Here is a 72089-nt window from a genome sequence, read left to right on the forward strand (position 1 = left end):
TCTGTATGATATTGCACACTCTATACTAATCTGTGTCTCTCAGCTGACATGACAATAAATAGTTATTAAAACAAACATGCAAATGATTTATAGTTAAATAGTCTTAAATAAACCTACACTAGCAGTGAATTTTGTGACACCAAAAATTGTCAAATATATCTACTTCCACTGGAAATTGTTCCTTTAGATCTCCATTCTGAGGCAAGAAATGGTACTATGGGGTAATTTAATCTATCATGTGATTATGTTCTCATAACCAGACCTTTAACACACCAGACTGAATTGTCTTTGTGAGTAAATCCAGGGCCACAAAACAGTTTTGCCAGCAGACACTTTGTTCCCCAAAATACATCAAATCAAGGGCTTGCAAGCCCCAGCAGAATTCCATTATAGCATACACAAGGAAATGTATTTAAAGCCAGCTAGGTTTATGTATTTTGGGATTCCCTATCATGAATGTCAAAAAAGATTTAAGGCCATGCTAATTTCGCTTGGGTCACTTTTTTTCCCCACTGACCTGTGGGCTGGATAGAGATGGTCATAGCACCAATATAAATCCATTTATTCTGCTTGTCCCTGTTCCTGCATCAAGTAAAAAGTAGCTCATGAACCCTATATTTAAACTTCCTCTTTTTTTTCACTGATCCTTCCAGAAAAATCATGTTATGGCAAATGAAGTTTCCTAGGGATTTTTTTTTTTTGCAAAGAGAGGGTCTAAAATAGGTCAGTGACAGCTGAAAAATTGCATTCACTTCATGTTCATTTGCTGAAGGAGACTGAAATTTCTCCTGAGCAATGCTTCAATTTCACTTATTCTTGCCCCAAGTTTTCCTCCACTAGGATGTTATATGGCAAGAAATGACCAAAACCACAATAAGTGTAGGACTTGTGTGGTTAAAAACCAGTTTGCAACAACAACAAAAAATGGCTGTTGTTTTGTACCTCACTGATAAATGAACATCTACTGTTCTTCTACCCTGGAAATTAATAATAACTGGACCAGTTGCCTTAGAGACAGCCAGACAGCCATTAGCAATCAGTAAAAATTAATGTACTGCAGGGAATTTAGCAAGGAAATGTGTTTAAGTGTGTGGGGCACCTTAACCAGCCATCCAACATGGGTGTGCGCCGGGGTCTCCGCGGCGCTGCCTCGCTGAGTGGATGCCCTTAGACACAGCCAAGGTGTTCTTCACAAGAGAGAGGGGTCCCTACCAAGGGCCCTAACTTTCTGAGGAGAACTGTGTTTTTTGGACTTCCCTCGCCTTGAAAGCACGAATTTCCTCTGGAAATGCAGAGGAAATGCCCAACATGGCAGCAGCTCCTTGTTTCCCTGCAGAGCTCAGGCTCCTCCTGCACGGCTGCGCTCCTGCCCCGTGAAAGGTTCTCTCAGGCAGGGCAGCCGTGCTTTAAAAAGTCCCTGAGAGCTTTTAAAGCTGTCAGCACCATTATCATTCATGATGCAACTGGTTTCCAAGCCTGGCTTCTGTTTTTCCAGTGGGCAGTTTGAGTCCCCCTGGATAATTCCCTGCAGTAGCAGGGCTGGTCTGACCAAGCCTGTTGCTGTGGAACTCTCTGTGCCATGGATGTGGGGTGGCTGTGAGTGCTGCTGCTATGCTCAGCCCCAGGATGCTCCTGGGGGATGCTTTGGGCCCTCCCAGCCCCACTCTCCAGAACAGAGCTGGATTTGCACTGCAAGGAGTGCTCTTCCTGCAAGGACAGCAGCTAAGCCTCCTGCAGGTTTTACATTTTTCTTTGCCTTTTCCTGTTTCTCCTTTCCTGATGTGAATGGGATTCCATGTGGGTGCTGCTGTCTGGGATGGCTGAGCCTGGATGTTTGGGTGTCTGATGGTGGCTGCCCTGTGTGTGGTAGGACAAGCTGAAATTTAAGATCTGCTTCCAAAGGGGTGCAGATGGACCCCCCGAGGACACAACCATTGCAGGTGGTCAAGGCTTCCACTGGCTGCCTTCCCCCTCTGTCCTTGTGTCTTTGCGAGGGGGGTTGGCCCCCTCGTGCCTCTTGCAGGCAAATTGCACCTTGGTGTTGACCGCTTGTGGTTCAGGAATACAACAAATCTGCTGGAAAGTGCCTTCCCTGAGGAGCTCCCTGCAACAGAGGAGTGACCAGTTTTGTGCAGACACTTGGGTGAGAGCTGGACTGGTCCATGGGTAACACATTCATAAGTTCTGTTAAAATCAGTGGGAATGGTGAATCATTAGCTGAGAGCTGAATTTGGCACCTTGCTATCCAGAGGCATGATTGATTTATAGAGTGGATGGGGTAGGTGAGTAAATAAGGGAAGCAGAGCTCTGGGAATTAAGGAAATTAAAAAAAAAAAAAAAAAAGAAAAAAAAAAAGAAAGTTTCCAAATGCAAAGCACTGATGAGTCCCTGGCAGTCATTTCTTCCTGTGACATCTGGCAAATGGGCAGGATGGCTGAATTGAATTAGCTTCTGATTTTGGAGGGGAGTTAAAATATTAACACTAGAGTGTCACCAACAGTTCTCCACCAGCACAACTGGACAAAGCAGCATCCAGAAATCCCTGGCCTTGAAAGTCAGGGTGATCCAAAAGGATATCTCCAAAAGTGGGTGGATTTCAGTCAGATACCATCCATAGACCAGTCACTTGGGAACACCCAAAGGAGACTCACAGAAGGGAGCTACCACATCCCACTGGCAAATAGAGTGTTTTGAGCTGAGAGAGATTCTCCTCAAACCCATATATTTTTTTTAGAGTTTCTTGGAATACTTCTTCTGTCATTGTTGTCAGACAAACCAGATGGGAATTCTGAACTGATGATCACATTTTGAGGCTAGAATGCAACATCTGGAGTTGATCAGCATTCCTCACAAACTGATCAATCATTAGGTGGAACTGATTACTACCATCTCCTCCTTTTACTCTTGATTCACTTAGAACTGTTTTTTTTTTAGTTTCTATGAAAATAAAAGAAGACAAAAAGCATGAAACACAGCTCCTTTATAGAGACTGAGGTTATGTGAGTCACAGTGACTAACTCTTTGCACATATCTCTTGTTGCAGTATCAAATGGAGCAGGGATGAGATAGATCTGCTCTAGTAAATATAAAATATCATGGGTCATATTACTCAGCAACAGGGATTTTGCAGCAGCAGCAGTTTTGAAGTAAGACCTTTTCAATAAGTCACTATATATAGAAAGATTGGGACTAATGCTGCGAGCGTCACTGTCTGACACCAGGGTTATTTAGGAGTGTGCTACGTGTGGTACAAACACACTCGACGCTGTGCCAGTCTCGCCACCAGCTAAAACAGAATTGCAAAACACAAAAAATAATTTCCCAGCCTCTGAAAAGTCTATCACCCTCCTTGCATTTGTCTTGCAGGAAAGAGAAAATGACAAGGCAATGTGCAAATCAGGCCACATGTGCACAGCACTGCTCTCACATGTGTTTCATATATCAGCACCATTGTCAGACACTGCAACCACTTCCCAAGTGCTGATAAAACCAGCTCCATCACTGCTCCCCAGGAGAGCCACGGGCTTGTCTCTCCCCCTTACATCCCAGGGATGTGCTGGAGGACCATCCCTGGATGTGTTTAAAAAAGGACTGGATGTGGCACTGGGTGCCATGGTTTAGTTGAGGTGTTGGGGCATGGGTTGGACTTGTTGATCTTGAAGTTCTCTTCCAACCTTGTGATTCTGTGTGAATTCTGTGTGAGCACAGAGCACAGCAAATACAATTTTCAGATCTCTGGTACATGTGTTTCCAGTGCCAACACGAAAGCAAAATACTGAAAGAATATCCACAAGCCAAGCCCAGTATCTGCATCCCTTGTGCACATCTCCGCTGAGTCTGGACCTGCATTTCCCTGTGGATATTCCTGCACCCAGGATGGTTTGTGAAGATGCCGATAAATTGCTCAAGGGAAAATGGACTGTGACTGAAATTGTTCAAAATATCCATTGTGCAGCCTGAAAGTGAGCCCATTTTGAGACTATCTTGTTCCAACTCATTTATTTTCAAATCTTTTTTTTTTTTTTAATCAACAGGAAACCCAGGCCAAGTTCACTGTGTAGTTCCTGGGCACTGTTCCCCTGAATTGTCTTTGCTTACTCTGGCATAAATCAGGAATTCCTCACTAAAATCAGGGGAAGGTTTGATTAGGATCTTTCCTTAAACCAGCTGATGGTTTTTCATAGAAAGTGTGAGCATTTTGTGGATTTTCTTGGATTTAAAATGAAGACCAAAGAAATGTTGTGGTTTCCAATGAGTTTCTCTTTGAGGTTCTGGGTCTGTTCATCATTTCATGCCCAAAATGAAACATGAGAAGTGCAAAAGAGAACTTGTGTGATGAAACTGAACAAAATGTTCCCATGAACTTTATGTGAAAGAAACCACAGAATAACCTGCAAGCTTTAGAGAGACGTGACCACGCAACTTGTTTCCCACTGCTGAGTCAGGGTTCCCACACGGTGTTGCAGCCCTGGAAATGGATGGTTCCCCTCAACCCCTGTGCCCCAATCTCTCCTATCTTTTCTTTGTGCTCTTGCTATTGACAATGTGCATTTTGGGAATTTTGCAAACTATGCAGCCAGATCTGAGTTTCTGTGTACGAGTGACTGGATGTAAAGAAAACTGCTCCACAAACATGAAGGAACTAATAATTATCCCATCAGTAAGCAGTTATCTGAATAATTTTCCTTTTTAAAAACGCAGGCATTTGTTTTGAAAATAGCTGAGTACTGATGGGGAAGAAGTTATTTATTTGGTTCTAAAGAAACAAACCAGAAGAGAATAATTAACACAGACATTTCAATGATTCACCTAAGCTACGTCAGGGAACTTCTGACAAAACCAAAAGCCAAATTCTATTCCTTAGAAACCCTTTCTTGTCACAGGAATATCTCTTCAGACACTTTAATTCTGAACGTAATGCTGTGCATTTTCTATTCTTACACTTTTAACAGTTCAATTTTTCAGACTGTGTAGTATTGTAGGGAAATAGTAACCCCGCAGCAGTAAAGGCAGCTGTAAGCAAGAAAATGCAGTGCTGTTCCTGTGAATTCCTGCAGCCCCCTCTGTCAGGATCTGCATGTGCCAGCTTTCCAAGAAAGAGATGAACTGAAATACTTAAGTTGAAGTTATGATTTTCCCAGGGAAAGGAAAAGGGTTACGCACAGCTTTCTCCCTCTTAAAATGACTTTGTTTGTTTACTATTCTAAAATTATTGCGAAACACTTTTTCAAAAGGGATAATGAAGTAGCAAGGAAGATGACAAACAGCTGATTATAGATAAAAGCTCCTTAACAGCAGTGTCAGCCAGAGCAAAGAGGAGAGAATTGTCTTCAGAGACTTTAGCTGGCACTGGCAGCCTGCTCCTCTCCAGAGCTTTGATCCCGTTCATGCCTGAGCTGGTGAGCTCCCCAAGAGGGGAATCTGTCCCCACGGTGCCTGACACAAGCATCTGCCTTCTCTTCCAGCATCACTCTACACCCACGGATTTCCTGGCTGGGAGTGCACTGGGACAACTCACCCAGGATGTCCCGTAGGGCTTTGTGTTTCTGGTGGCCTGGGAATTAAGTGGTTTAGGGTTGACATGCAGAGCAGGGTCTCCTGTAAGGGCAGTGTGTTCTGCACTGTGCCATTGTGGGGTGTAACGAGGAGCCTTTTATATAAGGAATGAGAAAACCTGTGTGCATTTTCTAAAGAAGCAAAAATACACGTGGAGTGTAAGCAGTAATTGCACAAACAAGATACAGCCTCGAGAGCACAACACATGGGATTCAAGCATTCCTAGCTGAATGGTTTTACACCCCAAAGCTCCTTCAGTGCTTGTTGTATTCATAGTCATACTGTACGTGAAATTCATCTGAATCTTGTTTCTTTGGCCTATGGGGTATTTTCATGTACAAATTAGGCTGGCCAATGTTCCCTTTCTGCAAAAATTCCCAGGAGTACAACTTAAATGTTATTAAAAAGCCTAATAAAAGAAGAGTGCACATTTAATAATGTTAGAATAACACAGCCATTGCAGCGCCGTGTGCCTGCGGTTCCAACCAAGCGAGAATATGAGGCACTAATGCACTTATTCAGGAAAAAGCCCCATAATTATCAACAACTATGAAGGACCATTGATACCATGCAGGATGCACAGAAATCTTTTCAGGAACTCCAGTTTGGACTTTGCCCATGATCTGATGATTTGGCCAGGATCTGGGCACAGACCCAGCTGAACAGGGACAGTCCTGTTCTTATGTCCAGCCCAGAAAAGGCTGTGGCCACCGAGGCCAGTGCAGTGACACCTCACCCACAAGCATCAGCCCAGTTTTCCTTGTCTGGAAGAGCTGGATACTCTTAGCAGATGGTGCACATTCATCAGCTACCACTGCTGTGATACATCTCCGTGCAGTTTTCCTTCACCTTTGCCCCGTCACACTGACATCTCTTCCTCTCATATATCCTTCCTCTACATCATCACATTATTCTTTCCTCCCACTTATGTATCCTAGGATGACTTTCCTCCAGGGCACGAGGTCTAACACAAGATCCAGATATTAACTCAGGCCCACTCGTTGGAGGGATTAAATACAACATTCTCACAATATTAATTAGCAACTGCTCCTTCAGTGGGAGAGCTGAGACCATGCATTAATCCAGGAGGGTTAGGTGGTTTCACTAAGGGATGGGAAAAGAGGCTACAGGGCATGGGCTCCTCCAAACCCCACTTCATGTCTCCACAGACTCTACCCAAAAGCTCTGTCCACCAGCCCACACTATCTCCCCAGAGCAAAAAGCAATATCCTTGGAAAAGTGAAGCCTCATGGGCCATCAATTAACCCACTGCAAATAAATACCCAATGTAAGAAACAAACCTCTTAAAAAAAACAAAACAAAACCTGGAACATTGAGGCAGTACCTGATTTTGAATAGAAATGGATTTAGTTTGGCTGGGGCACAAGGACAGCAGGAGTGTTCAAAGAGCTGGGAGCAGCACGCGGGGGCTCTGGAGGGGACGTTTCCTTCCAGGCAGGAATTCTCCCGCACACGATGGCATTGTTATGCATTAAGCAAGTTTTTTTCCCCCTCTTGGGGTGTGGGAGTGTGATGGGAGAGGGGAAGGCTCACTCTGGGATGTGGTCACATCAGCCATGCATAGAAATTATTGCTCCCCAGCTTAGCAGCACATTTGGAGGGTTCCTTTTTTATGGTTCTTATTTTTTTTTCCCCCAGGTGAAGTAAAGAATAGAGAAAGAAAACCCACTGGGCTCTCTTTGCAGGAGACAAATCCTCCATGCCGCTATTCCAGACTCTCACACAAAATGTCAGTTCTGAAGAAAGCAAAATGAAGCGTTGGCACTTCACCCCTGCAAGAGGGGCTGGGCTGGAGGGAAGGAACTTGCATTTTCCTATGGCTTTTCTAGTTCAAAGTGAAGAAAATACAGAGCAGCAAGACAGGGCAAGGCCCTCTTTTAGCAGATTTTTCTCTCTCACAATCCCACATACTTTTTTGTCCTGACATGTGAATCACATGGCTCCAGAGTTCACCCTGCAATAAGCCCCTACAGCCTGTTTTTCTTGTGTAGCTTCATATGGGTTTTTTTCTGGCTCAAACAGTTTTGCCCTATCCTCCTTGTGACCTGCTGGCTATATTTTGCAGAAAGTAAAAGAGAAGTTTTGAAAAAATTATAGGAAGTTGATCAAGCTGGGTTTGAGTTACAGGTCATTACAGTTCACTGTAAGATGAAATTTTTACTATATAAACACTGTGAAAACCCAGACTGCCAGCCAAGTGTATCCATGAACCATGGGAAACTTGGGAGCAGTGGAGGCAGGTAAACCTCAGCAGATCTATGCTAGATGGGTGTGCAGTGCTTTCCTTGCTTATTAAAGAAAAAAACCCCACACTTTCAAATGTTAAAATTTAATAGTATTGGGTTGGATTGCTTTAGGTAGACAAGATGACACTTCTTCCTGTAGGCTTTTTGTGCCTTGTAAAATCCAGCCACTGAGGGATTTTTTGCTGCTTTTACATTTCAGCTCTAACATTAACAAATGCAAAGGTAATGAGATTTTCTGTCTTTTTTTAAAACTAATTTTGCAAGTAAACTCCCCTGAATTATTTGAACGCGTCGCTCAAAGTTTTATGGTCATATCCCCTGAGATTATTTAAAACACTTTAGGTTTGAAGAATATGTTTTCTTTTCAAGTATTATTTGCAGCAAGTATGGGAGGGAAAGGGTTAATTTTTTTTTTTTTCTAGGGCTTATATGTAAGTGAAATGACATTTTAACAATCTCTTTAGTATAGCCTTGCTGTGCTGGGACCTCTGTTGCCTGCTGTCTTACTTCTTGGCTTCTAAATAGAGAGTTATTTTCAATTTCTCCAGTTCCTAATGTTTTAAATGGAACTACTGTTCCCCTCAGAGCACCCAGTGGCTGGCTGGAGACCTTTATTGATATATATAAATTACTCCAGTCCACAGGGCTGGCTACAGATCCAATCATATCGAGCTAATGCGCATATAAATAAAAACCTGGGAGTATGGTTTATGGCAATAAGTAGTGCAGTAGAAGTTTATACCATCCTGCAAAGACACCTTGATACATTGCTGATAATCTCTATAATGTATTTAAAGCATCAGTCTGTAGATTCAAGGCTGAAAATTTCACTCATCAAAGCCATAAATCTCAGTGAGCTTCTGTTGATTGGCCTGGAAAAGAAGGAATTTCTCCATTCCAGGGAAAAGACAAAATTAAGGATGTTGGCCTTTTGGTGGAAGGGACCAAACTGTGCAAGCCAAGTGCAGCAGGCCCAGGAGTTCCCTGACATCTTGGCGTTTGTCTGGTTGCCAGCTTTTGCAGTTCACAGATGATTCCCACTTCCCCATGGAATGATTTGCTGCCCTCTAAACAATAATAACCTGGTGTCCAGCTGATAAAGCTGGCAGCAACTGAATTATTTAGGCAAGCCATCATTTCACTAGGCAGGTGAAAGCAAATTTCAAGGATTAGGCTGATACTTCAGGCTAAATCCTGAATGGAGAGTGCAGCAGGAAACTGTTTTCTGCTTGGAGCATTGCTGGGACAGGTGTGTGAATCTGGATTTCCCTGGTTTAAACACCTCAGCTGTTAAAGTTATAACTCACACAGCAGTGGTGGCCAGTGCCATCCCAGCAGAGCCAGTCCTCATGGACTCAAGTCCCTTCCCTTCCTCGCTGGGCTCTGGGGGAGGGATTGTCCAGTGGCCACAGAGCCTCATCAGTGCACAGAGAGCAGAGAGCAAACCTGGAGCTGTTTGTGACAATGACACTGAAATCCAGTGATCCCCACCAGCAACCAGGAGTGCCTGGAGTAGGGAAGGTAACAACAGTCCCATTATCAGACCTTGGGAAGGCCTGGGGGTGACACCAAGGAGCAGGACAGGAACCAGTGAGGCAGCCCAGGCCATCATCCCACACCTACTCCCCGTTTGCTGCCTCAGAGTGGTCAGGAGCAGAGCAGGAGCTTTATTAATAATCTGCAGTACCATGGCACAGCAAAAGGGTCTTGAGGCAGCTTTGTCAGGTGTAGGACAGGGCATTATAGATATAACTGATGCTCCATGAGATACTGCCAACTTTACACAAGTTTATTTCTCCATTTTCAGATCCTTCAGGCACCAATTTCACTGCTTCAGAAGAATGATTGTAACTTAAAGGAAAACTCCAGTATAAGTTGTCAAAGCAGCCTTTAGAAATACTTGTCACTCTTTCAGTATCATAGTCTGTGGAGCTGTCATTGCTGTCTCTGGGTGCTGCCATTTTATTATCACCTCTTTGCTTTCTGTCTCAGAAAGTCATGGAAGAACCAAAAAAAAAAAAAGTTTAAAAGTTCTTGTGAAGTCTCCTGGAGTGTCAAACCCAGTAGATTCTAATGAGCAGGAGAGCTGCAGAGATTGACTCTAGAAAACCATTTATCAGTAGTCATTTAAGTACTTAAAAATTGTACAGAACAATTAAGAAAGCAAATAAATGAGTTTTTAGATGTTTAATGCTGTGTCTCAGCAGACAAGGTTCAGTTTTTTCTGTATGTTTAGATGCTGAGTCTCCATCCTTTATTTAATGATCCTCCTGTGTTTAAAGCTTTTTCCATACTTATATCTAAGGTGGTTTGACTGAAATTGCATTGAAAACTTGGCTCAGTTTTTCTTGTGCACAGTGCTGTGTGGCTACTTGCAGAACAATTTAAAGTTATCACAGTCTAATTTAGTAAGGAATCATGAAGCCAATTCAATTTAAAACCATTAAAACAATTTTAGAGTGTCTGCCCAAGGGTTTTGCATGTTTTCACTAAATGAGTTTTAAAAATACATTTAGTTAAACTGATGGAACTTTAAGTATCAATAAAGGCTTTATCTTACAAACACTAATGCTTGTCTTCAACGAGTCTTTTGCATCTGCTTAGATGTCTGTCTCCAGGATCAGGGCATTCTCGGTTATCGTATTTAAGAAGATTTATTTTCTGTTTCTTCCAGATGAACTCCTTTAAAGGAAAATCCTTCCATTTCTCCCCTGTTTGGAGGGTGAGATGATGTGATCATTGCTTCTCTGGGCTGAAATTTTTGTGCTACAACCTCAGTCTTGCTTCTAAATCACACGAGCCCACCTGGCACGAGTGGACATGGTAGCCACCAGCTTTTTATCTCCCAGTCCCTCAGACCACAGCCAAAGTAAATAGCTCGGACTGTACCACCTTCAGATCTTACCACCGCTCATCCAAAAGGTGGTAAGGTCCATATATTTCTATTTCTCCTCAGGAAAATTTTCATTTCTAGAGTTTCATTAAGCCCGTTTAACCCCATGGTTGGTTGGAAAAGGTTTGCTACACGTTCTGCATCTCATTTTTCCTTTATCTCATTTGCTCCAGGCAATTCACTTCAGGGAACTAGTTTTTGAAGAGATATTTTTTGAGCCTGGTTTAGGTTAGGTGTGAAGAGAATGACTCTTCCTAGTCTGGATCTCTGCCATTTATTTCTCCTGTCTGCTGCTCTGAGCTCTGGTGATCAGGCTTCATGTGCCTGAAAAGGACAATATCAAGGAGTCAAAGCAGGATGTATTTATGAAAAATAATGTCACACCTCAGTCTTTTATGATCCCAGTTTTTTTCCTCCACTTCTGAAAAAAAATAGAAACTGAGACAGGTATATATGAATTAAAAATTCCAAAAAGAGTTTTCATGTCCCAGGATCCTTGGGCTCCCAGGGAAACCTGCAAGATCTCCAAGGGATTTGTGTATGATAAATGTTGAGGACAGGGAACCAACAGCTTTTCTTTCAATTAGCAACACAGCAGCAAAAGACTGGAAGGCACCTCCCAAGTCACTGAGTCCGATGCTTTGTGGTTGCAAACAAACAATGGTGCATAATCCCTTTAATAAAATGATCACGTTCCACCTTGAAAGCCACTAGGTTTTGGGGGCAGGACTGATCCCTACTGCTAACCCTGTGAAGCCCAGAACAAATATCTGAGCTCAAGATAATGCTGCTTACAACAGGATTAAATCCCTGCTGGGTGCCCTATAGTTGCAACCACAGGGGAACTCTGCCAGTAGCAGCACGGCTTTGGCTCTCCGTGTCCATGTAAGGGGAAAATTTGCTCTATTCTTCCTCATAATGAGGTGCAGTGACTAGACCAGGCTTTCTATTGCATCACACTGGCTTCTATGCAGGGGCAGATGCAGCACTGAATGAGGGCTGAGCAGCCACATGACATGGGGACATGTGTGGCACAGACAGTGCCAGAGGGTTGCTCCATTTCCTTCGTGTCCCAGTGCTCACTCTGGGGATCACTTGGGAATTCGTGTATCACTCCCCAGTGAGCTAAGACAGTTTTGGGTCCTGGGAGAGGTGAATAGGATGCAAAGGTAAATCCTTGTTTTCTGCTAGAGGTATTGCTTGTCTTTCCTCCTGAAGGGCCTGATCCAAATGACGTTGGATCTGCATAACCCAGCTCACTCGAGGCAGATTTGGATCAGTGCTTGGAGTCCTTCCGCTGCGGGAATTCCTGCCATGCCTTCTCAGACAAAGAGAGCGACCACATCCTTACATCATGAGAGCTCTTCAGTTTTGACTGAGGGAACCAGTCTCTCAAACAGGCAGACAAGTGGGCAGGAGCCAAAGGACTGGCAGGAGAGGTGGGATGACCCAGTGGCTGGGCTATACTGGCCCCTATAAGACTCCAAGGGAAATCTGTGTCCTCTTATGCTGTGGGGTCAGGCACAGGCATGTGCCTCATCCTGCTCAGTGCAGGAAGGGGTGGAAAAGACTGCCCAGCCATGCCTCCAACATGGACCCAGGGCAGGAGCATCACATCCATGGGATGCTAATGGGATGCTGCAGCCCCCACAGCTCTGTGCTAAAATCCCTCCTGCCCTACATCCTGGGCTGTGCACAGAGGGATGGGGGGATGCCATCCCACAACAAGGCTGCCTAGGCAGGACAGGGCAGTCTGGGTGGCTCCTGGACACGTCCCTGCAGCAGGCCTGGCTCATGTGGCTGCAGTTAAGCCCCCTCAATAAGAGTTTAAAGGTGCAAAGTGCAGCAAAGGCAGCCTCGAGGCCATAATGTCACCTCACATGGGAGCCTGTGTGGTTTCCTTGGCTGCCAGCTCTCTTCTGCTGTTTTTGATGCCCTAACCTGCTGACCTGAGCCCTGCCCCGGTCTCCTCATATGCCTTTCTGAGTTGCCACCTGCTTAGTTGCCCTGTTTTCAAAAGAAAAGGGTTTGGGACAAACAGAAGTGATGTTATTTCGCTTCCTCTCTGAAAACCTCAGCCCCGTGGCATGGCTGGGAAGTGTGAATGGACCTGCAGACCTGCGTGTGTCTCTGGACAGGGCATTTGGGGGGGCTTGGGGCAGCCCTTTGCAGCGTGGGGGGACACACCAGGACTGGGAAAGGGACAAGCACTCGAGGGTTTGCTGAGTTTAAAGAAAGACTAAAAGTAAGAGAGAGCAAAGAGTAGGAGATATTGCCATAGCCACACACTTGTGCTGACGATGAGCAATTTAATGCAAACTTGGTCCAAATAGAGAGAAGCATAAAGTCTCATTTCAGACAGTCTCACCTTGTCTAGGTTTACGTGTGGCTCCATCCTGCTCACACTAGAAGGCCTCCTTCAGTTGTTTACATCCTCCACAAGCATTAAATTCATGCAAAAGAGGGTAAGAGGGAAAGGAAATGCATATTATACACCACCTGGATTTCAGAGATCCACACTATCTATCTGCATCCTTCAAGCCATCACAAGCAATCTAAGAGCAGCCTCCACAAGCACACGCAGGCCTGGCCATTAACATAATTCTCTCTTTTATCCCTCATCATTGTGGTACTGTATGCTACAGTCTCAAACATTATTTGTTTTATCCACTTTTCAGCAGTTTAAGCTCATTCTTTGCTGGCTAAAAAAAAGTCCCATTTTTATCTCATCTGATTTGATATTCATCTGTCCCTCACTGGTTTTTTTTCTCCCCCTTTACCATAATTTTGGTTGGTATTTTTTTACCTCAGAGAACATTGAGAACTCTGTCTCAAGGCTTCCAGATTAGACAGAAGACTGATAGGATAATGATGATAGTATGTTAAATGCTATCTATGTAAATCAGCTCTCTCCATCAATGGATACAAGATGCAGCTACATTAGATCCTTTTTTGACATACATTTTCATTTTTTAAGGAAGAGAATATTGGATTGTTATTAAGCTACTTTAGAAAAATCTTTGCATTACCAGGCACATTACTATTGTGCATAAAGTCATATTAAATTTTGGGATGATGTACAACATCATTCTCTTTTAAAGGCTGCTTTTAACCTCAAAGTATCTTCTTTTTAGCTTCTGCTGAGGGATTTGTTTATGATAACCAGTGACTGGGGGAGGGGAAAGGGTGTTTTTTATTAAGCTCCTTGTAGTAGATAAATCTGAATTTGCACCTCTGATAGGAAACTGGCCCTGGCTAAGGGAAAAAAATGCTGTTACATCTCATCTGTTTCAAATGCCTGGGAAAGTAGCACAGCAGATAGTCTTAAAGTCAAATTCAGACTGCCTTGGACTCAGTTGGAAGCCAGTTGCAAAAGCAAGACCCATTCACTGGAAAAATCTTGCCAGCTAACCCCTCCTACTTTGACTTTTTTTAAATGAAAAAGGCTATTTTTGTTTTCCTTTTTGAATTCAGAGACACAGGAATGAACATACTCTCAACAATAATGAGTAAAGTGGTGAAAATCAGCTTTGCTTTTTTTTTTTTTTTTTTTTTTTTTTTTTTTGGTTTTTTTTTTTTTGTGCCTGTGATCTCATGCTGATTTTCAGTGGCAGAGGAGCTGGCCAGCTAAAAATATATCATTAAAATTCATCTTCAGCCTGTCACTAATGTGGGGAATGTCACCTCAAATGTAGGGTGGGCTTTGTTAACTAATTTATAAGAGAATGTACAGGCAACTGTTATTTTTTTTAGAGTTATCTTTGGCTGCGGTGGCCCAGAGTAAACTAAATCCAGATTAGAAATTTTTTTCCATGAACAACAGGACTGATGAGCTGGGATTCCAACATTTATTTTCTACATTGACTCTCTAATGTCTAATAAAGTGTGAGTTTATTAGCATTTTCTCTGTAGCAGGCATTAATAAAAGCAGTTTCCCTTATCAGGATTCTATTTTTATAAAATCTGTGTGAACTTTCTGTCTCAGAGACCTTGGTTCCTGGGTCAAATTTTCCTTGAAATTAATCACTACATCTTAAAGTCTGCATAGGTGATGCTGCCATCCACAAGTGGTAGGGCTTGGAGAGGAGTTTAGGGGGTGATAATTCAGGTTAGTGGCGTTACCTGCAAGCATCAGAGGCTTTATCAGGGCTGGGATTTAAAATGCAGAGTAAAAGGGAAGAAGAGCTGGGAGGAGATCCCAAGAGAGCTGGACCAAGAGGATCAGGAGGGCAACAGGCTGCAAGGAAATGACTTAAACACTCATCTTTGTAAATCCTCCCACTCAGGAGGACCTGTCTGCTGAGTGGGTTTGAGTTAATGTATTGGTTTTTGTTTTTTTTTTTTTTTGTTGGTGGGGTAGAGCTGCAGCTCAACACAATGTTGAGCTCATCAATGAACAGTGAAGAGTTAATTAAAAATATAAGGCCTCTTAGTCATGTGCAGCATGTGTGTGTACACATATTTGTGTGTATCCTTTGGCATGGAGCTCTGTTTCCACTGTGATTATACTGTTTCAAGATCAAGTTTTAAGTCTTTATGCATGCAAAATCTCCAATATATCCCAGGAACACTCCACTGAAAGCTGAGATTATCAGAGCAGAGGTATTAATTTGTAGCTTTGTGGCGGATGGTGGAGATGTGGGGTTTTTGACCTAAGAAATCAGTTTTGAGCACCCCAGTCTCTCAATGTGAACCCAGTGCTGCAGTCCTGTCCATCCAGCTGTGCATCCAGCTGTGTGCCTGGGCTGCTACTGAGGGCAGGGATGCCTGCACTTAAACTGGGGCCCACTGGTGCTGTTATGTCAGAAGGGATCAGAGCTGGAGTCACTCTGAAGACGTAAGTATTTTTCTTAACACGTCCTAAATGGCAAAATTCACATTGAATAATTTTGGTAATAAATGGCAACCCAAATATGTCAGGAATGATTTAGTACCTGTGAACCGTGTAGCTGAAATGTAGATGAGGTTAATTAGCTGATTCCTTATCCCAGTTCCCCCTTTCCTCTCCCTCTCTCCCCACCAAAAAAGTGCTCCTTTTTTTTCCCCCCCTGCAGTTTTCAGAACACACAGGGTTGGGTTACAGCTTTGGCATCGCTCTGGTTATTTTGTCCAGGTGTCCTACACTTAACACAAATAAGTTGAGACAAGAGGCTTGAGAGCAAGGTAGACACAGCCAAATTCAGAGTGAGTAATGCAGGTGTTGAGGCAAAACGAGGTCAAAAAGAGCATTTGCAGGCACTGCTCTGCAGGAAGGATCCTGCCTCTGTGCAGAGCACCCACCATTAGCCACATGATGCTCTCACCCCTCATCCAGTTTTTATATTCAGAGGTGCAGCAGGATCAAAAGCCAATTGTTGGCCAGGAGGGACTTCTAAGGTACCTCTGCCTGGGCCCAGGCTGCTCCATGCAGTTTGTGCTTTAGAGATGTGTGTGTAATTAATTTTTCAGCTTGCTCACCATTTTAAGAGAACACAAAGCAGGTTTTTTTTCTGAAATAGCTCTCCCCACTGTCATCTCCTCTGAAAACTATCACTTCGAATTATGCAAAACATGTTGTTTTGTTCTGTTTTTAAAAAGGGTATACATCTATATATAAAAAGCCTGTGTTTGAGCAAATTTGGTCTCAAAAAACCTTCCAGCTGAAATACAGAGCTGTTACATTTCATTTTGAAAATGTCAAACAACATGATTGGACTTTTTCCTAAAAAATACTGGATATTTTAAAATCTGGATTTATCTGGGTAACCCTTAACTGCATTTTCTGGATAAGTAAAGTAATTACCTGAGAACTTGTCACTGCCCACACAGCCCCAGAGCTCTCACCTGGCTTAGCTGGGCATGTTGAGAGCCTTGGGAAGGTGCCCAGGTGAGGTGCAGACTCATGACCCCTGCATTTTCGATATGCACATCATATAAAAAGAGTAATTTGCAGTGTCTGGGTGAAGGAGGCTCCAGTTAGAGCCTCTCAGCCAAAACACAGAGTTCTTGGAGACATCTGTGTGTCCACATCCCCATCATGTCGTCTCCCAGGGAAGGGAGGTGCAGTCAGCACCCTAAAAAATACGTGAAATTAAAAAAACAGCCAAGGAAGAAAAGAGGTTTCTCTGGTACAAGGTGGTTTTCCATCCTCGAGAGCTTCCCTTTCAGGTCTGACTCTTGCTCACCTGTATCTGAGCAGTGGAACAGGTACAGTTTAGCACAGCTGTGGTGCAGATGTGTGATGGTCACTGCCAACACCCAGCCGGATTTACATTGCAGAAAGCAAAAAAAGAACATTTTGCATAAACTGGAGCTTCATCCTTCTGAACTAAGGGTGCACCTTGAGCATGTCCTGCTGCTCTTCTCTGCTTTTTAGCAGCTCCCAGGCCTGTTCTTCAGCTCTCTGGGAGAAGGGAATGGGATAAAATAGACATCACGTGGCGTTAATGCTGCTCTCTCCCAGGCACAAGAATTGGCCTGGCTGAGGCATCACAATGAATAAGAGCAGGAAACAGCTCTTGCCAAACAGCTGGCTGGCATAAGGAGAAGCTCTTGCTGGTAGGAGAATTTGGGAACAAATATTTGTCTTGTGCCAGCTCTGCTGAGCTGCACAGCTGATCCCATGTCAGCTCCAGAGCTTCCAGTGGGCTGGAGCAGTGCTGGGGAATCAAACCTGAATCCTGCATGGATCATGTCAAGGCATGGTAGGGAACACACCAACAATTTCTGCTGTTATCTAGATCAAAGAGTTCTGATAAGCCCGTTGGTATCTGCTCACTGTGACTTTGTGTGCAGAGCTGTGCCTTGTGTGGGGTGCTGCCCGTGTCCCTGTCACCAGGGCCCGCTGCTGGGGTGCTGCAGCTCCCTGGAGCTCACCAGGACACATTTTCCTCTGCAACAGGAAGATCTGGGGCACCTGGTGGTGTTTCCAGCTTTCCCCCTGCCTGTGCAAAGCTGCTGTGTCTGTGTGTCAGAAGGACCCCACGTCTGTGTTGGTCAGACACAGCCACGAGGATCTGTGATGCCCCAAAAGAGACTTCCTGATGGTCTTAGCTCCCAAATCCCATTGCTTTGGGGTGGCTCTCTATTCCAAGCTGTGGAGCAGAGCAAGCCCAGGCAGAGTGAAGGGTCTGACTATGAGATTTTAGCAACTTCTGCTGCTTCTGCCTGCTGTGATCTGTGCTTCTAGGAACTGAGAGCCCTGAATGTAAACACACAACTGCATCATCTGATCCTTCTCAGAGCATTGTTTGTTTGGGGTCAACTTATCTCCTTTTCAAGAACAGGATGTTTAAGAAAAAAAAAATATATAAAGCCTATCTGTAATAGTCTTAATTGTAAACCAGCCTCTATACTTTCAGACTGGAACCTAATTAATCATTGGTTGTACAGGGAACTGATTAATTGCTTTGCTGCTCTTTACTCATATAAATCTTTGATTTAGTGATTACTGCATTTTGATTTATCACTTACTACGCAAGTAATCAATATTTATGATGAATGGATAAATTCAACTACCACCTATTTTGCAATGTCATATACACATATATGATGTGGTATATAAAGCACACATGGTTTTCAATGTCTATTTTTAATTACCCAGACTGGAAATATGTATCTTTTCTCCCAAAGTGATGTCTGTTTTCTGACAGTGTCTTACAACAGTGTAAATTAGGAGTAACTCCACTATGGCCAACACTGAAGTAGTAATGAAGAAGAATCTGGGTTTAAGACAGAGAAAACAGCTAAAGGGGAAGAGAATTTACGCAAATAAAAAACTAACTGAAGAAAAGGCCTCACATTTTTTGCTAAAACCCTTTCTAGGGACAGAGCTTTTACTAGTGTAAACTGGTATAGATCTTGGCCTAATTTTTGTTGCCTATCTTTCTTCAAAGTCCTTCAATTCAATGTGAATCTGATCTCGGGGATTATTACAGAGGAGTCTGACTGTCTGCAGTCCTTCAGAATTACAAACTAATTGTGGGATAAGAGCTATATATAATTTACTAGCTATGGATTTGTTTTCCTGCTTTCAGAAGTCCCTTTGCCTCCCTCCCACTCGCAGCACCCGATCATGGTTTGAGTGAGAACGGGACCTCACCGGTGGCAGCTCATCCAAAGCCCAGTGACCATGGCCACCCAAACCCTGGGAAAGCAGAGGGTGTTAGCAGGGAAGAGCCCCATTCTGGGGCCTGGCCACTTTAGAAATCCTCTGGCAATAAGACATATTTGATAGTGCCTTTGCTCTGATTCCAGGAGGGCTGAGTAGATATTAGAGTAAGTGGACTCTGTCTGGCCCATGGCTTCTTGAAAATAAAATAGAAGGGTGTGATCAGCATGGGCCTTAACCTGCTCTGCGAGCAGCATTTTCTTTCATATTTGCTGCAGCCAAAAACCCCTCACCAGCAAATCATTCAGGTGTGAGCCTAGGACTGGATCCAAGACCAGCTGGAGTTGATGGAAGGACTTTTGCATTCTTCAAAGGATTTGTGACTGGGTCTTTGTGCTTGTAAATGTTCTCAGGAAGGGATGGTCCTCTCTGCTCCTTTCACTGCCACATGGATGCTCATGCAGTGGAAACTGTAAACTAAAACAAGGCTATGATCTGTGCCCTTCTTTAGAGTTCATATTAAGGGTTTGGTGCATCTGTGAACTACTTATGTAGTCAAAGGTCAGATTGACTCATCCTGAAGCTTCTGGTAGAGCTGGGTAACCAGTGGACATCTCCCTCTCCCTGTCCCTGCTGCACAGCAGTTTTATTCCTGTCACATCAGTCCTTGTTGGAACTAAGCACACTGAGAAAATGTAAACTTCTCCCACAGTGCTCCATGCTTCTCTTAGACTATTTTACCAAACAAGCCTGATCCCCAGTAGAAGGAGGACCTTTGACATCTTATGTAGGATTTTCATCACCTGGAATACATCAGGATATTTCCTGTGATGTTCACATACCTGTGGAAAGTTAAGCAGACACTCATTAGGAAAGACATGTTGTTCTTCTAGGGAGTTGTGTTAAAAAAGTGGGTCAGTTGTTTTGTTATTTTTTCCCCACCTCCCATAACTGTTCAGGTAAAACCAGATGCCTACTGTGAGCAGAAAGAAGAGAGGAACTCCCTGACTGCAGTGAATCCAGGCTCAGCTTTCCTGTTGCTCAGCCCCTGAGGTGAGTCCAGCACTCCTCATTATTTATTTTGTTCTGGGGCACTGTCCAAGAGTTATGACCAATGTTCTTCAGACTCTGATATATATTACATGTGTTTAGAGGAAACCCATTCATCTGTCCCTTGTCTCTCTCCCCCAGAGCCCGGATTTCCTTGATTGTAAAGCAAGATAAAGCTGCTATCTTGACTGTAAAGACTCTGGGAAGAAATGTGTTCACAATCTCCCTCTCTCTTCAGCTTATTATGCATCCCTGCTGTGATGGACACAATTTTTGTCTCCCTCCAGCTTCCTCCATTCTTGTCTAAACAGCTGAGAGATTTCTAACTGAAGAATTGAGCCTCTTTACTCCACAGAGAAATATATTCCCACCTCGTTGCTTTTGGATATGGAAGGGAGAAGAAGGTCCTTGTCCTGCTGGGTTTGTCTCTCCTGAAGTGAAGCTGATGCCTCACTGAGGAGGATTATCCCAACAAAACTGTTGGGATATCCAGGCTTCAGTCTTCTTGCAAAAGCTGGAAGAAGACAAAAGGGCCCTGCTTTCCATCCTGTTGTTGCACAAAGAACTGCATTTGTAACTGGGATGTGGAGCCACAGAAGTCTACATAGCTGGAGTTAAAAGAGGGGAGGGAAAAAGGAAGCAGAGCTAGAAAAGCTTTTGCAACTGGAAAAAAACATAATAAATCCATGAGCTATGCATAGCCCCAGGGCTTTATGACCACGAGCAGCCATGAGGGAATGACTTGAACTTAACCAAAGCCGTTAATTACCTGGCTGAGATCAAAAGCCTAAGTAAGGGAGTATATTTATGATGCACCTTACAGGATATGTTTCAACTTTCTAGATTTTTTTTATTAATTGGTTTGATTAAATAGATTTAAAGAGCCTGGGCAGAGGCTCCTAAATCATACTCCATATTGATCTAATGAAATACTCAATAAATTTGCTAATATGGCTCCTTTGCTTTGTGCAGTCTGAAAGGAAATGCCACTCTAAATGGTGATAACTCAGTGTGGAGCCTCAGCAGTGACTCATGGCGTGCCAGGGGGATGCTGGGAAGATGCTGTCCTACAATTTGCAGGACAGCTCGGAGTTTAACAGCATTTCCAGGCTCCTGCCCACTCTGCCCCATTTTTCATCCTACCCCATTTTCCATCCTCTTGACCAGTCTTGTGCCACTTCCAGATTTCACTGATGTTCACCAGCTCGCCAAAGTGTGTTCAATAAATGGCTCAGCTGAGACCTCCCCGAGCAGAACTCTGTTTCAGAGCACTCTGCTTTATAAATACACCACACAATGTGTGGTCTAAATAAAATAAATCCTGCTCAGCTCAGGGTAGATCTAATGTAGAAAATGCATGATGTTTATTCCCTCCTGATGCAATAAATTGGGAATGACTTGATGGAAAGTTTACAGCTTTTCAGCATTCACTTATATTGATGGAAATAAGGAGTTTGGGCAAGGAAAATCAGGAGTTTGGGCAAGGATAAGCCCTTCCTGCCCCAGGGCAGAAAGCTGTGATCATACAGTCTCTTCTGGCTGCAGTTTTACTGGCTGAGCACGTTGCCATCTCCTGCATCTCCAGATCTGTCTGTTTCTCTGTGCAATATTCAGCTTTTTGTATGGGGGATCCTTAGAGCTGGTTTTGCTGAAGTGAACTAACTTTGTAAAGGTTTGTTTACCACATTAACACTAAATAAATACACTAAATAATGGATAAATAAATACACTAAAGTGCATTTACTTAATGAATGGCTTCACCAGGACGTGGTCATGCAGATGATCCAGCTGCTATACCTACAAGAGGGAGAAAAGAAGGAGTTGGAGGTGATGGGGAGCAGTGTCCCCTCATCCAGCCTCCAGCCCTTGTCACATACAGCACCTGAGCTGGTTTACCTGATTTTTTGACTATTTAAACTTCCCTGAGCTATGTAAGTTAATGTTCATGTGTGCCTGGGAAATGCTAATGCAAACTATAGTGCTAGGAGGCAAATTTAAACACATGCCAGCCTGTCTGCACAGAGCTCTGGCAAAGTGGGGTTGAATTTCACCAGACAATTACAGGATGTCCCAGTAGTTTGTGTGAGCAGCCTTTGCTTCTGGCAAACATCAACAATTTCATTCATATGCAATTTTTGTGTCATGCTGGAATATAATTTTACTAGTCAGGCCAATATGGGTTTTAATTTTTTAATCTTCTTTATTTTTCAATTAACAAGTTGAGAAAAGCATGTTTTTGAACATTGTGACTCAAAGTCAGTCTATGGCATCAGGGCTCTCCCAATAAATTAAGGATACTCTTCAATCTCATCCAAATATCTCTGTGATTTCTCTCTTACTTATTATTTTTATTATATTTTTCTCCTTTTCTTTCACTTTTTCCCTTCATCCGCTTTTCTAGGATGAAATGAATTTTTAACTCCAAACATAAATCCTAGAGAGACGATCCCACTGGTGATGTATTTACTAATGGCTGTGAAAATCAGAACCAGAGAGGCAGGGAAAGAGGAAGATGGCAAAGACAAATATATTTGGAAACAGCTAACTGAGAACAAATTAAAAATGCCCTTTGAGTAAAAACAAACCAACCAAACAAAAGACGCTCCCCTCTGAAGAACATAACCTCAAATCTTTTGTCTGCCTTTATTGAATCTGCATCCCCGGATCTTGGGAACAGCTTATAAATTTTGCCAGCTAGAAAATAACCCCTGACATTAAACAAAAAAGTCACAGCTTTTTTGGGCTCAGAAAACCCACAGTTCCCTCCTCTTATGGGATGTAGGTTTGTGATGCATCTCAGATCCTGAGAGTGAAGATGAGGAAGGAATAAGATGGGTGGAAAAGGATGAAACAGATTTGAGTAGCAAGACAGGCCACAGCTTGGTGGGGCCAGTTTTGGACTAAAAGCCCATCCAAGCCTCCCTGTGTTTGCACTGCTCTGGCAGCCAGTTAATTTTGCCCAAGGGATAACCCTTCTCCTGGCATCCAAGTGTTCTGCAGAGTAGTGCCATGAGTCCCAAGGTAAGGGGTGGCCACAGGGACTCTGGTGCCATTTCGTGTGCAGGGCTGCTGCACTGGGGGCTGCACCTCCCACGTTAATACAAAGCTGTTTCTCCAGTGCCTCTTTACAGCAGATGTTTCCATGTGTTGAGATTTCTTCCTTCTACTTGCAATATTTGCACCTCCAGGAACAGCAAATACCAAGCTGCATTCCTTTTCAGACAGTTTTATGGTACATATGCTACCAATGCTCCTTGTTTCCACCTTTACTTCTGGCTTACAGAAACATCCGCTGCCCTTCCACATTATCCCTCTGTAAGGGAGCTGTGGCCCTTTGGAAAATGCACTAAAGAAAAAGACAGGAAAATCCCACTAGCACTGACACATTCAGCAATGCCTGCAGGTGGTGAGAGCAGGCTCAGTGATGTCCCTGTCCTCCTTTGGTAAACGTGCCCTCATCTGTCTGATGTGCTGTGCTACAGACATGCAATTCCTTTTCAAATCACTGCTTCGGTCCCACCAATGTGAGCAGGCAGAAGGGGCTTTTGTGTTTCCAAGAAACAAAATGAGGAGGACTCCATAAATACCTTATATCTGGGTATTTGCTACAGAGGCCTGTTAATTTTCTGAGAGAAAAAAATTGCCCACAGAATACACCTGAAAATAATTTCTGAGTTTACAAGGCAACACGCAGGTTCTCAACACATGATCAAATGTTGCTTTTTCTGAAGGTAAACACAATAAAAAGGCATCCAGGAAAGAGTTGGTGAAGTTATCGAGTTTCTGCGTGAGAAAAAAAAACCCAAACCCAAACAAAACAATCCCACCCCTCAGCCCCAAACCAGTGGGATGCTCTGGCCATGATCTCGGGGTGTGTGACTGCAGTGTGGGACACCAGGGGATATAACACCTAGGTGGAATGTGGTCCTCAGGAATTCACCACTTGCCTGTGAAAGGAGCCAAGAGCTGTAATCAGCTTACCCACTGCATTTGCTCCTGCTGTTCACTAATGAGTGAAGGCAAAGCAAACAGCACACTTGCAGCTCGATCACACCGAGATTTTACCTGTAGCCAGTGGGTCCCTAATCAAAATTAAAGCAAAACAGGCAAAATTAGCTTGTTAGCATTTTTCTCTGTTAGCATTGGAGAAATGTCACTTTTTGCCTGGGGCACTTCTGGTAGCTTTACCACAAAGGAAAAAGCTATTGTACCAGCTACGTCCCTAAACGTGTAGTCCTGGGATGCAGCAAGACTGATGATATGACACTCTTAATTTATGCAGAAAAGGAAGGAGGCTGGGGATGGGGCAGCCCAGTCCTTAGCTCAAAGCATCATGTAACTGGCAACTAACAAGTTCTTTTTAGTGCTCTTTGATGTATGGATTTCTAACTTTTTGTCCTAACAGTCAGGTAACCCTTTGCAGAATAATTTTAAGTCGTCTGGAAATAGATTTCTTTCTCTTAGTAATAATTTCTATGTCCTTTGGGAATAGCCCCCACAGACTAAAAATCTGATTCTCTTTCTTGTTAGTTGTGACAGCATGCAAGCTAGGGCTATTTTGTGAGCTGCTTCCCCCATGCCCCTCCACAGCCAAAAGCAGAAGGTATCAGTCCTTAGGAAGAGCCCATACCTTGGAGAAGGATGGCCAATTGTTCAGAGCCCAAGAAATTATCAGTCTTGTGTTCAGCTTCCACTTCTGCCAAAGACTCCCAGCATCATCTCAGGCAAGTCCTGTATCCTTCACACTTAGCTCTGTGTCTGTAACATGAGGAGAGCACCAGGTCCTGTCTTAGAAATGGATCCTCATAGATGAACAAGTGAGGTGAGATCCGGGGCGGGGGCTGGTTAAGCAGGATTGTGCTGATTTGGGGAGTGACATTTTTAGTGAGAAGGCTGAAATTGTTCATAAAGCTTCAAGAGCTTTCGAGTTCACAGACCAGTGCATTTAGAAACAGAGAGATTATAAGTCAGCCTGACTCAGGTGAAGCTTTAGAATGCAACATGGACTTGGAGAGCTCAGAAATCTGGGTTAAACCAACAGGAAATTGTTGATGTGCACACAGTGCTGGCATTCAGAGTTAAGGTAGAATCCCTGCAGGCTCTAACTCAAGAGAAAGGGCTTCAGCACTGCCCACAGCCACCTACAACCAGAACAGTGAAGACAACCCCTTCTTTCAACAGCAACCAGTTGAATCATCAGCTATTAGAGGGGTTTCTAAAAAGGTGGTGCCGAGTCCTGGTGCCTCCATTGGAAATGTTGGTGCCACGAGCACAGAACTTTGTGTGTTCAGCTGAGATCCCCTGCACAAGGAGCCAGCAGCCCTGTGTGTGTGAGCAAATACTGCTCACACTTCAGTGAGCACTGTGCTGGATCTGCATCAGTGTGCTACTGCACCCTCAGCACCAGCAAAAACATCCTGGCAACTCTTTAAAGCATTATTGCCTCTCTGAACAGCCAGCTCTTCACTACACAGGGTAATGAGGGCAGGGGACAGTGGAAAACCCAGATGAGAGCTCGGCTTTTGTGGGGCAGAGCTCCTTGGACACAATAACACTGAGCCACCATTTCTCCTGGGGAGTGAAAGTGTGCTGCTGAGTTCATAAAGCACTGCATCTGAGCTAATATCAGCCCTGCTCAGACCCCAGACTGGCCTGGACAGGACACCTGGGATGCTTGCTCTCCCTTCCTGGCTGATCCTGTCCAGAGGAGCTCCCTTGGACAGCAGAGAACAGACTCTTCCTGTCTCTCAGGGGTGAGCTGCTCATAGAGGCATAAGGTCTGTCCCAAATTATGCTCTTCCAAAACAAAGACTGGTCTTTTTACTTTATCTAAAATACAACTCTGGAAATGGCACATCTCTAGATGTTCCCTGTTTAATATATTTCAAATAACACCACTGATATAAGGCACTTTTGGAATAACATTAACATCTGGGCTGACCCCGCCTCCCTACCAGGTTTGAGCCTGATGTTAATTAAAACAGGCAAGTTATAAACCCCAGGAAATGGCAGCTGACCCTGGACTATGAATGTAATGCTGTAATAATATGCTGTAAAAATGAGGCATAGTCAAACTGCTGCCCAGGTTGCTCCTAGAATGATGCTCTTTCTTTCTCACCACTGTGCTCCCTCTCTCCAAGAATGAGATCATTATCCCACTGGCACCCTGGACAGGCTCTGCTTTTGGGGTGGTAGCCTTCACATTCTGAGTCACCCCCAAGGAAATGATCCCTCCTGACAGGAAAAATAGCCTCTCTCCTGAGAGGCACTTCTCATTTCTGTGTGAAACCTGCTTCCTGACCACATGTGGTCGCTGAGGATCCCGTGATGCTCTGTCAGGACAGACTTAAACTGAGCTGCCCTGGTGTTTGGAAATATATGGAAAAATAAGGATCCTTTTTTCTTTCCACTCTGTGTTCCCAGCTGTATGTGCGTGGGGAGGCTGGAGGAGGATGGCCCCAGGACAGAGGGATGTAAACCCTGGAGCTGAGGGCAGAGGGGAGGTTTGCTGTGAGCCACCTCCAGAGACTGTACTTTCCACTTGTGTGTGTCCCTCCCTGTAACTTCCCTTTCTTCAGTGGTCCAGAAGTGAAGGGTTGGAGGTGTCTGTGATGGGGAGCCAGGTAACAGCTGAGAGCAGGAGGTGAGATGGGGTCAGGGGAGAAGTGGAGAAACCCCCAGACTCATCACCACATCTCTCGCTGACTAAATATTAGATGTGAATTGGAAGTAATTAATGCAACATTTCTGTTGTTGTTGGAAAACACAGTACTGTTGAAATTGGAGCATTTCCTCTCAAGATGTTGCTTTTTGTCAAGCTATGAATGAAAAAAAACAACAAAACCCAAACAGAAAAACCCTTCCAAAACTAAACAAAACAAGCAAACCCCAAATCCAAAGGGTTCCTTGTCCTGCAAACACCTCTGAAGAGACCCTACAGGTTTCAGTTCCTGTGACCCATTGGAACCCAGCAGCGTTCACAGTGTCCCACAGAATATGTCCCTTTGTTTGTAAATAAATTAAATGAGCTTTTGAGCAGATACATATTATCTTCTGTGTGAGCTGAAGGAACCAGGATATGAGCCTATGAAAAGCTGGGTTGTAATGGATACACCCTGGCCCTTCTCTCTTTGAGGCATGGGAAAGGTCAACTTTTGTCCTCTAAAATGTGTCACTGCTATAAATATGACTGCATAATTTATTGCAAATTGTTTAACAAATTTATTGCAAACTATTAATAAACCTCCTCGAAACAGCACAATGAGCGTGTGCAATAAACAAGGGAAATATTTGCTTGATTCAAACCACATTGGATGATGTTAAATTAATGTTGAATAGATACATTTGAAGGCCTAGAGGGATGAGTGCAGGCAGCCACCGGATGCTGAGCACCCGCCCTGAGCACACATGTCAGAAGATGTCAGGGAAGTGACCAAACCTTTTTGTCAATGGCTTAAAGCTGAGATAAGCCTCGAGTGTTTAAATTGGCAATTCTAATAGCTACCTGAATCCAATCCAATTCACAGCAGCTTGGCTTGTAAGGCAATCGGTGATACAGTGTTAATGCCAACTAATCTGATAAAAATTGACACAATGACAACGTTGGGCCATTAGTTACCAGCAGTTTTTATGTCTGTGTAAATCCATCGTGTTTTACAAGGTGCAGGGGGATTCTGGGAGAATCTTTTTTTGGTTGTTTCTTTTTTTTTTTTTTCAGAACCGTGGAAATAAAGTGGTTTTGCTGCCGAAGCAAACTCATCCTCTCGCTCTGTGCGCCGCCGCTCAGAGTGTTAAATGGCAAAATTCATCACAACTAATTTCTATTTGCCATCTATTAGGCTACATTGTTTTGTCCTCAACGTCAGGTTAAATAATGAACCTCTCGGAATAGAGTAAATTAACCTCCACTTTATGTTCATGTCATTGTCAAATGGAAACATCACTTGTACAAATGAAAAAGATTCATTAGTAAAGCTAATGCATAGGCTCCACTCCAGTAAAAGATAAGAGCGATTGAGGCCTTGTCATAATGCGGTGTCGAACCGCTGGCTTGTTATTTATGATGCCTGCCATAATCTTTGGAGATTATTTTCAGCAATGGTAATTAGCACACAATGCATCAGGAACAATTATGGAACAATGTCTTAGCTTGACAGGTATGCCACCCTGCTGCAGGCGGGCTATGATCCATGAGAAATTCAATCAAATCTGCATGCTGCAGGGAGTTTATTAATATTTCTCCTTCCGAGGCAGTTTGAAAGGCAGCTATGCTTGACCGGCCACCCAAAAATACTTAGCAGAGTGATATGAGTGTGCTCCTTGTTAATACACACCTATCTGCACAGAGCCTTCCTGTGCACTTAGAGCTGATTAAAATAATGTCTGTGAGTTTGCTATTTACCACGGTGAAGAGAAAATTGCTACCTCTGCTCCTTGGCCATGGGGCCTCGTTCAGGGTAGGCTGTTGCTAAAGGAGCTCTGTAACGAAGTGGCAAATTCCAGCACTGACACAAGTCCTGTAAGTCTGCTAGAAGCAGGGGTACTACACTGATCTACAGCTCCTCACATCCCAGCTTAGGAATCAAAGTGTCCCTGATTAAGGCAATTTTCCATCAAATAGCACAAATGCAATAGCGTGGCAGTTTCTCCTTTCAGGCATCCCAACAATCCTGAGTGCAGCCTCTCTGGAGGGGCCTGGGGCATGGACAGGGCACAGAGGAGAAATGTGGCTGAGGAGCACAGACACAGAGTTAACGTGTGTGACACCCTTGCAGGGTAGATGTAGCCTTTGTGTCCACAACTGTTTTTAGTACCTGCTGAAAAATTCTTGAGGTATTTTAGAGACAGCCCCACAGACCCTTTTTTTTTTTCCTATGTAGTGACATGAGGATCTTCCAGCCAACTTCTATCCTTGCCCTGGAGTGCATGGCAGAGCTGCACAAGCTAGAGCCCAGCTGAGGTGAGGAGGGACACAAATCAATCATGCACCAGTCTTTGGAAAGACAATTGTTTTCAAACTGTATTCAAAGAAACACTGCAAAGCCTGAGAATACCTTGGCCAGGTGCTACAGGACTTTTTGCTTCAAGTTTTCTAGGTGTACATTTTGAGATAACTTCTTGATAAATGTTGTTTAACATCTTGTTTGGTTGCTAATAGACTGGGGGATACTTCATCATCCTCATTCAATAAAAATACATCATCCTGCTTCTTTCTACATGCAGAAGTGGCAGTGCTAAATGCACATTTCTGCCCATTCTGCATCATTATTAATGATTTATCATTGTCATCCTTTAATAGGCTTATATCATTATTAGGATTTCTTTTGTTCTTAATAATGCTTAAAGATCATTAAGAAAGAGAATTCATGTGCACATGTCAGTGGGTGAAGAGACAACCTTAAAAGAGGGGACAGCTCTGAGTGGAGAGCAGGAGTGTGGGAGGGACGGCTGGATGCATTTAGCGGCACCAACCATATTAAAAAATCATCAGTCAGAGAGGAATTGTTGCTTTTTGTTTATTTTAACATTATTTTCCATGGGGACTGCTGCTAGGGGCTGAAAGGCATGTCTAAGGTTTTTTTTTTTTTTTTTTAATGCAAACATTGTTTGGTATTTCTGTTGCACACAAGCTCTTTCCTTCCTCTTGTTTGGTATTTAAATGTATGGATGGCTTGTGATTAGGAGCAGGTGGAGGGGGAGAACAGGACAAAGTGATTTTAAGTCACTCCTCTTTTGTGCCACCATCTGTTCCTGGGCTGGAGTGAAACTGAATGCACAAAAAACTGATCGGCACCATAACTTTTCCAAAGAAAATGAGGATGATCAGGAGAATCCCCAGGGACATGGGCCTGATGGGAGAGGTCACACCCTCCTCCTCTAAACCCTGACAGATTGCTGCGCTGCTTTTCTGCTTGGAACAGACGAGCCACCATTTATTAATTATGGGTTGTTCTGCTGCTGAACCTAAAAATCGGGCCCCCCTGTGCTCGGTGCTGTATTAACACAGGGCTCAGTGGCAGCCATTGGCCCCAAAGACCTTCCAGTTTGCATGGAAGAAAAAAGAAAACAGATGGATACAACAAACCGACTGCGGGAGCATGAAGTAACCATGAGACAATTATGATCCGTTAAACTATTCAGGTCAGGAAATGCACTGCAATACCATCCCCAGCTGAAACACTAGAAGGATGCTAAATGGGCAGAGGGCAGAGTGTAATGATTAGATTTGGGACAATGGATCGAATGTTCTGTTGCAGAGATTGCCACAGGATTTTTAATGACCAGTTCTGATCATGGCTTGCGTTTTACAGACTGCCCAAGGAAATTGTGTCTCCAGTTGCTTTATACCTTCTTGGTGTGCACCTTGTGAAGGCCTGGAGGGCTGGTGTTTAACACCCATGTTCATTTTGATGGGATAGTCTGCAATAACAAAGCAGCAATCAGCAGCAAGGGATTGCTGCAGCCAGAAGTGAAGCATCTCCCATCAGCAAACAGCTCTTGGTTGCTGCAGCCATCCCTGCAAAAATACCTGTGGCTCCTACACACCTAGGAGCACTGGAAGTTGCTTGGGGACAGGTTCAGGATGTTCCAAGGGCATTTGCTCAGAGTCAGCTCAAGGACAGAGGCCTTTAGAGGGCACTGAAGAACACCTCACTGAGCTCCCAGGTACTTCAGAGATGGTTGTGCTGTGGATGTGGCATCTGAAGGAGGCCTTGTGCTCATTCCCACCCCAGATTAGTGACTATGCTTGACTGAGCCAGAACCTAAAAGCAGTGCAGGAGATGTACAGCTCTCCCAGGAGCTGGAGATAAATGAGATGCCCACAGCCCTGCTGCTCTGCTCTTGTGCTCAGGGACACCCAGAGCTCTGTGTGCTCGTCATTTGTGTCCTGTGCAGCCCTGCCTGCCCTGTGCAGAGCAGCACTGGTCAGGACACTGTGCTGCCCAGCACAGAAGGTCCCTGAGGGGCTGAAGATAGTCCCAGTCCACTAACTCATGAGTGTTTCTCACCTCTGTGCACCCCAAGGGAGGCTGAGATCCTTCAGGATCTGGCTCCTAAGTAGGGCTTTTCTGAAGCTGATGCTGGCCTGAGATCTTCAGTGATGCAAACATCCAGTGAGTGAGGACAGAGCAGCAATGTCCCTCAGAGACTTAGAACAGTTCATTGGTGAGAGCAAAGCTCCTGCCTGTTGCTGAAAAAGCCCTTCCAGGCTGTGGGGTTCTCTGTACTTGTACTCACCTTCTGTGAATGTTTGGGTTGGCTCCAACCTGTTGTAGCTCTCCAGAGTTTTACATCTTTAAATCAGATACTCAGTGCTCTTCAGACTCCAGGTTGGTCCATGCAGCCAAACCCTGACAAAAACTGTTTAATGCTTTATACAAGCATTTTCTTTTTAATGATTCCGGCCAGGGATGCTGAGTTGAAGAACCAAACTAATTTCATGTGCTTCTCCAACACCCCATTATGACATTTATGACATATTTTTCTGTTTAGAGGGATGATTTTTTCCAGATGCCAGTACATCTAAAACTACCTAATGAGATTTCCACAGATGTAGAGCTTAAAACCATCTATGGTATTTTTATTTTTCTCTCTAAGTAATGATACTTTCCAATTGAAACATTTCCTGAATAAAGCACTAGAAACAATTGAATGTGTATCAGATTCATAGAAAGAAAAGCTTTTTCATTGGCAAGCAGGTATTGTGATTGAGTCTTGGCTTTTCACCCACTTGATATGAAATGGGTTTTATTTTCTCTCGAGTTGGTCAAGATTTAAAAACAAAATTTTAAATCTGAAGTTTGGGGTGGACAGGGAGTGCTTCAAAGGCCCTGTAGCTCTTCTCTGCAGTAACACCACCTCCCTAATTACAGTGTCTTGCTCTGTACATTGCAAAGGAGGTATTATTGGTCATGTTTTACACTGGGAAAACACAAGAACAGAAAGATGAAGTGACTAATGGGTGATTCCCCCTCTTTTCTCCACAGGTGGAAGAAGCCTCTGTTTCCCTGAGGACAGCTGATGCTTCCCCCCTTTTGTATTTTCATCCTTTGAGGGATGGTGATGATGAGGGTTTTGTATCCCTCTATCCCTGCTCTTCTTGCCATCTCTGATCAGCCTTTAAGAGGGAGGAAACCAGGATGACAAGTGTTATCCCACCAGACTCAGGGTCATTTGGGGTGCCCAGAAGAAACTGGGAAGCTGCTCGTGGTGGTTATTTGATCTGAGCCTCAGCAGGGCAGGATATTTATATTCATATTGCTGCTGGAGGATCATTTTCACCTCTTTGGTTCTTCACACTTTTATTTCCTAACACAGCTGATGAGACCCACAGTTTGTTCAGGATCAGGGAAAGCATCTGACTCCCAGAGAGCCTTTCCCCTAGAGAATATGGAACAGCACAAGGACAGAATCCTGTGTTATTTGGTGGCTGGTGCTGGGATTACTGGCCTGAGCATGATACACAAGATGTGGGGACATGAGAAAACTGTTTAACTGTGACTTGGGTGGGTGTAAGTCCTCCTATCTACTGCTTCCCCACATGTCTTCTTGCTTTCACACAGAAAAATTATTGTATTCTTTCAGTGAAGAATGACCCCTATTACACTTAAAATAAATTGCAGCATTGTCTGGAAATATTTAAGCCGAATCCGAATCTCTCTCACTCTTGTAAGAGCAGAACACCCACAACCAAGGAAGGGAGGCTGGGCTGTTCCAACGCTGAACTCAGCCTTGCAGATGTCTGTCACCTGTTTCTAAGGAAATGTGCAAGTGTTTGGGAAAGAGCTGGGCTTCATTGTTATTGTGGGAATCTGAAACCACTCCGAACTTTGCCCTTCTATCCCCTTTCCAAATTTTTTTTGGTGGTTTTTTTTTTTTTGTTTTTGGTTTTTTTTTTTTTTGGGTTTGGGTGTTTTGTTTTTTTTTTTTTTTTTTTTTTAACAGAAGAAAAATTGTTGGGCTCATACTCCACTAACTGGTTTGCATTAAGGAGTTTTTTCTTCAAAATGCCAAGTGCTCTTAACTCCTGCCCAAACCAAAGCTGCTCATCACCTTGCCAGAACTGAGCTGTAAGATTTGGGCCACAAGCTAGAAAGATGATCTCCAGCTGGTGTTAACTGATCCCTTCAGCCAACGCCCCGACTCCTGGCTGGGCAAGGCTGTCACTCAGCATCACACATGGAATTAATCCATAAACCCAGACTGTACCTGCAGCAGCTTCTCCATTCGTGGGGCCCACACCTCTTGTCCTACTATGCAGACAGCTGGGCAGGGAAGAAATGAAATAGTTTGTCTTCTATCTGCTGATGGGAGCTGCTAAACAAAAAGCTGTTTGGCCCTCAGAGAAAGGGAGAAGCTGGATGCAGAATAGGAGGGGAAACCTCCTGGCCTGGGTCTGGCCCTCATTTTCTTTCTGAACAGCCCAGAGTTTGTTTATTCCCCTTCCACCTTCCAGTTACTGCATGGGATTCCTTACTGCACTCCATCACCAAAATCCTGTAATCCTGTGCCTTCACCCTGTGGCTTGCCAGCTCACTGTGCCTCTCAGAAATATGAATAACAGAAAGCCTGAGCAAGTAGAAAGCATGGCATGATGCTTGTCAGGAGGAATCTTCCCAAACTTGCTATGCAGGAGTCTGTCCTCCACCCCAGCACAATCCTGACTTGGGTAAGCTTCCTTCCAGCTCCAGATTGTGTGGGCAGAGCTCAACTGGCTCCACTTCTCCATGAGAAACAAACACACTGCAGAGTGGGATGTTGTTTTACAGGGGAGCTGTGCCACGTCTGGCACAACCTCACCAACACCAAATTGAATAAATCAAGATCAGGATGAAGAGGATCATCCAGCTGCTGTGTTGGGTGGGACTGCCAGCTGAGATCATTCTGGACCCAGAAGCAGGTTTGTGTCCCTGCTAACAAAGGAGGTATGGACTTGCTTGGAGTCAAAGCCAACCCACCTTTTACTCAGTGAAATGTTTTGGCCTTAGAAACCACCTTGAAGAGGGTGTAAATAATGTACATCTTTGTATTTCATGTAATAAAACGGTTTCTGGTCAGCTACCCTGTCAGTTAAGGATTACACACCCACCTCTATTCATGATTAATCAGATGTCAGGATGTATGTGCTCTCCCAGCATATCATCCTGTGGCAAGCAGCAGCACTTTTACAAATGTAGAAAGAAAGAAAAAAAAAAAAAGAAACAATAATAGGAAAAAGAATTATTTTTATGTGTACTTGTCTTAAGACATATTTTTCCACTCAGTAATTTGAAAAAAATAACCATCTGGAAAAAATCATATTATGGACAAGGCGTGTCATGACATTTACAGCAAATATTTTTGCTCTTAGTATCAAAACCAGCTCTTTGCTCTATCGAGGGCTGAAATTTCGTGTACACATAAATGTTCAGTAAATAAAAGGGCCTCTGCAGAAACTCAGAGCTGGGCAATCTTGTGCTCTCAGCATTCACATTCCCATTTGTTTATACTTGTTTGAAACCCATATTTTTTACATCTCAGATGTGAGTGCCTGTAGTTCCTTTCCCTCTGCCCCCTTGGTCTCAGGAGAACTACAATAAACGGCCCTACTGTGGAAGAAGTCCTGATGTAAGTAAAGGTATCAGGAGGCCACGAGGTCATGGGCATAAATGAGGCAAACTTTCGAAAGAAATCACCAGGATGATTTACAATCATGGGCAACTTTGTTCAGCCAGAAGAAGAAATAAAAAGTGTGCATCGTGCACCAGGTTCTGAGAGGGAGCAGAGGAAGAAACCCAAGAGCATCTCTCGTTTTCTAAACAGGATGGAGCCTCCCAGTAAAGCTGTTGGTCCTCTGGCATTAATGCTTGGGGTAGGAGGATAGCTCCCCTCTCTTTGAGACTCTTTTGGGACTTTGCTGAGATAAAATAACTTTTTCCCAGGCTCAGCACTTGTTTTAAGTCTGAGTTTGAAGGTGAAGGTGTGGTTTACATGAGGGGTGAGCCTTGACAGGGTCTCTTCACCGAGGCAGGCTGCATGTCCTGCACCCACCTTGGGTTCTCTGCAGCCTGTGCAGCCACGGGCTGGTGTCTCTGTTGGGGCACTGGAGCACATTCCCAGGATGCTGCAGTGCCCAGTATCCCTGAGAGTTACCTGCAGCCCTCTCCAAAGGGGCAGCTCCGGGGGTAGTGTTTCCATGAGGACCATGCCTTGAAAAGGTGAGTGGAAGTGAGGTGCCTGCACCTGGGTGGGGGTGGCAGAGAGCAGGAAATGAAGGTGTTGGTTTGCAGAATGGTGACACTGACAGCCAGAAATTCCCAGGGTGTGGGTGTTTGGATGCACAGGCTTCCCTGAGGCCAATCTCTGCCTGTCGAGATGTGGGCTGTAATGCCCAATACCACTTGTATTTCCAATTACCATCTCTACTGCAAACTCACATCCATCATAGGTTTCAAATGTTCCTCTAAAAAGATAACTTAAGATATTAATTAAAACTACAGAAAATATCAGGTAGTACTGATATTTATATATTTATTTATTGCATTTATTATCCAGTAATTAAAATCTAGAAGAGAAAATGTAATTCTTCCTTTGTTTTGTGAGGATTTTGAACACAACCTGCTATTTAGCATGAAACAAGCACTTAGCAAATAATATGACTATTTTAAAATATATTTGCCCTTTGGCATCTTACAAGCCCTGTCTCCTGAGGTGCCTCCACAAAGCAAGGGAGTAGCAGACAAGTTGCTGTTTAAGCCCAGGCTTAGAAACCCTGAGTGTACCAAAATCTCCTTGAAGTGATAACGTGGTAATTCTTAATCTCAGCATGATACTCCTTTGACATAAAGGAACAGTGATTCTTTCTCTGGGAGGAGGGTCAGTGGAAATGAATCTTCTTAACAAAAATCAATATCCCAAAATTTGAAATCAGTTGATGCAACTATCTGCAATTCAGCTTGCTTATTAACAGGCCCAGCCAATCACTTCCATGTGCTCCCTGTTGCTAAGTTGCCTCCATAAACAAATTGATTAATTGATTTTTTCCCCCCACAAGGCCTTTTAGTGTATAAGCAGGTCAGGCAGCTATGATTTCATTTTGCTCATCTACTCAGCATTGGCTTTGTAAATCAGTTTGGAATCCCAGTTCTTCATGTCAAAGATCAGCAGTGTCACCTGCAAGCTCAGATGGAGAAGTGGATCTATGGAGAAACTTCATCTCTCTGGGAAGATGGGGAGAGAGTGGGCCTGGGTTTCAATGGCACAGTGGAAACCATCTCCTCTGGCCCTGAATTTGGAGCTCCTGGATCAGAGCCTGTACCTGCAGCTTCAGGTCTAGGTTAAAATGGAAAAACCCCTAAGAAACAAAAGTGTGGTTTTAATTTGACTTTTTCTTCCAGCTGTTTCTGAGTGAGGTCTTGACTGAAAATCTATTTGAACAGGCTAATATTAACCTGCTTCCATGATTTGATGCCAGATCATAGTGAGAACAATGTCTCAGATTTGAGAGATGTCACGTTTGGCCCTAGGCCTTTGTTTGCTATTAAATTTGTGTTTCATGTCACATCTAAAGAAAGGCTGCCTTTGCAGCTGGTGCTGGCTGCCCTGTTCTGCTCGAGAATCCACCATGGTGTTTTTGAAATTAACACTAAACAAAATTAAAAATTAAAAAAATTTAAAGACCATGGGCAGAAGAGGAAACCTTGAGTCTTCACTGGGCCAGCAGTAAGAAAATAGCCCCAAAGGCTCTGGAGGGAAGGAAACCAGGAGGGAAGGAAGAGCCACAGATGCCTGTTATTCCTAATGATGCAGAGTGGTGCAGGCTGGTTGCAGACAACTCCTTTATAACTTCCTTTTTTAGAGACCCAATTTCTCTTCCTGCCCTTCTACTCTACACTTGAGAGGTAAGACAAACATCTTGCTGAATGGCTTTGGAGGCTTGTTACCAGTAGCAGAACATTTAAGTCCTCAGCAAAGTTTTGCTGGACTGCTGTTTATTTATTTACTTAATTAGTTGTAGTTGCATTGAATTGATCCCTAGCCTTAGAGCTGAATGGGAAATATCCATGTGTGAGGAATAACTGCAGGAGCACTGCAAATGGCAAGTGCTACCCTGGAGGAGTGTGAATGTTATTGTTTGGAAATTGTTAATGAGGGAACAGGTTAACAGAAATTGGTGATGTTTTAGGAGATGGCAAGATGGCCTTGTGTCCTCTGGGTGTCCTAGGGAAGAGATCAAACCTGAAATGTTCCAGCCAGAATATGGAATGCTTTTCATTGTCAAAAGGTGTCTTTCCTGAGTCTGGCAACACATTTCAAACTGTGTATCCAGTGGGTATTTGGGTATAAAACCAGTAATTTCAAATTATGAATAGTTTAAATACTGACATTTCAGATATTTCTTTCATTTCTGTCTCCCTACACCCCATGTAGCCAAGGTAGTCACAGAATGTAATAACTCACAGAACCTTCTGGAATGGGTCCCTCTGAACCTCCATAATTTTTAAGTCTTAAAGTTGTGGAGTTGGTGTTGTGTTTTACTTTTCTTTTCCTTTTTTTTTTTTTTTTTTAATCTTTTCACAATTATTCAACTGAACACAAATTGAAAAATAGCAGAAAGATAACAGAAAAAAAAGGCAGGAAAAATGAAAGGGAAAAAAAAAGACAGGAAAAATGAACGGGAAAAAAAGTGGTGCAATATCAGTGATTCCATCACACAGTGACAAAACCTAGAGGAGAAGAAAACAGAAGGAAAAAAATAAAGGCTTAAAAATTACCCCAGATATTTTAAAGTGACAAGTTTTGGAAAGACAAAACCTGGTATTTTTTAACAGTTTTTCTTTTTCTATTTGTTTAAATCAGTTCCAGAGCTATCAATGGTGTTAGAGTCAAGAGCTTAACAATGTAGCCTTTTAAACAGAAGCCTTCTCCAAAATGGATTTATGCTCTTTGGTAGAGAAAATCTGATGCTTTTTGGGAGCCAAGTTTTGAACTGGGCTTTGGGTTGAAGTCTAAAAATTTTGCAAACTTTGTTTCTGTCGATTTTATTTGCAAAAGCATTACAAAACTAGCTGCTCTAATGAATTGTTGGTCCTTTTCCCATTTTAGATTAGATGCAAAACCAGAACACTGGTGGCTAATTCAGACCCTGGGAGCTGTTCCTGAACTTATCCCAAAATTTAGAAACATTAATCTTCATGATTTTGACTCTTACCTATCTCCAGTCAAAATATGTTCCGCATGACTTCATCCCTTTGCTAAGTGAATTGAAGGCAGTTAATTGCTTGTTTGTTTCTTTAGTCTCAAAGTAATTAAATGTTAATTCTCTCCAAAGCTGAAACAATACTCTGAAGCAGAAAAAATTAAGTTTTTTTAATTACTACCAAGGGTTTTGTTGTTGATCCTAACAATAGAATTCAAGGTGATCCAAGGTAATAAGGCCTCTTCTCCATAGATTTCAGGTCTCACCAAACATTAATTGAATACCTGTGGCTGATTTTGCTTGGGGTAGGGTTAATTTTCTTCATAGTTGTTGGTCTGGAGCTGTGTTTTGGATTTGTCCTAGAAGCAGTGTGGATAATTGAAGGCCATTTCCATGACTGCTGATCAGGGCTTAAGCAGAGGAAGGCACTGGGGGGACACAGCCAGGACAGCTGACCCCAGGGATGTCTCAGATCATGTGGTGTCATTCTCAGCATATAAAGCTGAGGAGGAAGGAGAAATGAGAGATTTGACAGTGTTTGTCTTTCCAAGTCCCCATAACAGTGTTTTGTGGCCCTCTGGGGTTAAACCATGATAATACCTCACCTAAGAAACAAAATAGGCTAAAACTCATGTGCTATGGTGGATATTAGAATTACATCAGCTTTAAATGTAGGGAAATGAGAGCATAACATTGCCAAGGGACACCTCTGAGCATTGGTCTGTGCATCCTTCCAGCCAGCAGGGTAAGAAGGGTGTGCAATGGTCCTGGGACTGGTGCTTCCCTTGCCCTCAGCCAGGACCACGGTGGGACCTCAGAGGTGCTCTGGATCCCACCAGCTGGGACAGCCCTGGGTTGTGCCCCATTTCATACAGCTAAATGGCCCCACAGCAGAATGCTGTGAAGAGTGACAGGCCCGTGTATATTTAGAAGTAGGAAAAGATCTTCCTATTTCCATCCATGGCCTCCCCTTGCTAATTTTTTGCTTTGTTTCTCTCCTCTTGCCACTTTGACTCTTATATACATTTCTTCACTGTACTAAACATTCCTTTTATACATCAGAGAAAGGAGCCTTAAAAGATCCCTTCAAATGCCAGAACCTCAGCAACAGTGGGGAAATGTGCTGTGACATTCAAGTTTAGGCATGTTTTTCCTTTGACTGCCACTTTCAATCTCTAGAGGAAAGAGGGACCTTTTAATATGGGTCTTGTTGAGTGTTCATTTTCTTTTCAGAGGTAGGGCACTAACTTTGCCATCCCCAGGAGTGTGCGACCTCTATCCTTCAAAAAATATGACAGACAAAAACACCCATCATCATTAATCTTAAACTTTATCTCTGATTAGCGCATCAACAAAACAACCTTTTCTTATGCCACTGGTTGACATGCTGGACACGTGTCAGGGAGATATGAGCCATCCATATCTTATCTTGCATTAAGAAGAGTTATCCAGAAATATACCTTCATTACAGCGACAACCACGTCAAAAAGAATCGATTTATTGTCAACGCGTCCGAGCTAACCATGTTAATGGACTCTTCAAACATCTTCTCCTTCTCATTTGTTTCCTACATGCCCATCAAAGAGACAAAGCGAGATGGTTGCCAAGCTCTGGGGAGTGGGGTGTGTGTTCAGAGAGTCCATGGCTGCTGCTTGGGCTGCCTGTAATGAAGTGAGATGGGGATGCAGGAGGAGGAAATCAGAAGAGGCTTCTCTAACACTAGGAGAGACTTTTAACGGAGAACTTCAGCTTCCTCTGCTGCTGTATTTCCTCCAACTTTAACAGTTCTTTTGGGGATTACTTAGCAATATGGTTGGTTACTCCATTAGTTAGCAATATCTGGAAAGGATTCACCTGCATTTCACCTCTGTGTATTTACTTGTGGCTCTCTCTGATGCAGCCAAAGGCTTGAACCGGTGGTGCTCAGCACTGCTGTGAAGGAGAGATGTCCTCTGGAGCTGTCAGAAGGTGAATGTTTGATATTGGGCAGAAGTGTTTTCTCTGTTGTGTCTTTGCCAAGTCAGTCACTGGGAAACCTATTCTGAGAAAGACTCTGCATTCCTGCTATGAATGAACTCTCCTTTTGCCAAAGTATGACTGGCTGTCTGGTGCTAATCAGTGGTAACAGGATGACCTTTGTGAGTGAATAGAGCAAAAGGCAATTTGTCTTATAGAACTTGTACAACTGTTTTGTTTAATGAAACAACATGATTATAATCTTCCCACAAAGGCACATAAACAATTAGAGTAAATCTCCCTCACATGTTGCTAGGTGTTTACATAACTCATCCTTCTCTCTTATCAAATAATGTGTACAATGCACTCCTGACTCTGGCAGGGCTTGGATCGTGTAAGCTTAATCAGACCTGATAAACAAATGTGTTTCCTATAATGCTGGAAGAGAACAGCACAAGTCAGCACACATTTATTTATGCACTCAGGTTCTGTTTTGAAAGACTCCCAGTCCACCCCTGTGTAGTATTTAAAGAACCAGAGGGAACGCAGAAATGGATGCCATTACCAAGGGCATTGATATTACTCTCTTGGTGCTGCTATATTCTTCAAGGTATCAGTTTTTTGGCTGAGTTTATTATTTGAAAGAGTATTGAGAGGACCAGGTTGCTGGTACTTATTTATTTCAAATTAAAGCTATCACAGAATTATTTGTTGGCAAGCATTTACTAAGTATATACCAAAGAGGGCACAAGAAGATTTCTGCTACCTACTTCAGCACTGCCCTGCTTGTCTGATCTTGGTTCATTCAAATGTCATTTCACAGAATGATCAAACTGCTCATAGAACCCTAAGGTCTATGTCTTAAATGTTTTCTTTTTCTCTCTTTTTTTTTTTTTTTCTTCTTCCCAATTTATGTGGGGAAACTACAGAAACTACTTTCAGTGCACAGGAAAAGTGCGTTAATGTGCCAACATCAAGTGAATTCCACAAGTCTTCTATTCATTAAACTCCCGCTTCCTCCACATGTAATTTATGCCAGTTCAGTTATGCTCCTCCAGGGTGTGCTACTAAAAGAAAAAAGAAACAGGTATTTAGCCAAAAAGAGGTGTTTTGGGCTCCAGAAATCAACTTGCACCTACTGACAAAGGAGAAACAGACATGTTTTGCCAAGAAACAAATAACCAGGCCTATTTTTTTTAGTGAGAGGTATAACATTTACAGTTGGAAGGTATAACATTTACATTGTTCTGTAGTGATTTCCCTCTACTAACACATATGCAAAACAAACAAACCCCAGCCCTCTCCCTGTGGTGACCTTGCACATACATGACCCTGCTCTAATACCTTGTGGTGACTTCGTGCCTGTCGAGGACTGTTTGGTGACGAATCTGACCCAGACCTTGGGCCTGAACTCAGCCCTGCAGCTGGGAGTCATTAACTCTGCGCCCAGATTTTGACTTGGGCTCCTGGAAACTGAAGCTGACTATTGGATAGTGTGAGAGAGACCGAGTCCAGAACTCTTAGCCAACTACACTAATGTTACAAACAAAGGGCTAAATTACTTCTGTTCATGGAAAAGTACTTTCACTGGGAGCAAAACTCAGATTCCTGCTCCCCCTCTCCCCTGGTTCTGGTCCCTTCCCCAAAACTAGCCGAGTCCTTGAAGCCTCAGATTTGGGGGTGGGGAGAGCCTGTGAGGCTGGTTTGCTGGGAGAGATCAGGTTGCACAGTGCCCTTTGTTAGACTCTCTAAGTTAATTATGCTAATTGGAGCCCTGAGATTCCTCTAACATGCCATGTTAGATGTTTCCTTCCCCTTTGGCAGAGCCAGGATGATTGCTGTACAAGGCCCTCTGTGGCTGTAGGGATGCAGGAGCAGATGAAGGCTCAAGGAGAGAGAACAGCTGCTGGTCCATCTTGTGATATAGGGCAAGGAGAAGATGTGCCATGAGAATATCAGAGCCTGTTTTCTGAGGTCCTGGCTGAATCCATGTTACTTCCCTCTATAAATTCTGGCAGGCACTAAAGCCTCATCTATAAAAGAAAGTGAGATACAGAGAAGCTCTAAAGACAGGCTCTGAGTGGGTGGGAGACTTGATTAATTGCAATGTCAGACAAAAAGAGAAGGACATATTTTAAAGTAGCAGCAAGACCTTTCCACTGAAATAAAGTAATTCTTAAATCTGCTCTGCTACACGGGCATTAATCTCGAGTCCCTCCTAGAAAGCCAATGGAGGTGATGAGGGTTGGCAAGGGGAAAGTGAGAACAAGGTCTGCCCTCTATGTATTGAGAGAAACAGGGTGAAGGAAAGGAATGATGTCCCTTTCTCTGGGGCATTTAATTGACTGGCATTTGGATAAACCCCTCGTGCTGGAGCGACCTGCCCTACTCCATCCTCTACAGCCTCTGCTATTTATGCTCTGAGTGTTCGTTCCACTCGTGGCACTGGTACAAAAACCACTTGAAACTAAATCTGTAACTCAGAGAACTCCTGAGATTTTTATTTATGGTCTTAGTATTTGGAAGATTCTTGTAAAAATTATCAGGGAGTGCTAATTGTTCGGAATTGTCTTCTCACTGAATTTCTTCTAGGGGAGTTCTGATGCAGAGCATAAGGGAAACTATATGGAAAAAAAAATTAACTGTGGGGGTCGCAGTGCCCCTCCCTTCCCATTCGATAAACAGCTACTAAAAGGACAAGAGAGAAAAATCCTTTTTTACTTTTACCAGTTGTGTCCACAGAAGTCCCATTTCTAATCTCTCATGAGAGGAACTAAGGAGTAACTCCTTGTAATATTTAGTGATTTATAGAGCTGGAGACAGTGAAAGCATTTACTGTTAATGGGGAGCATCATTTGCAACAATTGTCGGCACTTTGAGAAGTTATATGAGTAAAGCTCACTCAACAGCAAATCCCATTCCAGTGTAAACTCTGGAGCAGATTGTTGAAGAGTAAAAGTACACTATGGGAGGAAGAAATGTGTTTAATTTCCAAAAACCTTACCCAAACATGTACAGCTTAAGAGGTTAGAGTCCTTTATAGTTGAAATGCTATTTACCTTGCTAAGGTGCTCTGGTTTTAATTTCCTTTTGATGCTTTTAAGACAAAGCTGGAGATAAACAAGCATGGTTCTGAGATCACTGGTGTCAATGGGAATTGCCTGATTCACTTCAGAAGACTTTGGTGTTAAACTTAAATGAAGAGATCCGAACTGGGATGAAATCTATAGCCTGTTGAGGCCAGTGGAAACACAGACACTAATTTGAATGATTTTTGAACCAGACTCTGAACACTAGACGAAGTTTGACTCCATGGCTTGGTGGAGGTTAAATGCATTTGCTCAGTCTTGGAGATCAAACCTTAAAACTATGCTCAGGAGGAAAACATGCATTTAATGAAAGTCCAGTCATCATCAGACAAATCAAACTCCTTAGATTTCAACTGAACTAATCCAAATTGATGGAGAGTCATTTTGGCCAAATATCTGAGCAGCACTTGCCCCTTCAATAACTATTTATTAAAATGCAATCCCCAGATTGAGTTTCTGGTTATTGAGATACAGGTTCAGGATGGGCTGATGACATGGTATGTACTGTACATGCTGAAGAAAGTGCACAAAAGTGCTCTCCTTTAGCTGTTAATCAGCTTACCACTTTTTGCATGGAAAATGCTATATTCTGGACTGTGATCCTGGCAAACAACCAAAGGGGAAGTGGATTTTCAAATGCTTATATTATTAATCTTTACATATCGCCTCACTAGGGCTCCAGGTGCTGAGTGGTTTATAACACTCTAAATTGTAATCATGGATAATTTTTAATCCTGTGCATACATTCCATGCAGTTGAATGGGGATCTCACAGTAAAATGAAGAGCTGCCTACCAGATCTGTTCCTTGTCTCTGGCACAGCAGCACAAAGGAAATTTCCTGCTAACCCATCAAGTCCTTGAATGATTTGTAAAATACCATAAGAGTCTGAGAGCATTTAAAAGGAGGGGAAAGATAGAGAATTGCACGTTCCTGCCCCTGGCACATCAGCTAACTGGGATCTAATCCAACCACCCCCTGTAGTTAAATGAAGAACTTGACTAATTTTTGGATCAAACCCAGGTAGTGCACTGCCTCACATTAACAGCAGTTCCACTTATCTTTAAGTTGGATTTTCCTGACTTTGTTTCTCTGCAGATAGTTCTTTGCTCAAGGCTGGAGGATTTGCAGGCCAACGATATTTGAGTTTTTCCCCATTATCTTCATGTTTCAGGCACATTTTTACAATGAACTTAGGGATGCTGCATTGTGACAATAAGTTTATTCAGTTGGCACAAGAGATATTTATCAAAGGCTTCAGCTCACCCTCTTTTCAACATTTATTAACTCAGGGGTACGAGGTGCAGACCTGATTCACCTATTGACTGTGGCTTCCTTCCAGCAGAGAGTAGTGGTATAAGTGATGGGTTTTTTTAGATTACAGAAAGGATTGGATATAGGTCTATCTGAGCGAGGAATGAGTGTTGGAGGTAGTGGGATGGGGCTGGCAGCTGGCAGGGTTTGGGGAGATGGGGGAGAATTTCATTACAAATTGAATTTTAAGAGGATCTATGTGATAAAAGGAGGCCTCCTAATGGAGGTTAGTGCTCGTTCCCTGTGAAAAGCCATCAGGGTTTGGATGGCTGGCATTTCTAATTCTGTTAAGTGTCAAAATCGATGCTTGATGGGTCTGTGGGAGCCAGGCAATGGGCAGCCTGTGCTGACAAACCAATCTGGGACAAGAAAGGGACGAGGAAGGAACTTCCCAGAATAAGAGTGAAACGTCTCTTGAAATTTAATTTGCTTAATAAGGTTTTAAAAGCATAAAAAAAAATTAAATAAGGGCCATTTCTACCCTCCTCCTAAAATAAACCTCGAGCTTCGTTTGCAGTTTTCCACTTGTAAGCAACACATGTAAGCAAAGGCCTGTTGTTGCAACCCTGGAATGCTCCCAAGCAAATGATGCTCCTTTATTGAAAGCAAATGAAGAAAAAAGAGACTCTGTCAAGGGGAGAGAACAGTTTAATTGGATTAAAACCTATGAGCATGTACAGTAGGGGAGGAGAGAGCTCCTCTATCCCTGATTCCTGTGGAGAAGGCAAGGAGATTACCGGGGGGTGAAGTGAGATCTGTGCCATGCAGCACAAGCTGCCATCCAAAGGCTGGAGTTAGCCAGCACCAGGGCCCCAGAGGAGTTGCTGGTTCCTTTGGGGTGGCTGGGGAGTTCTCCCTGGAAAAGGGTGGCTGGCAATGCTCATTAGAGTGAGTGCAGCTCTCCTCTGGCACTGAATGCAAATTAAGGAGCAATATTTGTGTTTGTGGTTCATAAGCAGTCAAGTGGTTTGTCCAAAATACATTTTGTTTTTCCTCTGAAGGGACAGACTAGATTCGAGCCTCAGATTTTTTTTTATGCATTTTAAATGACTCGCTCCAGCCCTGGTCTTTCATGCCCACACTGTTATTGAAAAGAACTCTGAGTTTTGAATTCCTTTTCATGGGCTCTTGAGGAAGCAGGAACTATGCAGGGGAAGGCACAGCTCTGCTGAACAGCCAAGTTGGGAGGATGTAGAAAGTCATTTGTTGGGATGTGCTGGGGATAAAACTTGGGCAGAGAGGATCTTTGCAAACTCAGTCTTACTGCAAAGCCACAGCTAATGATGGTCCATGATCAAAACAAAATATCCCTGGGCTCTCACGCTGATATCCTAATTCTAGACCAAAATTTCTGAGGGGCTCAACGATTTAGAAGCTCCTCTCAGCACTGAGGAAATGTGGGTCCTTAGCCATTTCTGGAATAATTCTGAACACAGGGGGAGCCACACCAGTGTTACACTTCTAAGCCCAAATCTTAGTGTAAATTGAAATTTTGAGGTCTGGGATGCGGCTGCTGTCCCTCATCTCCCCACTGCCATCAGAAGGGATGGAGGGTGAAACTGGGCCAGGTAATTGCACATCGAGGCAGGGACAGGGAAGTGAGGAAGTTTTCCAGGCTGGGCTGGGGGAAGGGGGTTTGATTTGAATACGAAGAAGCATTTGGAGCCAAACCAGCAGCAGATTGTGGTACCTTCTTAATTCTGTGAGCCACACATGAATGACCTTTTTGTCTGCCTCCGCCTGCCTGCAGTGGGGGGCTCCCCCCCTGCCCTTCCCCACCGCACACACTCATTGATAATATACATGTGCTAAATAGGATTAACTCTCCCTCATCTGCATGAGTTGTTTCTCTCCCTTGACCACTCTGCCCGGCTTCCCCCTCTCCTCTCCCGCTCCCTGCAGCCCCCCAGCTCCTTCTGGAGCTCCATGTGGGCCTTGTGTGGAGTTTAGCTGGCTCATTGTAGGGCAGCTGGTAATGGGAGCGGGGCTGAAAAGCCGGCTGTCAGGCTCAGTGCTCGGGAAGAATAGGCGGGCGTCTGCTCCGCAGCTTTCCCTTTGATAGAGGAGGATAATCCCTGCTATGAGAAGGCTGAGTCAAATGGAAAGGGAGAGTGAGCCCAGCGCCCTCCCACAGCCCCGGAGCAGCACAAATTGCAAATCCCGGGATTTGAGTGGAGACGGCTCATCCCGCTAAGCACCTTGTGATGAATCCATTTCATCCTGGAGATGGAGGGAGGCAGGGCAGCCGCTCTCTAGAGGAGAAGTGCCCTTTTTGCAGCCTGAGCAGAGAGCTGGGAATAGCTCATTTCCCTCCAGGATATGGGACAAGGTGCAAGACTGTGCCCCTTCCAATCGTGTTTTGCCTGGGAGCGTTCCCAGCTGCCACAGGCAATGAGCAGTGAGGGGACATGGGGAGATGAACTCGCCCAGCATGGCCAGGATCTGGCCATGAGAAGACCTCCCAGGCTTCTTCTCCATCAGCAACCATCCCATTCTTCAAATTGGGAAACCATTGCAGGGACTGGGTGTGGGTCTGGGATGTGGGGAGTGAGTCCTAAGGAAGGTGCACTGGTGTCTGAGGGGCTCCTGCAGCTGGTTTAGGAAATGGGTGTGAGACTCCCACAGTGGGAGAAACATCACTGCAGAGATGGGAAATGGTTGTTTGAATACCAGTCCCAGCTGTGATGGTTTATTGATCCAGTTGGGGAGTTGCCTTAGGAGACAAAACCCCTGGTTCAAAGTGCCCTCTCCAGCTCAAGTAATCTGGAAACTTGAATTCCCATAGTTCAGGTAGAGGCTTTACCCTCAGTCAGACAGTGTTTGGGTGTCTGACCATATCTCACTTTCTGCAAAATAGTTCTTGATTTTGAGATGTTCATCTGTCAAGAATTGGTGACTTAAAATTCACTCAGAGAGAAGCCTTTTTCCCTTCTGCATGTAAGTTTTATGGGTCTGGCATTCCCTTGTATGTACCCAGAGGTTTAAAACAATGTTCAGGCAGGATGTTAAATAATTTTATTCACTGATGTTTACAAAAATCCATGGTTTAGGATGTGGGCCAAGTATTACCATGCTGCTCGGTAACACCCATGGCCCACTGAGAGAAGAGGATGAGGCAGAGCCAGGACAAGAAACAAGAAATATAAACCAGTGAGAAGCGAGCAGGGTTTTTTAGCTGAACTTTGCATTTCTTTTGTATATTATGTTAAATCTACTCTTGATCAAGCCAAGAGTGGCTTATCCACTCTTGGTGCATCCAGTCCTTCGGATGTGCTGAGTTTAGCTCCAGATTTAACACTTTGTTCCCCCTCATTCTCCAATGCTGAATATTTACCTGTGCTCACTCAACTCTTTTGATGCAAAAAACTTCGTGTTAACATTTCTACAAAACAGGTTTCCTACAAGTTCCCTCTGCTTCCAATCAGCCTGGGAGGGCAATGGGAGAAAAGCAATGTTTCAGGGGCTGCTCTCCCACATGGGATCCTAAAATGGAGCAGCATAATAATCAAATGGGTGGCACAAACCAAGCATTTGAGAACCTGGAAGGAACTCTTGTTTCCAATTCAGCTTTCAAAAGAGGCAAAAGGCCAAGGGCTTTCACATTATTTATTCCAACCCATTTTCCCATCCTTACTTGAGGCTCAAACAAAAGTGGCCCACGCTGAGCCCTGCAGATGGATTAGCAATCAAGCACGCAGCTGCACATACCTGGCACTGGAGTGTTCGTGCTAGCCAGCCTCCGAAGAGCAGATCTCATTTTTACTTTTTGGGTGCTGGAATGTGGGAGTGGGTGGATGGGCCAGGATATGAGCAGCCTCCACAGATGTTTCACAAGAAGGAAGTGAATCTATAGTTTAGGCAATCTGATTTACTTGAATCTCCAGATTTGTTTTCTTGGAGGGTTTTTGAGTTGTGTTGGATTTTCTGGTGGAGGTTTGGGCTATAGCTTATTTTTTCACAATTGATTTTCCTTTATCCCTTTGGGTAGTGTTTCGCTCTCTCTTGTCCTGATCATATGGAAGTGAGTAGCTGACCTTGCTGCATGGGCAGTGAGAAATATGGCAGCTTGCCTCCAATGTAAAAGTCTTCATCATGTCACTGTCACTAACAACTACATCTTTATCATCCTAGATAGACCTTGGAAGCCTTTCCCTAATTCATTTCAAAATGTTAATCATTATTCATAAGGACCGACCCGTTGAATACCAGCTAAGTGTGACAGCTCAGTGTGTCACTGTGCTCTGCTAATCTGAAGGAACAGTCTGCTGGACAGCAAACTCCCCTCCAAAGCAGCAGAGAGCTCAAAATACTGACAGCAGGTCAGCTAAAATTTGTAGGCTCTTTGGAACTGTGAGCTTAACTCCGTTGAAAGGCTTGCACTGGAAACCTGGCCGATGGTGGGCTTGAAACCACACACCCCACACATGGCTCCACCTATACAAGGAGCACTGCAGAGGCTGTCAGAGTGGAGCGAGATTTCAGTTGAGATTTGGGCTTTTTTCAAATGCAGACATTCAGGGAACAAGAAACAGAGTGAGCTGGAAACAAAAGGACGGGGGCTGTATTTGCCCCAGGAACGTGATGTTGAGGTGAGCAATGTGGGTCCATGATGAGGAGCTTTCTGCTGCTGTAGAAATGCCCAGCCCAGCAGGAATGCTTTGCCCCTCTCTGTGCTGAGCAAAGATCTTCCTCCACAAGCACTGCCTCAAGGTGTGCAGCCAAATCCCTGGCTTTGTGCATGTGCAGGTAAGCAGAACGCTGCAGGGACGATGCTGCACGCCCGTGTGCACACACCAGGTTGTAAAAATCTGTGAAAGCCTTTCACAGAAAACTGATGGGCAGGCCTCCCTGTAATGCAAAGCAGCCTGTGGTCTGTTTGCACTTGGAAAGCTTGGAAATGGGAGTGAGGTCTGTGTTGGCACAGGGAAAATCCTGAATGCTCACAGCCAGCAGTGCTGGCAGCCGGAGATGATCATTGTCAATAATGCGCAGGAAGATTGTGCTCCATTGTTGCGGTCCATTATTAAATTACATAATTTTCATTTTTTCCATCCTTAAGCTTTACCACTTAAAATGGTTTGTCCTATGCAATCAAATGTGATCCTTGAGCCTCGGCTCAAAAACCCAATAACAATGAGCATTCTCTGGAATGGAAAAACAGAAAGAAAATAAAGGGACTCTATAGTAATTCACTTAAATATGTGTGTAGGGTCTAACCAAGAGCCTGATACAAAAATACTGAGTGATCTGCATCCAGACCACCACTTTGAAGGCACAGATACAATATCTTGGTGCTAGGTTAGCCTGATCGCCTGACCCCAGGGAAAAATGCCTCTGGCGTGAAGTGGGGCAGCAGGCAGGATAATTTTCTCAAGGATTTCACTGGCTCTCTGATAGGAAATTTGATCACAATTTAAGCTCCCCAGTATAGCATTTGCAATGGACTTCAAGTTTTGACATGGCGATTCCTGTGGCTCAGCTAAAGAGAGGTAATTTTTAAAGAGAAATTCGTGCAATTGCTTGTGATGATGTCAGTGAAAGCCAAGATGTGGATACTCAAACATTATGAGTTCAAAACTGACAGAATGCTTAATTGGTATGATTGCTTTTATAACACACCAGGCAGCCATGGGGGAACTGAGCTGAGTATTAGAGAGCAGGAAAGAATCTGAACTGACAAGTAACAGCTTTGTCTAAGCCCAGTTATCCTATTCCACCAAGAATTAGTTGCTAATGGGTCCAAGTAAGTACTCAAATATTTTTTTTAAATTTTCCTCATGCCAGCAGCTCTCTGTGTTACACATTCAAGTGTGCTGTGAAACGTTGCTGCAACTCATTGCCCTGAGATTTCAGCTAACCTGTAGTCAATGCCTTTGGATGTTCTCCTTTTCAGATCCAGTTTGTGTTTGGTTTAATTTGTGGATTTAAATCCAACATCCTGTCCTTCTCCCTCACTACATAACAGGTCTCACGGTGTCTGAGTTTGGATTTCCAGCCCTGCTGCCCTTGTGTGCCAAGGCCTGAGCTACAACCTGCCTTTTCCTGGTACTTTCTCTTGCCAGACTCTGGTTTGTGCTGGGCATTGGGAATTGCCTGGATTGTCTCCTTCCAGGCCAAATCAGAACTGATGCAACCCAGCAATGTTGCATTAAAAACCAAACTGAAACAAAGCAATCTTTTTTTTTTTTTTTTTTTTTGAGGTGCCCTGGACCAGTCCCTGTTAGTCAGGTAAAGATAACAGGAAATTTGTGTGTTCTCCCAAAAGCAACATCAGAGATTTTATGAGTTTGGGGGGGTTGTTTATCCTTTTTTGATCAGGGAAGACCCAAAGTACCCAAAGTGGAGAGAGGAAGCGACAGTGTGAGCCCACACACACTGAGAGGAGGAAGCAGTTTCAGGATTTCAGCAGACCAAGCTGAAGGAAGGATTCACTTAAGCCCCAGTGATTCACGCTGGAAAAGTTGTTCTACTTTTTCAGCCTTTCTTCCCCCTCCCTCCTCTTTGTTTGGCTGTGTTGTGCTGCTCCTGGGACATCCAGGGTGACAATAAGGCAATTGTTCCTTCAGGAGCAGTCCTCAATGAAACAGTGCAGAAAAAGTGACAAGGCAAGAAAATATGACAAATATTCTGCACTTCAGTGCGGAATACTGCCATTTCCTAGTGTGTATTCTTGAGAAGAAATATACCCATCAAGATATTTATTTCAAACAGGGACTTGCCAGTTGTGTTTCTCCTCTTTCTGAGAATCTAAAGCTCAGATCTCTCCCTTGCCTGCCCTGTAAGGAGCAAACACACCCAATATCAATTATGTTTTTAATCTCTAAGACCCAGTCTCCAAATGTGTTTGTGTCTGGGTATACACACGCACTGTTTTCCCTTTGTCTTCCTATCCAAAATGCAAAAGCATCTCAGATGTTGTGATTCCTCCAGGTTTTTCCCCCGTGGGAGGTTGGAAACATGTAACATTATCTTCTAGCTGCCTACTGCCAGTCTCTGAAATTAGCATTTCAGTGACTGAAAGGTAGTTAGTTTACACACACACACACACACACAAAAAAAAAAGAAAAAGAAAAAAAAAAAAAAGAGAGAGAAAAAGGAGGGTTAGTACAAAGCTGACACTAATATTAATAGGAGATGAGGCAGAGGGTACAGGACATGTTGGATTACTAAATTAAAACTGTGATTTTACCAGATGTGCTAATGGAACAATGAAAGGCGCTTTTACAAAGTAAATTAACTCTTGGAGTTTTTGTAATTAGTGTGATTAGCTACCTCAAGAAAAAAATGCCTCACAGGACAGGTTAACACAGAGTTAAAGGATAACTCTTTAACTATCCTAAATCTGGGTTTTTGCCCAAAGTGTTTTAGTTTTTATTTCTGGGATATTCTCCAGATGAACAAGGGCAGAGTAGGTGCTATTGGATGCAAAACTGAGGAACAGCACAGACACTCCAGTCTAATGTTAATTAATGGAGTCTGTTGTTTATGGCTGTCATGCCAACAAATCACTCGTTGCCCAAAAATTAATCACGTCTCCTGTGTGGGGGTGCAGCCCAGGTGGCTTGGCTTCACCCTTCCAAGAGGGATAGCCAGGGCTGGAGCCATGTTTCAGCAGCTGGCTTTGCTAGGCTTGGCTCAGAGAGGCAGGATCTGGAGGAGCACGAAGGAAAAAAGTCTGAAAACTTTTGTCCTTTCTCCTTCTATATTGAAAGACTTCATGTGGCTGAAGAAATTCCTGTTCCAATTCAGTAACATAAAGCTTCCAGGCTTCTCCTTTTGCTATCAGAAAGTTCACATCTCTTGCTATGGTAGTGCAGAGGGAATATGGTGGAAGTCCTGGCCTTGGCTCTTTCTTTCCAGCTGAGCTCTGTTCAGAATCTGTAGCTGGGTGAGAAGAGTTGCTCAGTGCTGCTCTTGTGAGCAGAAACCTCAGGGAGCTGCCAGGTGCCTGTGGAGGTCAGAGGGACACTCCCTAGTGGGTGCCAGTGCCCCTCAAGAAACTTCTTGAGTTGGCATTGTAGGACACCAGTGGTGTCACGTCAGACACAGAAAATCAATCAGTGAGACCAAACATCCAAGGAATGACATGCATCAAGGATGGACTTGAGTATCCACACCTGGAAGGAACTTGGTCACTGAAATAAGGGCAGATGCAGAGGTGGGAAATCCCTGGGATTTTTTCATTTATTTCCGGTTTCTTATTTCAAAAGGCCTGAAAAACCTCTAAGAAAGCCCTGAGTCAAATCCATAGGGGAAAGAGAGTTGAGAGAAGAAGGACCATACTTTTGAAATCCCACAAAAGATGTTGATGCTGTTGAGGGGAGGGATAAAAAACCCAAACTCCTTTTCCTTTTTATTTTTTAGGATTGTAACAGTTTTTGGCATGTGGTGGAGAAACAGTGAGTGTGGCAATCCCCATTTGGAGTGGGCTCCTTTCACTTGCTTTCAGCACCGTGTGCCCATGGCTTCCTGCAAAGTCTGAAAGAGATGTTGGCCCCTCTTCTGGCATCTACCATGGATCACAGCCTGACGTTATCCAGTGTGGGACTGCACAACACAGGGCATTTTACCCCTGCTGGGACAGTGGCTTCCCAGATGGCCAACAGGGACATGGTAGGGATTGCTTCACTGTCTGAGCTCCAGTTGTGGATAGAGCAGACATCTGGTAGTGCTGGAGAGTGCATGAACCAAATTCCTCCGTGTCCCTGTGGCCTTGGATGCAGCATGGGAGCTGTCAGCCTGCTGTAGGCACCCTCAGGGGAGCTCTGAATCAGGAGTGCTAAACTCATGGTTACCTTTCAATATTTCTCTTTTTCACTCTTATTTGAAGAAGGTTCTGCCACCTCCCCAACTTTGCTAGATGATTCCCATCCTCAGTCAGAGTGGCTGCCTTTTTTTTGGGAAAGCTTCCCAGGAGGCAAGAGCAAGAACAAAATTTATGTGTTTGAGGTTTTTTCCTGGATGATTTTTAGACTTGATTTTTGGAGCATTCACAAGGAAAAATTAACAGTCTCTGCTGATGACTTTGCTTATTTTAAATCAGCAAGGGAAAGGGGGAGAGCAGAGCCCCTGGGGCTGGTTCAGGGGCTTTCCTGCAGGCAGTGTCCCCTGGGTTAGGAAATGTAGCTGCTGGGCTACATGTAGCAGGGGTTGGGTTGTAGTATCCACTGTGCTGGACTCCTGCAAATAGTTTAAATGGAACCAGTATTATTTGCTTCCAGCAACTTGGAAAAAAATTTTGGGGAAAAGCAGCTTTTTGACGACTTAAAAAAAAATTACTTCCCTTGTCCCGCAAAGTATTTAAAAGTCAGGGTAAATATCAGTGCTGTTCTTACAGAGTCCTTCATCTCAGCAGGATCACAAACCTGATGCCAAATTTCAGGCACCTATTTTGGAAGTGGGTGAGTCAGCTGCAAGATTTGCAGCTTCCACCAGTGTCCCAGACCCAATAAAAACTGGAACTCCAGAGAATGGTTTTTAGCCTTCCTTGCCACAATTAAAAACGTTGTGTTTAATATTAAATGCACATTCATTTTTAATCCAGAAGCCTGTCTTTCTGTTCTCAAATAACCCATTTGTAATGGGTTCTTCATCCAAGCAGGGGAAAGGAATACTTGGTCTTGGAAGCCAGCTCCATAAAGCAACACAAAGAGCATCTTTCTGAATAGCACATAAGTGTGAAAGGAAACATGCAACTGCTGGAGAAATGGAATCATTTGTACTCAGTGAAGGGAAAAAGAAGGAGAAAAAAAAAAAGAAAAAGCTTTTGAAAAGGAGATCTGTGACTGAAGCTCTCCAGAACTGTTTAACCTGTTGGGGATATTTAGCAGATGAATTCTGACCCACGTTCTCCACTTTGCTGTACCCTGTGAGAGAGCGACGCAGCATCTGCCGCTTGTGTTCCTCTCCAGACACGCTCACAATGCCGGAGGAAACGGGGGAGAAAATTATGCAAATTGCTCTGAGCAGATTACTTTGACCAGCTGCTCTTCTTCCTCCTCAATCAAAGGTCTGCCTGGGAGAGCCAATCTAGATTATATATGTCAGTCGCACGCTCCGAGGCTGAGCCGCTGCCTCGCCTTTCCTTTTCCCCACACAGGGACATTTCTGACAGCGAGGTAAAATGCAAAGCACTGGGGATATCAATTGCTCAAAGGAGGGCACCAGGGGCTGGGAATTCCTTTTGGGTTTTGTGCAGTAGCACCTCACCACGTTGCTTGCTGTTTTTTCAGGGCTATTCCCAGAGAAAGTGGTTCGTCTCCATGCTAACAATTATTGAATTTTATTATTAAGCATGATGAAATGTGGCAGAGAGGGGAAAAAAAATGAGCAAAAAGGCTCCCTAGACAGTGTGTTCACGGCATGGCCTTAGGTGATATTATTAAGCACATGGACTGAAAGCTGAGTAGCTTTACCCTGTGCAGCCAGGGATGCTGCTGGCTTTTTTTGTGCTTTTGCAAAGTGAAATTTATTCATGAACACAAACTGGAGACCATCCTGCTGACGAGTGTTTCCAAACCCTCCAGACGTGGCCGTGGCGTTGCCCTCAGACAGACCCAGAGCTCCAGCCACATCCAGGCTCTCCCTCCCTGCCCTCTCCTGCCACACACTGCCTACCCTGTGTCTTTAACAGTGCTCAGAGTCCAGAAAAGACTCCACAGCTTCATAAATGATTAATATATTCTTCGTTAAAAAAAAAAAAAAAAAAAAGATAAAGAATGCTGCTGCACCAGAGAGCACCTAACCCTGGCAGAAAAAATACAGTGCTGTCACAGTCTGGTGGCAAGCCAGATTTCACTGCCTTAAATCACCATTAAGGTTTTCCCTAAATTTGATGGAAACTTCACTTTTTTAATCCTGTATACAAATCAGAGAAAGTCCCATGTTAGCATGTGATAAACACACACACATAAATATGTGAGCAGAGTGTGGCTGCGGAGCCGTGGAGATGCATCCTCTGGAGGCTGCAGTGCCAGGCAGGGAGCCCTCACTGAGCTTTAGAGAGATTAATAATTCTCGTGCCCTAGTTTATTTTTTATTGGTCCTATCCAATGGATTTTTCCCAGTGCCAGAATTGCTGAAGATTTTAGCATTTCAATTTGCATTCCCTCCCCTGAATTTCTAATCTGATTCAGCAGGTGCTGAGGACCCACCAAACAGGCACGGAGTGCCCAGGCCTGGAGTTGCTGTGCTGAGCTGGAGTCTGGAGTGTGTGGTGTCACAGTTTGGCTCACTTTTGTAATGTTTTTTTCCTATATTTTGTTCCCCAGTTAATATGGAAGTGGGTATGTTTAGTGTAAACATAAAGGGAGTCAGGCCAGCAAATTTTAGTAAGGGGGTGAAGATTTGTAACAAAAGCTGTGTGTGTTGAGATGCTCAAGGCAGTCAGCACAAAGGTGCAGACCCCTCCCTGCTTCCCACCATCACTTGGCAGTGGTGAGAATGACAGTTTTAAAATTTATATCAGAAAAAATAATTTAAATTTATTAATCTTGTGGTGTGAAAACTAGGTAAGTTAATTCAACTGAATACAGCATTCTTTTTTTTTCCTTCTCCTGACCTTTAGGTGCTTTTCAAAAGGTGTTTCCTCATATTTTTTCTGTGTTTACGACCATGATTTGATTTTAGCAGAAGTAATATTATTGTTCAGAAGTAATATTATTTTTTATGCTGCTGTTTCATGTCTTACTTTCTTTGCAGAATATGTTTATAAACCCTTAACTTTCTTTGCAGAAAATGTTTATAAAAAGGAGACAGTGACAAATAAACCCCACTGCAGGTTTGCCCTGTTATTTCTGGATTGTAGATCTTGCCTCTGTGTGAGCTGACTGAGGAGTCTGGGGGACTTGCTGCTCTGTCTAATTTCTGTTTGCTGCCAGGTAAGTCTGAGCAGCCCCTGTTCAGGGAAAAGCTGCAATTATAGCTGTGATCTTGACACCAGAGTTCACCTGAATTTCAGGAGAAGTTTGTGGAGATTTGGAAGCTAATGAGCTGCAGCCCAAGCAGGGGGAGAGCTCTGCAGCCACTTCTTTAGGGGGGCTGATGTTCCTCAGCACCGGGTGTTATTCAGCTTTTCTGTCTTGCTCTGGGCTCACATAGTGCACGTTCTCTCTTTATTTCTCCAAGCCTTGGCTCTATTCTGCATTATCAGGGCTGTCTTGTGCAAAGAATTGTATTGATAGAATGAAAGTTAGCAGTGAAAAAAAAAAAAACAAAACCAGCCCTTGAGATATGATGAATTAGCTGCAATTTCAGTGGTAAAAATGGTCTCTCGTAGCTGGCTATTAACTACACTCTGGTGAATACATTTTCATGCAAGAGATGGTTTGCTATTTCAAAGGAGTCTCATTGAGACTTGATCAAGTTATTTTCAAAAGTTTAAAGTATTATTAGCTGTAAATCCTGCTGCTCAATTTTACAGTCATGTTTTTTATTTGCTGTTGCTTCTCTGTGTATATTCTGGGTGGGCACTGAAGGAAAAGTGGAGCTAACTACCCTGGAGAAACGGGAATCACAGAAATGCTTCCCTGTTACTCTGGCTTTAAGGAAGTATGACCTTGTATTTCATGGTGCTTTTGAGAAGCTGGAAATCACTCCCTCACCAGCATGCCTGCATTTCTAAGCTGCAGCCAGGATTCTCCTTATCTTTCACAGAGCACAGTCACTGATGTGCCATCATGGGTCATTTGTTAAAAAACTCTGTTTGCTATTTTTAACACTCAGTCAAGAGCAATTTTTTTTTGTTTTATTTTGGTTTTAGATTAACAAGGAAAGGAAAAATCTAGCCAGCATGGTAGCTCAAAAAGTTCAGCAAAATGAATGCTGTCAGATCAACGTCTCTAAGAGAGGCAAGAGCAGAGGTTGCTGCCTGACAGCTCATCAGGAAAGGCTGGTCCTGAGCAAGCCTGGGAGATGAACGTTACTGAAGAGCCACTGATCAAAACAATTAATAATTGGCAACTCAGCAGAGTGGCTAATGAGTTCTGTATGGAACAGCTACCCCCTCACCTGAAGAAAGAAGTTTCTTTCCAGGTCTGGACTGGCCTGGACTGTTTCTGCAAATGATCTGAGGGCATCTTGGATGCACTAATGCCATCGGAAATTTGAAATCTGTAAGGTATTGGATCATCCTGCATTTACTGTGGCTCTGCAGGGAACCTTAATTATAGAAAGGAAATGACTTGCCGACATTTGCACTTTCCTGCCTTGCCATTGAATTCATCATGGTCAGTATTTTCCTTGTCTACTTTCAGTTTACTCGGGCTGTAACCTCCGTAGATCCTTCACTCAATCCCAGTTAGCTCAGGCCAGTGCCTGGGTAGGAGATATCCAAAGAAAAACTCAGCTGGTGAATAATTTCTGTTGAACCAAAATTTTTAGGGACGTTCCTTTTAAAAATGCAGCAGATCCATGGTAAAATTCTTGTCCATGTTCAGCAAGTAAAGGAACAGCATTAACTTCTGTGCCCTAACTAAGCTGTAGCTCTGGCCTTCCCTGAAACCTGTAATTTCAGGTCTATAAAACTGTACTTCAGTGAACTATGGCTATTTTTTGCTGCTGACAGTTCTTTGTTTTCCATCCCAGAATTTACTGCATTTCACTATGGAATATTTGCTGAACAAATCCCTACATATACAGACAACTGGATGATCACATGAGCTTGCTCATTCTCAGTTCAGTCAAGTCTTAAAATATTGGGTCTTGTTTTTGTGTCTTGGGGAAGGCACTGACTTAATATAAACATGTTTGCTGAAAAGCAGTTTTGAGTGTGCCCAGTGCCACTGTGGGCAGGAGATGGAAAGGGAGACCTGTTCTGCTGCAGCAAGGCTGCCCTGCTGCACCACCTCCTCTTTTCTTTCCTCCAAGGCTTTGCTGGCATCTAAAAGTAATTCTATCATGGTGGCACACAGTTCTTCCTCTTGGGATGCCTTGTGAGTCAGGCCCACCTAGGATGTGAATATTTTCTTTCTAAGTTCATGTTACTGTCCATGGCACTTCCAGGGGCACAGAGCCAACAGTGAGAGAGAACAGGCTCTGCTCAGCCTGCCACACTGAGATGCACCAAGGTTTGTTTGCTAAGTTCCTCCTGACTTTAGTGCTGCACAGGGGTGTGGACTCTACCCATTTCCTTTTCAGATGCACAAGCTGGAGCTAAAGCTGGAATTGTGGATGCAGGTTTTCCTGGCCTGCAGAGTGAGCTGGTTTCACAGGAGCATCATCAAGGGAGAAGAAGTACAGAGAGAACCTGTGTGATCTTAGTCACTCCTAAAGCCCACCTTGATGCTTCTGAGAGAGTTCTCAACAAAGCAAGTAAGCAAGGGCTTCTCTCTCAACTTAGTCTTGTAGTGCCTTCCCTCTTTTTTCTCTGCCTCCTCCCCAAAATGCCCAGGCAGGCAGTGAAATCCCACAGGCTGCAGGATCAATGCTCTGCCCTGTTACCAGGTTACCCACCACTAAATCTGCGAGGGACTCGGGGACATTCTCTGTGACTGAACAAGTGACTGCTCTGTCCTGGGGGTATAAATCTAATGCAGGCTTGTCAGCATAAGCCTTGTATATTTATGGGAAGCTTTCAGAGGAGCTGCACGGGATCAGAGCTCCTGTTCAGCTCCAAGGCACAGCATCCCCGGCACGGCTGTGAATGGAGAGCCATGTCCCAGGCACACTCTGCTGCCTCACTGCCGAGCCCTGCAGAGCAGTGATGCATTTGTACTGATTTGTCACTCCTGGAACTGGTGTAAGAGACCTGGAGTGGGAGCATGAAGGATGGAAGTGACACCAGGGTAAGGGCAAGGAACATTCGCACTATATTTAGGGCAGAAGCAGATAGTGGTAACAATTGCAAGGATCATATATAATGCAGTAAAACTGTCTGCCTGAAATATAAACAAAAGCCCTTTCCTGAGGCAGTGAGGGGTGATCAGTCATGTTGACAGTCTCCTCAGCTAAGCAGCCAGGACATCTCATTCAGAAAGCATGGACCAAGTGTAGGGCACTGCTGATTCCTTTAAAAGCATCCTGGAAACAGCATCTTTGCTCTGGGGCAGAGCAGAATGTCTCCTTTCCAGATGTTTTACACAAGCTTCATGAGTGTGTGCTGGCACCTTTGGTGTCTCCTATACCCTGCACAGCACTAGGGTGGTATGTGCCAGGATGCAGCAGCAGAATTTGGAGAATTTGGCTTAGTTTGGAGTATGTTCAGAATCTGAGCAGCTTGCTCAAGGGGATATCTTGGTCAGCTGTATTGGATCACAAACCAAAACATAATACTTTAACTCCTGGATACATTAATTCTGCTCCTAGGGTATTTCCTTTAGCAAGCAAATCAGCAGAATTCTATTCTGCACAAATATGCCTCAGAAGTGAGGAATGGACTCTGCTTTGATCTGCCCTTTCACCTTTTTTTTTTTTTTTTTTTTTTTCAGCTCACGTGGAGTAATTGGAAAAATTTCAATATCCTTCCTATTCTGTTTTTACCCTTTCCCAAGAAATCCCTTTTTGGCCCCTCTCACTTAGAAGATGCTGTCTGGATCTCAGCTAGCACATTTATACCTATATTGTGCTGAGAAGGAAAACTGCTCTGGTTCTTCAAGGAGCAGAAAGGAAGCAGATGCCACCCATTCCTTCCCAGGTAACTCCCACATTCTGGAGAGCATAATCATTTCCAGGCAGCACCAATAAAAGTGTGACAGAGAGCTCTGTGAGCTCCTGACTGCTCCGTGTGCTCCCTGTCCTTTGCTAATTCTTTACCTGCTCTAGTTTTAAAAGCCTCAGAAGAATGAAATTCCACTCTGAGATATCCAGATACAATTCAAGAACAAACCCTTCAAAGTGGTAGGAGGAAGGTAAGAGATACAGGGGGAACCTGATCCCCAGGCTCCCTGCACAGGAGGAAGGCGTTTGATTGCAGCTTTATTGTTCCTCACATCAAAACTGACAGACTGCCAGGAACAAGAGGCTGTCCCTGGGGAAAAGCGGCCCAAGGCTGGGCTAGCAGTGGCTCCTCTGGATCCAAGAGCAAGTGGCAGGGTGTCCTGTGTTGGTTATATGATGCTTGTATCCCCAAATCGTCTGTTCTGTTTATGCTGGATAAACAGAACAGTTTTCTCCCAAAAATTTCTCCCAAAATTGCCCTAAACCAGGACACAGGGAGAGGCTGGGGCTGGTGGCAACTGCGATGCTGCTGTGCATTACTGAGGCTGCCACCAGCAAAGTGCCCCCTTCTTATCAGCTCCCAGCCTTGGCTACCAGCCCTTCATTTACACATGTAATAAATTCACTTGTTAATTAGAAGAAGTAAATATGATGAGCTTTTGATATAGTTCAAGGGAGCAATAGCCAGTTTCTTGATTCCCAGGTTGGCAGCCATCCTTCCTGTGTGCCCCAGAATCAAAGTGCAGCTCTTGCTCCAGCAACTGTCAGGCTTTTTATGTCTTTTGATCAAGAGCCTGGCTGCAGAAAGAGGAAAAACCAACACCCAACTGTTTGGATCTTTTCCCCTACAATTATTATCACATCCATTACTCAGCAGAAGCCTGGGATGCCCTTTCATTCTTACACAAATACTTTCTTTTGGGATTCATTTAAAGTTTCCTTGTGCATGAAGTGGTCACTTGTCAGCCATCCACCTGAAAGGGTGAGGCAGAGAAAGCACAGTCAGCTAAAAAGGAGCCCTGGCTTCAAGCATTTATAATGAATATTGACAAAAAGAGGGGGTGGGGAGGAGTGGGAATCAAAAGCTTGAAAATTGCTGATTAGGCAAAAGCCGACTGCCTCCTGCCTATGGAGAAAATGGCATCATTAGAGGGATGCAACAGGGCTGGCATTATGCAATGCCTGGTCAGGAGCAGAGAACAGCACAGCAGCAACTCCCACTCGGACCAGAAAAGCAGGAGATTGCCCTTCTGTCTGACTTGTGAAATTTCAGTCCTGGAAAAGCCCAGGCTGTGGTGGTCCCCGAACTGCATCACCTCTGTGGTTTGGGCAGCCAGAGGTGCCCCACAGGAGCACTCTTGTTGGTACACCAGGAGCCCTCAGCAGGCAGGAGTGGGGGATTCTGCCTCCCTGCCACAGATGACAGCAAGCCCTGCATTAGGGAAGCCATGGAGTCTGGTGTTTCTCCTCCTTCTCATGTTTTACCCCTAATCTCAGGGTACAAGTGAGCCCACAGACCAGGTGACTCGAGCATGGGCTGGGATGGAGCAGCACCTCGGGCTCCTGGAGAAATGCAAAGAGCCAGGGGCTGGGGACACAGCAAGCTGAGATCCTGCACAGAGCCTTCCCTCTACACGTATTTAATGGTGAGTAGGGCTGGGGGTGCCTGTGATGACCAGCCTTTATTGGCTCTTAGGTGCCTCCCAGCTGATGAACGGTGCTCTCAGGCTGCCTGTGTGCACAGCATAAAGGAAAACCAGCAGGGCTGGGGTCTCCTGGTGTTGCTGTGCCAAGAGAGATGAAGATTGCTACTTAGTTACTTTTTATTTTTAACAATCTCCAAGCATTTACTGCAAGTCAGGACTGGAAGGGGAAGCTGCAGCACTGCTTCCCATCTCCTCTCCTCTGCGCTGAGCAGACCCAGGCCCCTGGGATATGGATTTCAAGAGCAATAAATTCACTCTAAAAATTTAAAGAGGATGACGCAGAAAACTTCAGAAAAACAAACAAACCAGCTCCACACAATAAAAGCCATTTCTCTCCTGACGTCTCTCTCTAGTTACAGCGTGACACATCAAGGTCAGATACCCTGTCCCACAGGAGCTTGGCTTTGTGCAGGGTGAGACTCATCCCCTAATGGTGTGTGGTGGCTGACGTTTGGTAAGGATAAACTACTTATATAAAACCCAGGCTTCTCATTGTGGGACACCATTTCCAGCAAGTGTTCCCTCTCACAGGGCAGGAAGCCCTGAGCTGAAGTGCCTTCAGGAGGTAGGAAGAGTCAAAGAGAGGTTTAACCTATGATTGCTTCTCCCGTGTCCGACTGTGTCCCTCATGCCAAGGAGAACTCCCAGCTGCAGCTCAATAAATCACCCATTCATGCCAGGAGGTTTCTCTACGGCAGAAGCTGAACTCAACAGCAAGAATAATAATCCATATGTTTGTAATTGTGATTAGCTCCTCTGGAAGACAAAACCCAGAAAGCTCTGCTGGAGCATCACAAATGCAGCAGCGCTCAGGGCCCCCGATGCTCTTGGTCAGGAAAGGGGCTGGAGCAGGGAGCCCATCCCTGCCTGGAGCATTTTCACCCCACCAGCCTCCTCCATGGCTTGTTTGGTTTCCCTTGTTTTAGAAAAATCTCTTCTTTTTTTTTCCCCTTTAATGCAGTGAGTTTTCTTGTGCGTAGTCTCCTAAATGAATGCACAGGCTGTTTCTGGCGTGCTTTAAACCTTCATGCATTTTTAATGATTTACAAGGAAAAGAATTTTTTCTCTCTTTCTCTCTTTCCTTCTATTCCCCCCCCTTTTCCTCCTCCTTGATTCCCTTTTTCTTTCCTTACAAAAAAAAAAAAAAGTAGTGACTTAATACATATCAAGTGGAATTGCTGGTTTGTGGTGACGGTTTTATAATTCCAGGTTCAAGTTTTTTCTATTTAATTATGCACTATAATTCTCATGAACTATAATGCAATAACAAAAGCATGCACCAGGGTTGGCACAAGTCTGTTCTTTATTAGCATGAGTATGGGTACAGTGCTTTATGTGTGAAATAAAATATTTGGACCTGATGCTGAGTTTGTTTCTTTAGAATTACACTGAGCTCTTCTTCCTTTCTTCAGGCAAGCTCTTCTTGCCTGAAGCTGAGGCTCTCTGTTCCCTGTCTGGCCTGTTTCTCCCCTGATAAATTCAGTTGCACTTCATTTCATGAAGCCTTACTTTTCTGTAACTGCCTTTGTAATGCCTTAATTGAATAGAGGGTTCATACATTAACCTGAAGTCCTCTATAGTATCTTAGTTTATGAAGGTTAAAAGTGATTAACTGATGAAAGGCTGCTTGCTGTAAATATTGACATTTCCCCAACCTGCCAGCGTTTTGATTAGCTCCTGAAGTTGCCTTAACATTTTTGTTTATCAGGTTATCAGCATTTCCAAAAGCTTATAAACATCAGGACTTTTCTCATGCCAATTAATGTTTCAGACCCTGAAGACAGTGCAAAACAATAAATGGTGAGTACATCCATCACCTTTGAGTGGGACTGTGTGTGCAATATTAAGCTTGACTTAAATATTTGCACAAACGGGACTAATTGTGCAAAAATTATTCTCGCAGGCACTGTATTTCCTTTTCATTCACTTGTGACGATACTGTTTGTAAATCATTCTGGTTTTTGGAAAGAATACTCTCTGGAGCAAGCAGGACTGCTTTTTACAGCTGCAAATGGTTTATTTGCAGGATTCTGCCTTGCCCAAAAGCAGCTTGGATTTGACAGCAAGTGCTGGTGAACTTTGTAACGTTTGTAGCTGGTATTTTAGAGAATTCCTCTGAAATCTGCCTTTGGTCCTGGCTCTGACTTCTTCAATATTTCCATAAGTGTTGCTGGCAATGAATATTTAACCCTTCTGCTTACTAGAATCTCGTAGAGATTAAAAGCTCCCCGGCCTGTAAGAAGTCAGATTTTGTGAGATGGTTACTTTTGAAATACCTTGGGAGAAGCAAAATGATATCAAAATGATAAAATGATATCAGGTAACTTAAGTAACGTGCCATGCAGCTTATATATATATTTATATATATACATATATACACACACACACACACATATATATATATATTTATATATATACATATATATATATATGGAATAAACAAATGAAATGTACCTTTAGCACTCCTTAATGCAAATTTTTCACAGGTGACCCAGATTCACAAACATGAGGGGAATTCCTCCCAAACACTGAGGAATATTATCAGGGGCAATTAACCAGGGCAGTGTGGCTGGGTGACTCCCGGGGCTGGGAATTGCTGGGATGTGCAGAGCTGCTGGGAATCTCAGTTAAAAACCCTCCCTGCCCCTTCCCAAGCAGCCCCCAACAGCTCCCAGCTTCTTTATTTTAAATCAAACATTGTTCTTGGGGGTCCAGGATCCATCCTTTGTGTGTCTGTTCCCACCCACAGATGTGGGAGGGGGCTGGCTTGCTCTGTATCAATTTTTGTTTTTTTTTAATAATCTGTTTTCATGGTTGTATTTTCCTTTAAAACTCTTTTTTAACCTGCCCAAAAGTCTTTTCTTTAGTGTTTGGGGTTCTGAAATCCTTCCTAATGAAGGTGAACTTTCATGTCTGGCCATGCATATGAATAATACTTCTGAAGTACTTGCAAGAGAAACAATTTATAATCTAAAAATATTTAAGGCAATTATGTTATTCTGGGTTAGGGGAAGTACAAAGTTTGTGCTTCTATTTTTTCCTACCCAAACAATTTAATATGCATTTTTTCATTTCTGTCATCCTGATCTGAACTTCTCAAGGGCTCATGTTGCATTAAAGGAATGAATGATGCAAATATTAGTTATGGACTCATAAACCTCACCCTGAAGAGCCGTGACATGTTGCAGACTCACTTGTAAGTGGACAAAGAATTTCACAGCAACTCCCAGAGCTGTGGCACCATCAAGGAGCAGTTGCAAAGAAAGCTGTGTGCTGAAATTTGTGTTGAAGCATAAAATCAAAGAATATTTTTTTTTTGTATTAGGTGACAAATCTAAGAATTTTTATTAATATTATTTAATATATTTCACTGATTCAGAACAATTTTCAGTAAAGAGTGAGATGTGATGGTTTTGGCAGAGTTCTGCTGTCCTCCTCCATCCCTGACTGCATTTACTGTCCCACAAGCCCTTAGTTTAACCAAACCTTTTTTGTTCCCTCCATGTCATTCCCACTCAACCACAGGAAATAAACATCTGGACACAGACACCCTTCTGTTCCATCAGCCAGGAGTGCAGCAGGCCAAGTTCTCCAACCAACATTGTCCCATGTCTCTGGAGAGCAGGAGGATAAATAAATCACCTTCTTTTATGTGTAAATGCCATTTATACTGAAACTGTGCTGCATTTTAATAAAAACACTATAAGGTGTGCTGTTTTAATCTTAAGAGGACAACGTCTTTACCTTTTTTTTTTTTTATTTTGCTACTTGATGTGTTCCTAAGGGTGTGCTGCACATTCAGCTGCTGGTTTACTGCTGACTGAGACCTTCTCATTTCTCAGCTGTCTTTGATACCTGGCTTTCCTACTTTTGTGCTCAGGCTTTAAAGTGAACCCAGCGGCTGGGTGCTGCAAAGGTGGGGTGGCTTCCTAAATTCTCTTCTTGAGCCTCATACGTGTGTAAAAGATGTGCTGCTGCCTGCTCTAAGGGGTGGGCACTGTAATTGGGTGGGAAAGCCGAAGGCACTGCCAACATCTGCCTGGCATTAAGGCAGGCAGGTTTCAAAGGCATTGAAACTGCCAAGTTCCTCTGGAAGTGAATGGGTGTGTGCCATCCCTTTGAACCCCTTGCAAAATCCAGGCTCTGTTTGCTGGGAAAAGGAAGCTTAACCTTTTTGTGTCAGCTCCACCTCCCTCACTTCTTTATGATGCACTGAAAAGTAATCCTGCACCTCCCTGGAAGAGCAGATCTCCCTGAACACCCATCCTGCCAGGATGAGCCACTTCCATGAGTCACTGCTGTAGAGGCTTCCCCTCCTTTTGACTGAAAGGTGTTTAATGAATTTCATCTGAAATGTATCCCGAATTAGTAACAGCCAGGCAGATGTAGCTAGTCTAGTGCTGGATGTCAAAAAAAAAGAAGTTTAAAAAAACCAAAAAAGGCACTTTACACAACTGAGCCTCTGGAAGGATGAAGCCAGGGGGCTTCCCTGGGAGCAGAGCTCCTCCTCTGCCCCTCTGGATCCCATCCCAGCAGCAGCAGCCCCATCTAGTCCCGTTACCTGGTGCTGGCTTGCAGCACTGTGACACCTCGAGGCATGGCACAGCCAGCCCTGCTGGGATGGATTATTGATGCTGAGGAAATGGGAGGGTTACGAGGGCTTTGTTCAGAGCTGCTGAGCCAAATAACAGTACAGAAGTAGCTAAAAGCAGGGAGTGCCCATAAATTCCCAAATGCGCTTGTTTAGCCATTGATTTAGATGTCTGGCCATTTATTCTGGTTGCCCAAAGCTCCAGCTGTATTTTTCTTGTATTTGCAATGGTGACTGTAAGTGTTACAGGGAATCATGTGGGGAAAGCAGGACCTCAAAGGCAGCTGCAGAGGAGCATTGCCTGGAAAGCCGCTCTCAGAGCCTAGAGGGGGGAGGGTGGAAAAAAGGAGATTTGTGTGTCCCCATGAACTTGTCTCCAGCCACCAGGGAAAACAGTGAGCAAATCCTACAGCTGAAGAAATCTGTAAGGTTTTGGGGCTCCTGTAAGTTGACATAAGGTGGCATCCAAGTTGGAGAGGGTCCCCAAAGGCCTGGCAGAAGTGCCAGAGCAGCTCCCCGAGCACCACCCGTCTCTCCTTGTACCTGTCACGGCCTGGCCCGCGCAGCAACGCCGCTCGCTGCAGAGATTATCAAAGCCATAAAAACATCGGCTTCTGCATTTCAGCCCTGTAAACTGCACGTGCACAGCACTCTCCTCACATCCACATCCACAACCAGCAAGGGCTGCCTTTGCCTTTCTGCTGCGGTGACAACCGGGATGAGGCCTTGTGAAGGCTGACCTAGAGCAGAGACTGGACGGAGCTAAAGAACGAACTAGGGATTTATTAAGAGGCCTCAAATAGATCCACCTTGGGCAGCACAACCCAAAATAGCCACAAAATGGACAGCAGGTCATGGGGTCTCACACTTTTATAAGTTTTGGTCCATTAGCACATTGGAGTTAATTGGCCAATTCCAGCTTTAGCCCATGAAGTCCCATCCTTCTTGTTTTTCTCTCTTTAGTCCATGTTGTTTGTGCTCTTGGGCCTGAGATTTGGATCATTTGTCCTTGGTCCCCAGCTAGAACAGAATTGTTTTGTCTCCCTGCTCTGTGAAGAGAGCTCACCATCCCCTAATATGAAGCCTAGACTTACACACTAAAGCAGAATAGAATCTGAAAAATATAAAAGCTAAAACCTGAGGCATCAGGGATGTCCCCCACCCTCCTGACACAGGGCTGTGCTTCAGGCTGCTCCCTGGCACTGCTGCCTTCATGCAGCTCTGAGGGGAGCTGAGCTCAGAGGGGTTTTGGGGTGCACGAAGGTGTGACAGCTGCACCACTGCCACCGATTTAAAATAGGCTGTGATGGCCAAAAGATAGCTGGAGTTTTTAGAGCTGGTGTTGTCACCATTGCTTGTGCTGAGTGGGTTGGGTATTTCAGGCTGCTGCAGCTGCTGGTTTGCTGTGAACAATATTTAGAGCAGTTGTTTCAAAAGATATCTGTCAAAAATGCATCATTAATGTGTAGCTCTGGGTAGAAAACCCCTAAGTTAAGGGGGTGAATCTTGGCAGCTGTCGATCAAAAGGGGATCCCTGCACTTAAAGAGATTAAAAAAGGAGGCAGATGAATGGTGTGGGAATATTGTGGAGCATGGAGCTGTGTGTGACTGTGGGCACCAAGTCCATCAGACCTCTCAGAGCACACTTGGGTTTAGCATCCATCCCTAGAAAGCCACAAGGGTTTGGGCAGAGGCCTAAGAGCAGCTGCTCCCTGCCTGTCACACACACCTGCATCAGGCAGGGCTTACAGCAAACCACAGCCCCTCTGTCCCCCAGAGCACTGACTCAAGGGAAGCTGCAGGAGTTGGAGCATGGTTTGATGGCTGTGCCAGAGGTCAGGTCTTTGGAGCCTGAGTCACGTTCCAATAGACTCCATGTGAGCCTCTCCACTGATTTCAGGGCTTTGTATTGGTCCCTTATCTGTGATTAAAACTTTTTTTGAAATGAAACTTGGCAGGAAAGCCAGGTGTGAGTGTTATTCTCCTGGCACAGAGCCAGTGCAGCCCCTGGTCTCCAAAGGCTGGTGGCCTTGGGTTTTGCACTCTTTTGCCTATTGTTAGAGCAACATCCTTCTGTTTCAGACTGTTTTTTTTTTTTTCTTTTTTCTATTTGCAGAAGTGACTGGCCTTGCTGCACACATGGAACTTTTAATAATTATCCCCAAGCAGCTCTGAGAGTTTTTTAACATGGAAACAAGTTCTACATTACTCGTTAAATTGGTCAAATTTCAATAAAGTCAGGAAAACATCTTGAAAACAGCATGAATATAATTTACAAAGAAAACAATCCAAGCGTTACTGCCAAAGAGTTTTCCAACAGGAAGGAAGAAAGAATTTCTCTTTCCCCCCACACAGAATGACTGTACTGTACGTTAAATTAGTGGTTTTGGGAGTGAAGGAAACCACCACAGGATCCACAATGTTAATAAGAGTGAAGCTGGTACCCGATGTGAGGATAGGTCCTGATTCTTTGTTACCTTCCTAGGTAGGCTGTATGAGTCCTGGCTGCCAAAATTCCTGTAAGTAGCTCTGCATCAGCGTTTCATCCTAGAGGAGCTCTCGCTTGCTGTGTTTTTAAGTGTAGCTGTCAAGCTCCATGCAGGGGCTGAAGTCTGGATTCTCAGCAAGGATATAAGTGCATGAGATGCCCTCTTTCCCCTAATACACATTGTCCTTTAATTGATCTGCTGAATCAGAGCCTGCATGAACCAAGTCCAAGCCCATGGGCTGGCCTGTCCCACTGCAAACCTCTCTGGAGTCCTCAGATCAATGAATCTCAGTGCCCAAACCACGGTGCTCTGACCCTGGCTAAAGATGAAACCTTTGTGATTTTCCTACTCAGAGTAGAAAGATGGGCAGTGTAGCAGAGTACTGGCAGCAAATATAATGCTTATTTCTTAACAAAGTAAATTCAGAGGCCTACATGCTGTGTTACATGTCCAAGCCATGGAAAGGGGTTTTTACAAGTAGGCACTGACTGGAGGCATTATTGTTGTAATTGCTTGTACTATCAACTGCACTACCTGAAAGGGAAATATAAACCAGACCCAGACTTGCCTGATGATAGAACGAGATGTAAAACTACAACTGTGTCTGGTGACCACATTTCGCAATTTTGAGATGCTTTTGCACTGACATGAAAGGTAATCTTTCCAAGTTTTTTGCAATATGAAACTCAGACCTCAAGATTGGGGTCTGGACTGATTGCACATTCTCCCCTTTTGTTGAGAGTACAAGTTAGTCCACGCTGAACTTCACAAACTTTTCTGCTGAAATCTCATGTGAAATCAAAGTAATTTTTGCAAAACATTTTCTTTTTGGTAAAAGGGTGATTTTTTGCTTGAAAATAACCTCCCAAACCTTTTAATAAGAACAGCTCCAATGCATTTTCTCTGTCAGTTTTGTATATAACCTTCCCCCGAGGTTCCTTTGCAACTGATAAAGAATGGGAGAGTGCAAAACCCACAAATACATTTTTGGAAGAGCTGTGTTTTGCAGTGAAGCTGCTGCACTGTTTAGTGCATGGCGCTTTCAGAAATGTTGTGAGGTTTAATTAACTAAAGTACTTTATCATCATTAGAGAAATGCAGTTCTATGAGGTTATTACAAGACTTTCTAAGGGCAACATCTGTATAGGAGAGAATTAAAATTTCAAACTGGTGACAAACTATTGTTTTGCCACCAATAGCATTGGGGGGAGAAACATGGAACGGGCACAGCTACTTAATTAAATTATTGTGCACTTTTTTTCCTCTTCACTGTTATTTTAACAGCTGTGCTCCATCTCTGAGGCATATTTGTCTTTATCTTTGGCCACTTTGTCAGAGTTGGCAGAAGGAATCTTAGGTGGGGTTGTTCTCTTAGCGAATTAAACAATGACCAAAACTTTGCTCATTTCTTCCATCATTATTGCAGATTTCCATGGCTTCATTTTGACTGAGCAATATATGGCTGTGTTCTGGAACATGGGACCAACTCAAGGACTGTAGGGCCTTCAAGGACCTGCCTTTTTCAGAAGAGTGTTCAGGGAGTGCTCTGTGCCATCCACCTACTCACAAGACAATACCGTAAAATGCTTTTCCAGCATTTTAAAGTGCATAAAAGTGCCCAGGTCTATAGTTTGTGCTCGGGCAAAGTAATGCACTGATGAGATGGATTTTAGCTGAGCTAGGTAACAATTAGGGGTAGTAAATACTATTTAATATAAGCTGTTTGAGATCCAAGCAGTTCCAGTACTTTCTATTTCTTTATTTTAGTGCCTGGTGACCATCGGAGGATTTAATTTGCCAACAGATGCTACAAAGACCAAAGCCACCTCCATCTGCTGCTGTGACAGAATATGATCACAGGAAAAACCCAGGTACTTGCCTTTGCTAATCTCTAAAGTCTCCTTCTGGCAAGTTTGGCAAACCTGTGTAAGAAATCTGTCTTTGAAGCTCACACTTGTATTCAGGGTTTGTTGTTAGCTTGTGTTGGTCTCCATGCAGAGAGCAGGCAAAGGGGGCAAGGGGCAGGACAGGTAAAAACAGCACAGAGAAATGTCAAGGGAGGAATCTGAATAGAACTTAAGGAAGCAAAATGCTCAGGGACTGGGAGCAGTGGGAGAAGAGGGTCCTGAAAGTGGGACCATGGCTGCTCTCTGTTTTTTTTTACAGGAATTCCCAAATCTATTGTACCTCCTGGGATCTAGTGGTGATGGCATGGTTACTAGTTGCTGTATACAGATTTCAGGAATGTCTCAGGAAAACCTTCCCATCTGATGTTCAACTGAGCCAAAAAAGAAGGCCAAGTTCAGATGTTTAAAGAGATGCAGGTTGCAGTGCCCTGGTGTCAGCCCTGTTTGCCCTGGGTCAGTGTGGCTGAAGCCTGTGCACTGCACTCCTGACATTGGTTTGTGGCTGCTGAGGTCTTGGGCAGAGGGAGCTCTGTCACAGGGTGTCAGCCACAGTCTGGGCTTCCCTCCCTTTCTCTTTCCCTTTCAAAATTTCAAAAACAAATAGTCAACACCCCCCCCCCCCCCCCCTTTGCCAGACAGGCTAAACAACCTGCAAGCTGCTCCAGAAAATCTAAAAAATGCCCATGAATGTGCTGGGCAAGGTTTTGTGGGCCAGCTGGTATGTTTTGGTGTGTCCCTGGAGATTCTTTAAAGGACTGCAGCAGGACACAGAGCCTTCCTCTGAGCTCTCCCTCAGCTCTGACAGCCACACCCCTGTGAGTTAATTCCAGCTGTACACCCAGAGCTGAGTGTTGGCATGGCTGTGAGGATGGCAGCTGCTCAGGGGCCGTGACACCTGCCCATCTCCAGTAGAAACTACAGCCAGTGCCCAGGTGTGACCAAACCACCCTGCAGGAACCTCCTCACCCAGTGCCACTTGCTGGTGTCCCTTACTGCTGGTGTGCTGAAGTGTTATGATGATCTTTTGGCAACCTCTGACAGAAGAAATAGGACTCCAATTTAGAGCACAAAGAGAAGGCTCAAGGAATCTATCATTATTAATCCTGCTGTCAGTTTTAATTTTGGGGACATTACCTCACTCAGCACTCGTTGGAGAGAGCTGCCAAAAATGGTGATGTCATCATCACCAGGCACATCTGACCCTGGCTGCTGATTGCCAGTGTTGAGTGCAAGTTAATAAATCCCCTGGTACCTGGATACACTCTGGAGTTTTATTACAATGCAGGCATTCCGTGATACCCCAGTAATTAAACAGTCTGGGCAGGAAAGGAACCAAGCCACCATTTTCTCC

Source organism: Vidua chalybeata, chromosome 15 (genome assembly GCF_026979565.1).
Source record: "Vidua chalybeata isolate OUT-0048 chromosome 15, bVidCha1 merged haplotype, whole genome shotgun sequence".
In the NCBI taxonomy this organism is placed as follows: domain Eukaryota; kingdom Metazoa; phylum Chordata; class Aves; order Passeriformes; family Viduidae; genus Vidua; species Vidua chalybeata.